At 34.0% G+C, this 67,955-nt stretch overlaps 9 protein-coding genes and 1 long non-coding RNA gene across 15 annotated transcripts; 7 read left to right on the top strand and 3 right to left on the bottom strand.

The window, feature by feature from the left end:
* Window positions 1-985: 985 nt before the first annotated feature.
* LOC118028499 (uncharacterized) lies at window positions 986-7,484 on the top strand. Its single transcript, XM_035032093.2, has 14 exons — window positions 986-1,396; window positions 1,600-2,260; window positions 2,549-2,684; window positions 2,800-2,914; window positions 3,003-3,092; window positions 3,223-3,522; window positions 3,596-3,703; window positions 4,136-4,207; window positions 4,490-4,576; window positions 4,880-4,951; window positions 5,059-5,148; window positions 5,999-6,106; window positions 6,348-6,416; window positions 7,112-7,484. The coding sequence occupies exons 1-14, from the start codon at window positions 1,145-1,147 to the stop codon at window positions 7,184-7,186; spliced, it is 2,235 nt and encodes a 744-aa protein (XP_034887984.1). The 5' UTR covers window positions 986-1,144; the 3' UTR covers window positions 7,187-7,484.
* Window positions 7,485-11,074: 3,590 nt separating this feature from the next.
* On the top strand, window positions 11,075-16,114 carry LOC118028500 (probable DEAD-box ATP-dependent RNA helicase 48). Of its 2 annotated transcripts, XM_035032094.2 has the most exons (10): window positions 11,076-12,173; window positions 12,684-12,790; window positions 13,114-13,169; window positions 13,258-13,482; window positions 13,649-13,855; window positions 13,949-14,035; window positions 14,307-14,402; window positions 14,521-14,736; window positions 14,897-15,079; window positions 15,788-16,114. In XM_035032094.2, the coding sequence occupies exons 1-10, from the start codon at window positions 11,140-11,142 to the stop codon at window positions 16,016-16,018; spliced, it is 2,442 nt and encodes an 813-aa protein (XP_034887985.1). In that variant the 5' UTR covers window positions 11,076-11,139; the 3' UTR covers window positions 16,019-16,114. The 2 variants fall into 2 exon arrangements, with proteins under 2 accessions (XP_034887987.1, XP_034887985.1); XM_035032096.2 differs by lacking the exon at window positions 14,521-14,736 and having other exon boundaries at window positions 11,075-12,173.
* A 7,055-nt stretch (window positions 16,115-23,169) lies between these two features.
* LOC140955432 (uncharacterized) lies at window positions 23,170-24,052 on the bottom strand. Its single transcript, XR_012169475.1, has 2 exons — window positions 23,586-24,052; window positions 23,170-23,512 (listed from the first exon to the last, which is right to left on the bottom strand). It is a non-coding gene; the product is annotated as an uncharacterized lncRNA (long non-coding RNA).
* Window positions 24,053-27,677: 3,625 nt separating this feature from the next.
* LOC118028502 (transcription factor MYB3R-3) lies at window positions 27,678-32,975 on the top strand. Of its 2 annotated transcripts, none has more exons than XM_035032099.2 (9): window positions 27,678-27,886; window positions 28,385-28,526; window positions 28,812-28,866; window positions 29,237-29,294; window positions 29,646-29,740; window positions 29,853-29,956; window positions 30,519-30,647; window positions 31,037-31,881; window positions 32,563-32,975. In XM_035032099.2, the coding sequence occupies exons 2-8, from the start codon at window positions 28,420-28,422 to the stop codon at window positions 31,854-31,856; spliced, it is 1,368 nt and encodes a 455-aa protein (XP_034887990.1). In that variant the 5' UTR covers window positions 27,678-27,886; window positions 28,385-28,419; the 3' UTR covers window positions 31,857-31,881; window positions 32,563-32,975. The 2 variants fall into 2 exon arrangements, with proteins under 2 accessions (XP_034887990.1, XP_034887989.1); XM_035032098.2 differs by having other exon boundaries at window positions 27,679-27,886; window positions 32,577-32,975.
* Window positions 32,976-35,192: 2,217 nt separating this feature from the next.
* On the top strand, window positions 35,193-38,608 carry LOC118028503 (bifunctional UDP-glucose 4-epimerase and UDP-xylose 4-epimerase 1). The gene is made up of 9 exons (XM_035032101.2): window positions 35,193-35,579; window positions 35,702-35,751; window positions 36,052-36,187; window positions 36,771-36,872; window positions 37,026-37,253; window positions 37,467-37,548; window positions 37,719-37,801; window positions 37,887-37,978; window positions 38,222-38,608. Exons 1-9 carry the CDS (start codon window positions 35,391-35,393, stop codon window positions 38,310-38,312), a joined length of 1,053 nt encoding a protein of 350 aa, XP_034887992.1. The 5' UTR covers window positions 35,193-35,390; the 3' UTR covers window positions 38,313-38,608.
* Window positions 38,609-41,571: 2,963 nt separating this feature from the next.
* LOC118028504 (DEAD-box ATP-dependent RNA helicase 47, mitochondrial) lies at window positions 41,572-44,173 on the bottom strand. Its single transcript, XM_035032102.2, has 2 exons — window positions 44,014-44,173; window positions 41,572-43,596 (listed from the first exon to the last, which is right to left on the bottom strand). The coding sequence occupies exon 2, from the start codon at window positions 43,464-43,466 to the stop codon at window positions 41,775-41,777; it is 1,692 nt and encodes a 563-aa protein (XP_034887993.1). The 5' UTR covers window positions 43,467-43,596; window positions 44,014-44,173; the 3' UTR covers window positions 41,572-41,774.
* Window positions 44,174-45,827: 1,654 nt separating this feature from the next.
* LOC118028505 (pectinesterase 3) lies at window positions 45,828-46,806 on the top strand. The gene has a single exon (XM_035032103.2). The coding sequence runs from the start codon at window positions 45,972-45,974 to the stop codon at window positions 46,692-46,694; it is 723 nt and encodes a 240-aa protein (XP_034887994.1). The 5' UTR covers window positions 45,828-45,971; the 3' UTR covers window positions 46,695-46,806.
* Window positions 46,807-50,862: 4,056 nt separating this feature from the next.
* Window positions 50,863-54,960, bottom strand: LOC118028506 (E3 ubiquitin-protein ligase At1g63170). 4 transcript variants are annotated; one of them, XM_035032104.2, is made up of 5 exons: window positions 54,131-54,960; window positions 53,468-53,590; window positions 53,240-53,372; window positions 51,744-51,911; window positions 50,863-51,410 (listed from the first exon to the last, which is right to left on the bottom strand). In XM_035032104.2, exons 1-5 carry the CDS (start codon window positions 54,721-54,723, stop codon window positions 51,237-51,239), a joined length of 1,191 nt encoding a protein of 396 aa, XP_034887995.1. In that variant the 5' UTR covers window positions 54,724-54,960; the 3' UTR covers window positions 50,863-51,236. The 4 variants fall into 4 exon arrangements, with proteins under 4 accessions (XP_034887995.1, XP_034887997.1, XP_034887998.1 ...); XM_035032106.2 differs by having other exon boundaries at window positions 53,468-53,587; XM_035032107.2 differs by having other exon boundaries at window positions 51,744-51,908; window positions 53,468-53,587.
* A 5,677-nt stretch (window positions 54,961-60,637) lies between these two features.
* Window positions 60,638-63,782, top strand: LOC118028507 (replication factor C subunit 2). The gene is made up of 7 exons (XM_035032108.2): window positions 60,638-60,905; window positions 61,620-61,726; window positions 61,824-61,925; window positions 62,127-62,322; window positions 63,062-63,190; window positions 63,283-63,477; window positions 63,562-63,782. The coding sequence occupies exons 1-7, from the start codon at window positions 60,753-60,755 to the stop codon at window positions 63,670-63,672; spliced, it is 993 nt and encodes a 330-aa protein (XP_034887999.1). The 5' UTR covers window positions 60,638-60,752; the 3' UTR covers window positions 63,673-63,782.
* Window positions 63,783-65,032: 1,250 nt separating this feature from the next.
* On the top strand, window positions 65,033-66,374 carry LOC118028509 (large ribosomal subunit protein eL24). Its single transcript, XM_035032109.2, has 5 exons — window positions 65,033-65,174; window positions 65,413-65,488; window positions 65,595-65,696; window positions 65,776-65,924; window positions 66,055-66,374. Exons 1-5 carry the CDS (start codon window positions 65,164-65,166, stop codon window positions 66,206-66,208), a joined length of 492 nt encoding a protein of 163 aa, XP_034888000.1. The 5' UTR covers window positions 65,033-65,163; the 3' UTR covers window positions 66,209-66,374.
* Window positions 66,375-67,955: the final 1,581 nt, after the last annotated feature.

The following is a 67,955-nucleotide window of genomic DNA, read 5'->3' as shown; positions in this document are numbered from 1 at the left end:
CCTTGCTGGTGCACCGGGTGGTTTTTTTTTAATAGTTTTAAAAAAATTATATCTTTTTATGTTTAAAAATTTGATTTTTATTATTTGATTTTAATTTGTTTCTTAATCCTTTTATAAAAATTATTTCTTTAATTTCACCATTTAATAAAAAATTTATTTTTAGTTTTTTATGTTAACGTTAATTCTCTCTTCTTCTTTTTTTTTTTTTTTTTTTATCATTTCACTAAATTGATTTTTTTTAATTCTACCCTTCAATTAAATATAAAATTTATTTTTTATTTTTTATTTCAATTTTGATCCTTATATTTTTAATTGTTATTTTTAATTCTTTTATATAATTGAATTTTTTTTTCAATTTTATTATTTTATATTTGATTGGTTGAAAATTGAATTTCATGATTTTTTTAGATAGGATGCTTAAGGTCTAATAAACTAAGTTACGAGTTTGAAAAATTAACACAAATTTTTTTTTTTGTTAAAAAGTTTTTATAACTATCTCTTTTTTTTTAGACTAAGAATTTAGTGAAATATCCGAGTTGACTTAACCCTGATTATCAGAGTTATAAGTTTGATATATTAATTCAACTTGATCATAACCAATTTTTTTATAACTTTTTTATTCTATTTTATTCTTCTATATCTAATGTAAATTGAAATATATAATTTATTTTAAAAAAATATTTTCCCTTCTAATTATGTTTTTTTTAAACTTAATTCATTCATTATTATTTTTTTATCTAATTAAAATAAAATTAACTTATTTTAACTAGTTGAATTTACTATTCAATTCACTTTTTTTTTTTAAAAAAAAATTGCTTGCGGTATTGAACTTTATTTTTACTTAACAAAATATAGCAGACTCCCGGTGAATTGCTGGCAGTAAGGCTAGTGACATGCTATAATACGGCTGGGGTGACAACGTGGCATATGCTGATACGACGTAAAAGTAAAGTAGCAAAACCATAAAACGCTATCAAGACTCAAGAGAACTAGATAAAGCTCTTCCCTTCCCTTCCTTTTTTCTGCTCGAAAAGTCTCTTTATTTTTTTTCTTAAGCACAGTCACTGGGTGCAAAACATTAAACAAAGTTTAATGCCATTCACCACCATCTGATGAGATTACTCTTTCCAATCCCCAAAAAAAAATGGACTGTCTTTCTCTTGCCACCATCTCAGCCACTTCATCTTCCTTCTCTGTGAGAAAAATACTGTTTCCTTCACCATCAGTTGCAGTAAGAGCAAGAAGTAGCAGAAGAGAAATATGGTTTCCTAGGAAAAATGGGTTCTTAGTTTTGGCTGCAAAAGAAGAAGGACAACCAAAGCTGGACCAGTGGGACCAAATGGAGCTCAAGTTTGGTCATTTACTTGGTGAAGACCCCAAACTTACTCTTGCTAAGGTAATTGCTGTGTTGTTTTTTCAAGGAATGGGAAATTATGCTTATTTTAGCTAAAATTTTCATTTATAGTTCAATACTTGAAGTGAAAGCATGTCTATTTTTGTTAGGAACCCTTCAAAGTTCATTTTTAAAAGGGTGTTTATAAATTGTTGCTTTGAATTTTATTAAATTGGTGATTTTAAATTTGTGTTTTTGTTGCTTAGATAATGGCTAGAAAAGAAAACCCGGATGTTTCATATCTTGAAGTTGAGAAATCATTTTACAAGAATAAGGGTAGAGCAGTAGAAATAAAGGAGGTTCCTTTTGATGTTTCAATGAAAAAGAAACCATCCAATGCATTGGATGGTTTGAATTTAGTTCGGCCGGTCCCGAAGGAAGGATTTAAATTTCAAGAAGAGGATAAGCCAGTAGCTCCTCCCAAGATAAAGAAATCAAACCAACCTGTTGGAAAAGCAATGGATAATGCAAAGCGTAGTGTTCCAAATGTTATTTTGAGAAAGCCATCTTTGTATGTAGAGGATGATGTGGATGATAGGCCATCTAGGAATAGGGTGAATATTTTACCAAATCTAACATTGAAAATGGGAAATGATCAAAATAAGGAGAAGTTTAGTGATATGACACTATTGAGAAAGCCACGACCAATGAGTGTTGATGAGAAGCCAGATTCTGGCAATTTGGGAACTGAAGTTAATCATGATGGTGCTGGAATGAGGGGTGAAAAAGAAGAAGGTGAGAATAGATATAGTGGTTTTACGCTGTTAAAAAAACCCAAAACTATGAAGATTGAGTTCAAAGAGTCTTCAGAAACCGGGGATGCCTCATTTGTGGAGGAGCAAGAAGTAGAAGATAACTACATATCAGGTAATAAACTATGCTGCTTTGTAACAATCCTTTCAGTCAGAATTGAATCTTTTTGGTTTTGTGTCGCTATTTTGCGGGGCTTCTTTAAGTCTTTCCATTTCCTTTTTAATGCACAGCAAGATTCAAATATGGAAGTGATCCTATCTGAACCCACCTTTTAGGTTCTAAGTTAAAGTGCATATCAGTGGCTTTTTTGTTGGAAGTAGAATTGTAAGAATTAATCACATATTAGTGGCTTTTTTGTTGGAGCTAGAATTGTAAAAAATAACACTATGCTTGATTTTTAAGGAAGGCAGCCATCGGAGAAGAGCAATATTGAGTTCACTGAAGAGGAAGCTGCCCTAAACCAACAATCTGATAACAATTTGGTCGATTCTGCTGTCAAGATCTCTATGGAAGCTGCACTGCAAGGGAAACCAAAGAGGTCTGCAGAGTCATACATCAGATTTATATTCTTAATGTTTACCTGCCAAAGCATTTGTACGCTTATCCTAGTTTTCTTGTTAGATTTGCCTTATTTAAGGTGCTGCTTTTTATAGATTAGACCAATATGTTGAAGCGACATCAGCCTCTAGAGTAGAGGATTTGAATCTTGTAAATCCTGAAAATCTTGGAAATGCTAATGAGGATGTCACTTCCATATCACCACTGGAGGTGAGATCGTTATGTCTTTATCAAATCTTGTAAAGCTTTTGATTGGTAACTGTTGAGTGTTAATTCTGGGCAGTTTATGGACTTGTAGGATGCTGATTGGAAAAGGGCAGATGATTTGCTTAGGACAGGAGATAGAGTAGAAGTTGAGTTAATTAGCTTCAGCACAAGAGGTTTCATTGTAAGTCCAATTTGACAAAGTAGTAAATGGGCTTTGCTTGGACTTGTTTTCTCCTCATGTACTATGTTATTTTCAGAACAACAAGTTCTTTTCCATGCAACCTCTCTGAATTCTATGCAACTATTTGCAGGTATCTTTTGGCTCTCTGGTAGGATTTTTGCCATACCGTAACCTAGCTGCAAGGTGGAAGTTCTTAGCTTTTGAGTCATGGTTGAAACAGAAAGGCTTGGATCCATCACTCTACAAGAAAAACTTAGGAATAATTGGAAGCTACAATGTCCCAGAAAAGGACAGTTCTCTTGATTCAAGCATTGTTCCAAATACGGATAGAAAAATTGAGGTAGAAAATAAGCCGGATATGAAGTTGGAGGATCTTCTTATGCTGTATGACCAAGAAAAACTGAAGTTCCTGTCTTCTTTTGTTGGTCAGGTTTGGAAATATTAACTTGGTATTTTAATCATAAACATTTCTCTTTCAAGTTTTCATGGACTTCTTTTTGCAGAAAATCAAAGTGAATGTGGTTATTGCTGATAGAAAATTGAGGAAACTTGTTGTTTCTCTGAGGCCAAAAGAGAAGGAAGAGTTGGTTGAGAAAAAGAGACATCTCATGGTAAGGAGCATGTCCAGATGCACTAATTCTTGATGCTTATTGTTCACCATTTGTTTTATATGCAAGCTTTAAGTTCCTGAAAACATTTATAACAGTTTGACAGTGAAAATAATTCACACAATTTATGAAGTTTCATTTCAAGTTACTTTGATTTTCAGAACTGAAACTTGGATTTTCTTGTTGGGTTAATTGTGAGCTGACGCTTTTTGTGCTTGAAGCAGCGTTGATAGAAAGAAAATGCACCATAATAATCAAAATGTTACATAATTGATGTGAAGAAGCAAGCTTGTTGTTTGTTAGATTATCAGATGAATTTCAGGCCAAGCTTTATCTCCTATACATCTGGATTTTGTGTTGTCCAAAAGCTTGTTGTTCATTACCTTATCAAGCAAGCTTCTGGCCTTGATGCTCTTGTGCCATTTGTTTTTCCAGGCTACACTTCAAATTGGGGATGTTGTGAAATGCTGCATCAAGAAAGTAACTTATTTTGGCATTTTTGTTGAGGTAAATCAGTAATTTTGCTACATTCATCAAGGTGAATTAAAGTTATGTATGTTGATAATTCTTCGAGCAAGAAATCATTGCATAGTAGGGAAATTTGAATATTTTTAGAGAAGATATGCAGAAAAAAGGGTTCAAGAGATACCATATTGACTGGTGGAGGGCTGAGTGGTTTGATTTGTGTCAATATCTTGGGAATAATTCCTTAAAATAGAGTCAAAAGTTTAGAGTCATGAGATCTTAGAATACTTGCACAAAATATTTAACCTAACTATACTCATATAGGTTGAAGGTGTGCCTGCGTTAATTCATGCATCGGAGGTCTCATGGGATGCCACTCTGAACCCTGCATCCTGTTTTAAAGTTGGTCAGGTATGTTACCTGTTTTATGATTAAATTTTCAGACAATTAAATATCTCCATTGATTGTGTACATGTGCTGGTTCCATAACGCGCCATAAAAGATTGTCTATAGGCTCATCAATATGTGGATCTTCCAGAAAAATTCTGTCCTTATTCTGTGTGCTGTCTGGCATGAGTACTTTGCCTACAACCAAACCTTACTGAAAACTGGCAATGAAAAAAACTGATCAAATACTTCGCTTGTTGTAATGCTTCTTTTGCTGCCAATTCTTTCATGCCTTTTCAATTTTGAAGAAAGTCATTCTTGTTGCAGATTGTAGAGGCAAAAGTTCACCAATTGGACTTTACCCTTCAACGCATTTTCTTATCATTGAAGGAGATTACAGTAAGTTATATTTAACTTGTTTATTCAATGCTGAATTTCTATCCTAGGCCAGGGCAATTCAACAATATGTCTGTTGTGTAATGTGTTGTTTCTCTTTCCCTTGGCAGCCTGATCCTCTGATTGAGACCCTGGAATCTGTCTTTGGTGGTCGTGCTCCCCTGGATGGGAGATTACAAGCAGCAGAAGCAGATTCTGAGGTTTTATTCACATCCTTGGAGTAACACCTTTAGTCATCAACTCCTCTTGTCACTTTGACTTGCCAAATAAAAGGCTTTCTGCTTTTTATTTATTTTTACTTCAGAAAAGACTGCATTTTAATGTGATTGTACAAATACAAAATGTGGATAGAATTAGAGTTGCTGAACCAGAATATATGCATCATTATGATTTCTGAATAAAAAAGAACAAGGAAACAAGGCCTGGCCAGCCAAACTTGCTTCATAAGATTCAAGCAAGATTCTCCAAATAAACTTATTCATGAAAAAAATTGATGATTGTGCTGATTCCAATATGAAAAAATTTGATGATTGTGCTAAGCTTTTACTGGTGCTTTGCCCTGCCATCTGTTAAATAATATTTTCAGTAAAATCCCCAAATTGTGAAAAGTAGGCTTTGAAGGTGGACGAAAGAAATAGGAGTGAAATTTATGGGATTTAATGATTGAAGGGGTTTAAGATCAGTTACAGGGGTTTTGGTAATGATTCATGTTTTGACAGCCATGTCAGGCTGGCGATGGAAACACTAGCATTGTTATGTTTTCTCCATTTCATTACATGATGTTTATTTTTTGCTTCAAAGTTTGATTTGACAATTGTAATCGCACAAGTACAATGCAATTCTGCTGCTCATATCCCGAAGCTGGCAGTTTAGGAAGATTGGGCAAGTTTGCCTTCCATTTCTCAGTTAATTACGGCGTACTTCCTATGATGCATGTATTTATGGAAGCAAGTATCAATAGTTAGTTGAATGATGCTCTATGTATTCGCTGCACCTCCTAAATTGTGTTGCAGTAGCTATTCTTGAATTTTCTGACTTGGAATTCTGCAGTGGGCTGATGTTGAAACACTTGTCAAAGAGTTGCAACAAATTGAAGGGATCCAGTCTGTATCTAGAGGCCGCTTCTTTTTGAGTCCAGGTTTAGCTCCCGCATTTCAGGTATAAGGACTTACTAACTAGATATTGCACCAGAAGTCACAAATTAAAGGTGCAACTCACCCCTATAATCATGGTCATGATTTTGCAGGGTGTTAATAGCTGTAGCCAATGTACCATTTGTTAGTGTAGCCTTTGTTTCTTAACTCTGAAAGAAAGCACTGTTTTCTCACCTTCTGTATATTATTTATCCTCAAATCGAATCATGCTAGCAAATCCGATTCCCATCTATCTTCTGCTTCAGGTTTATATGGCGTCCATGTTTGAGAATCAATACAAATTGCTTGCTCGATCTGGAAACAAAGTACAAGAGGTAAAAATTTTGGAGTTTGCAAGTGTTTGTGTTATTGGATTCCTGATGGTCCCATTGATCTTCTTGATCAAGAGATTCACTTTTTGCAAATTGAAAAATGCATCCGTATGAAAGTTTCTTGCATGCATAAATAGTTGAAAGTTTGATCCTATTCTCGTATTAAAAGTATATTACCTTGAAGATTCTGCACTTCTTAAATCAAGCATGTTTGAGCCCTGAACTTTTGCCTCGTACAAATAGCTTTATGAACTTGCTGAAGATATTACAAGACTACCTTCCTGACACTACTTATAGTACCCTTACCCACTTTCAAGTGAAAACAGGACAAATGCATGAAAATATAAGCAACCCGAACAATCAATTTCAGTTGTTTTCATTTGAAGAGTTTGATATCCAAGTTCGCCATCTTTACACTTCATAAAGTAATAACTTGAACTTGGCCATAAAGCAGTATAGCTTGAGAACAGGTATTCTGAATTCTTTCCAATAATAAAAATTGCAATCTCTTCAAGAAATTAAAAGAACAAAAAGATGAAATATGCTGGCTGAACAAGGTGAAAGTTAACCACTATGTTGTGACTGTATGAAGGGAAACTGATACTTGATAAGAAACAAACAGTCACGATCTTTCTTTTTAAACACCTTAAACAATTTTATTTATTTTTTTGTGTGATTAAACCTCTATTTTGCATCAGGTGATAGTTCAGGCATCATTGAGCAAAGAAGAAATGAAATCTACGATTTTGTCTTGCACTAACAGAGTGGAATAGTTTTGTGCTGAACTGTAAATTCCTCTGACCTCCTACCCAGCCTACAAGTATATTTCAGACTGCGACGCTGGACTTCGCCACCATTAGCAAAAAAAAGAAAAAAAAGGGTTTCTGTTCAACAAATTTTTATTCCTTACTACTTATTTTCTGTTTCTTCTTTGTGTGGATTTGGTTGGGCGAAGATTTTGCGGTATTACACAATCTCTGTTTTGCTGTCACAGGTTGTATTAGCGTAACTGTTGTACAAAGATATTCAATTATGGTATTTTATTAATTTTTATAGAAAAGATTTAGAAGCTGGCGCCGTTATCGGTTGTATAAAACAGACTAGCTAGAGAGGACAGTTCAAATCACCATTGCTCTCACGTTTTACCTGATCCTCACAACTGGCTTGGCTGCCATGCCTTAACTACATTAGCTCTCGTCTGTGCTGTGCCAGTCTCCACTGTCATGATCTGACAAATTAACCCTTGGAGTGACAAGTATTTTCTTTTATATGAATGAAGGTATCGTGTATTACAAATTAACTGAGCAGCTTGTCTCGATCTTGCAACATCAAATCTGAAAAACCAACCTATCTGGGATCCTCCTCCTCCAGACCCCGTACCCTAGATGCAGGCTGCACTGCTGCTGCTGGGGATTATGCAGGTTATGTTAACATTGCAATGCAAGGGGATCCATTTCACGTTATCCATTTGTTAGAAAAATAAGATTCGTTTGTTTAGCCTTGGTGGATACTTCATTTTTAGGTTGAAGTTCAAGATTCTTGAATTAACTACTTGCAGGCTCATCTCCCCTGGTCTGACTTGTTGAAATGGCCAGATCTTGATGCAGCTACTAATACTTTCTTGTCTGGCTAGATATAATGAGTATCAACTTCAGGATTACAGCTCATGGTTTCATAAACAGGCAAAAACTTTGCCTTCTGTGCTAATTATTCTAGAAAAGGAAAAAAAAAATGATTTCTTGCTGTGGGCTGATATTTCTACTTCAAGATCTTCTAGTCTAACTTGAAGATTCCATGCAATTGGTCTTTGCTTCAGTTGAACAGCCCAGATAACCGGGACCGATTGAAGAGCTGTCTTGTGAAAACCAAAGACTGCAATAACCTATCAAAAAAAAAAAAAAAGGTTGTTAAAAAAGACCAAATTAACAGATTTTTTCCCTAGTATAATTAAGATTTATTAATAGGTGCTTATGTATTATTATACTAGCACTAATTAGACATTTAAACTGAAAACTAACAGGATGAACTTATTTAATCCCATTAAAATATAAATTAGAGAACTAAAAAATAATGATCGTCAAATCTCATAAATCAAATTATAGATTGATGAAATCATAAAAAAAATAAAAAATAAAATACTAAAACACAAATTATCAGCAAAACCAAATAAGGTTATCAAAACCTGTGAATAGTATCATGTAGATAAGATAATTCAATAGAAGGAGAAACATATAAAAAAACAAAGTTTAATTTTAAAAAGAATTGGATTCTGAATGACAAAAAAAAAAGATAAAAAAAAGTGATTTTTAAAAAACTTAGGTCACCCAAATAAACTTCTCACCTAGATCATGAGATATGGATAACCTGATTGAAAAGAAAACAGAAAATGAACTACTTTAAAGGATGTAGTTGGGAAAGAAAACGACGTCACCCCGTGTTAACTTTTCAAACTAATAACATTAGGTTGTGACTAAAGTGGAAGCATTGTATCTGGAAAGCAACTATTTAAAAACTTGACTTAGCCTGATAGGTTGACCCGTGTCCCAGGTTACCCATGACTTAGACTGACCTGAGTTTCAAAATAAATTAGAGGAGAATTGATTCATTGTGATATGGTCAAAAATCTGGGTTGGCTAATGTTTCGGTTAGCCTAAGAAAAATCTAGTCAAAACCCATTCAATATTTTTCTTTTTAAAAAAAATGGTATCATTTTGACTTTTTTATAAAACAAATTGATCTGGTTAACGTGGATTAATTTAAGCCAACTCACTCAATTTACTCGATAATTATTCTGAATTAACTCTTGGGAAAGGCCTAGAAAGAATGGGAAAAACTAAGGAGACCAAATTCCAATAAATAAAATGTCGAATGATGAAATAAATAAAATTGAAGGATAAAAAAATAACAATTAAGAAAATAGAAACCTCATTTGAAAAAAAAATTTGAGAGAATAAACTAAAATTTTGAATTAAAGGGCAAAATTTGAAAAAAAAATCAAGTTAATAAATGAATAAAAAATAAAAAAAAATAAAAATCAAGAGCATTAGGACCAAATTTTTTAAAAATAAAAAAATCAAGATTATGGATCAAGGATGAAATTGAAAACAAATTAAAAATCGATTAAAGGCTAAGAATCAAAATTGAAAATCAAAACATTAAGGATCAAACGTTAAATATATATAAAAAATATTGAACTGAATGACAAAATCAAAAAAAAATCAAATTTACAAAAGAAAAAAAAAAACAAAGAGAACCAATTTTCAACGAACTTAATGATGGAATGAATTTTTAAAAATAATTAAAGCCAATCCCAGTCCAACCTTTAGAATTTATAAACATAAATCATGAGGCTGGATGATAACGTAAAAGGCAAATCTAAAAATATAACAATGTAAAATTTTAAACCAACCAAAATAATTAGGGATAAAATTGAAAAAACAAATTAAAAAATTGATTTAAAAAATATAGATTTGAAAAAAAAAAAACAACCAAATTTGACAAAAAAAAAAACCAAATTGTAAGAGATGAAATTAAAAAACAATTTCAATTAAGAAAATAATAATAAGAACTAAAAATAACAATAAAAAGAATAAAAACCATATTTGATATAAAAATAAAATGTCAATGGATGAAATTTAGAGACAAATTAATTCAATAAAATATTCAAGACAAAAAACATCACAATTAAAAAAATAATAACCAAATCTAATATAAAAACAAAATATAAAGAGATGAACTTGAAAAAAAAACAATTAATTTAATAAATTATCCAAGACCAAATACATTGCGAATTAAAAAAATGAAAATCAAACTTGATATAAAAATAAAATATCAAGAAATGAAATTGAAAAAAATAAATTATTTCAATAAATGATTCAAGATCATATATATTGTAAGTAAAAAAAATAAAGATTTAATTTAACTTGACAAATAAATAGCCAAACATTTTTTTTGCAATGACTAACATAATTTTCTTAAAAGGAAGAGAGAAATGAAAATAAAATTTATTGTTAGAGCATATACCTTATTATCATGACGAGGTCCGTATTGAAAATCATCTTGAAAAGCGATATTTAATGTTATGTGGGATTTTATATATATATATATATCAAATCATTCTTAAACCCACATGAAAATTAAAAAAAAAAATAGCAAAACACTCTTGACCCTAATTTTAAATAAATGTAATGATATGTTCTACAAAGAGCCCAATATTGAGAGTGGTTTTAAAAAAATAAATATTTTTAATTATAGTTTTAAAAAATATATATTTGATTAAAATTATTATGAAATAATTTTGTTTGTAAAATAAATAAAAAAATTATTTAAAATTTATAAAATCAAGATTTAAAATATAATGTGATCAAATGGAAAACATAAAACTATTTAACAAATCAAATAATTAATTCTAAGTGATTGAAAAAAAATTGAAATCACAAAACGAAACAGTGTTTTAGCCAAGTCAATCTCCCGCTCCAATCTCCAACCCGTCTACTAAAGTTACATTTCTACAATGATTATTTTGCATCATTTTGTTAATTAGATATTAAAACTGATGAACCTAAAAAAAAAAAAAAAAAACTCCTTTCCCTTAATTTTATAGATTTAAATCTTGAGGATAAAAATAATAAAAAAAAAACTTTTTTTTTTTTTTTAAACCCTTCGTCTCTTAGACTTAAACCCCAGTAGCCAAAACAATCCTCATTCCCACTTCCCTTTCTCCATCATGTACCCATCACTCCTCCGCCGCTCCAAATTCTTATCGGACCAGCTCCGGACCCGGGTCTTCATTCGACTAATGGGTGGTGGACCCCGAAGCTTCCCTGGAGGTCTAAACAAATGGCAATGGAAACGTCTCCACGAGAAAAAAGCCAAAGAAAAAGAGAAACGGCTCCTTGATCAAGAAAAACAACTCTTCCAGGACCGGATGCGTTCCCAAATCCGCTCCAACCTCGCCGGCCAATCCCACCCTAACCTGAATCCGGACCCAAATAAGTACAACCCCATGAGCCCCAACAAGCACCTCAAAGCCCTCGCTGACCGTTTCATGAAAGATGGAGCTGAAGATTTGTGGAACGAAAATGATGGGTCATTGAAACCCCCATCGGATGAACAGACTGAATTCGTGGGGACTAATCAACAGCCAGGATCAATTCATTCGCCAGTGGATTTGAGAAAATTAATATCAGAAGGGCGTCATGTGTCGCAGAATCGCGAAAATGGGTTTAATTTTGTGAAAAGTAGAGATTATTCGATGCTTAAAGATTCGGGTTTTGAGTCTGGAGGTGATTCTACTAAGCCTTTAGTGCGGAGACAGAGAAAGTTTAGGATAAATGAGAGTTCTTCGAGTGATGATGATGAAGATAATGGGTTTGTTAATGACAAAGTGAAGAATTTCGTAGGAGATTCATGGAATGAGCGAGGAGGCGTGAGTAATTTGAGGAATGTGAGTGATTTCATGAAGAATAGGGGTTCTGAGACAGTAAAACAGAGGAGGTTTCAGAGAAATGAGAGTGATAATGATGAGGATTTTGAGGGTGGGGGAGATAGGAGAGGGAGGAGTGCGAATGATATTGGGAGTAGAGCTGCTTTAGGGAAGTATGATATGAAGAAGACAAGAAGGGTTCCATTAAAGGAGCTTGAGAAGAATGATTTAGCGAACGAAGTGGAGTTGATTAGATACGAGCTGGGGAGGAAGAAAAAGTTTGCCGGAAATGAAGGAGATAAGGAGGAGGAGGATTCAATTCTTAGCAAAAAAAGGTGAGTTATTTTTATTGGTTTTAAATGGTGTCTTAGTCTTACTAGTAAGGCAGTTTCGGCATTCACGGGAAAATGTGCATTATTTTTTGTTTGGTTCCAATTCCCTCATCAATCTCTGGATATGATAACAATAAGGAGATCATGATTGCCCAATATGAGGGAAATTTCACCATAACCTGCATGGATGAAAAATGCAGTTTCAGGGAATTGTGGGTCTTGGAAAGTTACAATAGAAGAGAATGACACCGAAAGTATAAGGTGAACATAAGTACAGCAATGGGAAGGGGACCCCATATGAGCTCTCTTGCGTTTCACAATATCGACACTGTAGTAATGGGAGGATACTTTTCTGATGTATTGCTTTGTGGGAAAAGTAAACCAAATAACTTTGCATTTTTTGGAGTCTAGGGTAGAATAAAGGAAGAGGCTGTGGAATTTTGGGTAATGTAAAGATCTAGTGTTTAAACTTTTTAAGTGGTGATTTTGTGCTGTATGTATTTTTTTTTGCAGATTTGATGAATGTGGTCTGTCTCCGTTGACTGTCAAAGCACTTACAGCTGCTGGTTATGTTCAAATGACCAGGGTACAGGAGGCTACACTTTCTGTTTGCCTTGAGGGTATGCAAATTGTGTTCTATGTTTCATCTCCAGTTATGAGTGTTTTGGTAATTATTTAGTTAGTTCAAAAGTCAGGGTAGACCAATATTGTTAGTGTGCGTGCGCATGTCAACCTTTTCATTTTTTGGCATGTGCGAGGCCATAAGCGTGTTTGGATACTTATAGCATATATTTTATTGTATTGTTATACTAAAGAAATACTCTCTTTGCTCCATTTTGATTATGCACGTTATTTTTTTCAAACTAGTCAACCTGTGCATGCCAAAAAATGATCTTGCACATTGTGAAGTTTGAATGATGGTTTTTACTTCAATTTGAAGCAGGCAAGGATGCTATAGTCAAAGCCAAAACTGGCACAGGAAAAAGCGCAGCTTTTTTGGTAAACTACAAGTCTCTTTGGCATTCCTGAAAATTAATTTATGGTATTTTAGCTTCTTTCTTTCGGTGCCATTGTTAAATACAAACAGCTTCCTGCAATTGAAGCAGTTCTGAAGGCAACAAGTAGCAATGACAAGCCACGAGTGTCCCCTATATATGTTCTTATTCTCTGCCCCACAAGAGAACTAGCAAGTCAGATAGCCGCAGAAGCAAATGCTATGCTGAAATACCATGATGGAATTGCTGTGCTAACACTAGTTGGAGGAACACGTTTCAAAGATGATCAGAGACGCCTTGAATCAGATCCTTGTCAGGTTTGCTCATGTGGTTGGTGTTTTTTCCTGGTTTAACTTCAACTCATGTCATGGCATGTGCTTGAAAAAAAGAAAAAAGCAAAGAAATAAATATGCAGTTGATATTCCTGTGTTTTTCATTATTAATGCATGCATATCATTTTCTGGTGCTTTGAACTTTTTCCAGATAATTGTTGCTACTCCTGGTCGGCTGCTGGATCACATTGAGAATAAAGGTGGTTTATCTGTCCATTTGATGGGATTGAAGGTGCTTGTACTTGATGAGGCTGATCACCTTCTTGATCTTGGGTTTCGGAAGGACTTGGAGAAAATTTTAGACTGCTTGCCCCGTGAGAGACAGTCGTTGCTTTTTTCTGCAACAATTCCAAAAGAGGTTAGATTTTTCCTCATTTTTCTGTTGATGAGTCAAACAAGCAGTTAAGTTGTGTCACATAACTTCATTATGATTTTAGTTATGCATATGCAGGTTCGTCGAATTTCTCAGCTTGTATTGAAAAGGGAACATGCTTTCATTAATACTGTGGGTGTTGGTTGTGTGGAAACTCCTGCTAAGGTACACATTAAATTAAGAAACTGTTATGGTTAATTACAAATCAGGGAATTGCAGACGACAAAGACCTGATGTTGTTAAAAATAATCATGTTACCTGTAAAAAAGGTCCAGAGTTTGTCTTAGGCTGAACATTCTAGCACTGGCTTAATGACTATTGATGTTTTAAATATCTAATCACTATAAGTGAAATCATCTAGACTGATAGATATTTCATTTTGATTGTTTCTGATATGGGAAGCAAAAAGCATTAATGCTTGTTTCCGCTCCCACAGATCAAGCAGTCTTTTCTTGTCTCTCCACACAAATTGCATTTTCAAGTAGTGCACCATCTTCTGAAGGAGCATATTCTGCAGGCACCTGATTACAAGGTAAGCTTCTGTAGATTCTGGATTTCATTTATTTGCAAATACTCTGTAGATTCTGGATTTCATTTATTTGCAAATTGGAATGTGTGTGGCTGAGTCCTAGACATTTAACTTGCCCCAGGTTATTGTTTTCTGTACAACTGGAATGGTAACATCATTCATGTATCTACTTCTTCGGGAAATGAAAATGAATGTAAGGGAGATGCATTCTAGAAAGCCTCAACTTTATCGAACTCGTGTCTCTAATGAATTCCGGGAATCGAAATGTTTGATTCTTGTTACATCTGATGTTTCTGCTCGTGGAATGAACTATCCTGATGTTACTTTGGTCATTCAGGTACCAACAACTAACAAAAAGTTGTAAATTCATATTCTGCATGTATAAATTGCCAAAGCATCAAATCAACTGTGCCCAATAGACAGTATCTCTCAAAACACCCAGTATTTTGTATATTTCTCAGTACTTGATTTGAATGCCTTATTTTAATCATAATCAGGTGGGAATTCCTTATGACCGTGAACATTATATACATCGACTTGGAAGAACAGGACGCGAAGGGAAAGATGGGGAAGGGATCTTATTGCTTGCGCCATGGGAAGAATATTTCCTGAATGAGTTAAAAGACCTGCCACTTGAGAAATTCCCTTTACCACAAATTGATTCTGAAACTAATTTTATGGTAGTGCTCTAACTGATTACTTACTTTAATTGCTTCATGTTTTTATTCAGCATTATAAGAGACTGTAATTATGGTTTGATATTAAAAAGAAAGAAAATGAACTCAGAGCAGAAGCATGCAAAGGGCATATGTGGTATTCTTAATTAACATGCTGAAGTTCTAGAAGGCCATCTGCATGTTTTTACCACTTCGTTAAGCAAGATTTTTCAAGGGTGGATTCCTTATGTTGCATACTATGGAATTAACATCGCTTGATGATCCGTACTTGTATCTGATAAAGGTGCATGGTTGAGGTCCTGATACGGACAGTAACTAAAACATTCCCAGTCTGTTTTTGCATTTAAAAATCGTTTTTGAAAAAAATTATTGTTTTTTTATTCTTTTTATTTACTTTAAATTAATATTTTTTTAGTATTTTCAAATCATTTTAATACGCTGATATCAAAAATAATTTTTAAAAAATAAAAAAAATATTATTTTGATGTATTTTCGAATAAAAAATACTTTAAAAAGTAACTGTAACCACATTCTTAAACATCCCATTAGAGTCTACCTCGATTTAAACTGCAACTTATAATGTTTTCGTTCTGAAACATCTTCAAAATGCATGGCTTTCTGGGTTTTAGTCCCTCCTATCCATTTGTTATTAGGGCATGCAATTGTGCAGGTTTATATGTATAACCTTTAGATACTTGCTCTGTTTTGCAGATGGAGGAGTCAATGTCAAAGATTGATAGTAGTGTCAAAGAAGGAGCATATCATGCCTGGCTAGGGTATTATAACTCCATCAGAGAGATTGGAAGGGATAAAACGACGCTTGTTGAGCTGGCCAACCAATTTTCCGAGTCAATAGGCTTACATAAACCTCCTTCCCTCTTCAGAAAAACAGCTCTAAAGATGGGTTTGAAAGACATCCCTGGTATCCGGATCCGGAGGTAGTACTTACTGGGAGCATTGATGCATGCAAGCTGCTGGTTAGTGTTTCTGAGATTTAACTTGTGCTGAAAGACCAGCTTCAATTTTTATTCAACTTGAAAGCTGAATATCATGTTGGTTTTAGATTGCAATCAATTAATAAATTAATGTTAAAAAAAAGATGAGTAGAGATCTGTCATAGTTAAGTGGAGGTAGACCATAAATAGACTATGTGGAAAATTTAATATATATTTTATGGACCATTAGGATATGGTTAAGTCTAAGAATAGGTTTGATAGTGCTAATTATATATCACAATGACTAAAAAAATAATAATTTTTAATTTGATTGTAAGTTGGGGTCAAATTTTTACATAAAATTTCTGAAGTTCAATTTTACATGAAAACAGCTTCACCAATCCATCCACTGCACGGAAATTCTTAAATTCAGCTCTGAAAATCTTATTTAATTAAATTTTGTTATTTTCTCTTAAATTTTCTGGATTTTATGATTTTTAGCTATCTATCCGTTTAATGATATAGAATTCATTGCATTTGGCTTTTCTATTGACAGTTTGATATGAAAATCGACAGTTTTAGGGACTTCTCGTGCAAGCAGGCTTTTAACATCCTCAATAGTTTCATTTTTTCTTTATTTTAAAAAAAAAAAAACTTATTTTCCTTTATAAATGAAATAGAACCCGCTTCCAGTTTGGAAGTATATTTTCGTAACACAGAATTTATGCTCTGTTTGTTTCAAGAAAAACGAATTCCTGAAATTCGTTTTCCTTAGTTTCCAGTGTTTGGCACCAATATAGAAAAACTAGTTAACGGAAAACTTAATTCCGGTCAAAACAGAAAACGTAACTTTAACTGAGGAAAGTGTTTTCCTTTTGATAAACAAAGGAAAACACTTTCCTTTCTTTTTCATTACACACATTTTTCTTAAAAAAATCTCATCACAGTCTCTCCCTGTTCTTTGTAAACAATTGTGAAGCATCATTTCTCTGGAAAAATTAACCTCCCTCCACACCCGAGCCCCATCTTCTTCTTCCATTTCCCTCAGCCGGTTCTCTTTCAATGGTGTCATTGTCCCTCTTCCTCTGCTTTTCTCCCTTGAGGCCGGCCATTTCAGAGCCATTCTCCGTCATCCCTCTCTCGGCCATTTCCACCCCCATCAAATAGACTCAGCCAGAGAACCCCCTGGCCATCGGCCATTTTCCTCTCTCCTGGTCACTCCTTTTCCTCAGCCGCAGCGGCGCCAGCCCTCACTCCAGTCGCCCACCATTTGGGCAAACCAGTGGTGTCTCTACATCAGTGCCACCTGAAGAAACAGCTCCACGTAGCTTCAACAGACCCAGCAACCGGCCAGACAGAGACCAGCGCCGTCCCCCTTCGATCTCTTCCACAGCAACCGCCCGGCAGCAGATCTAGCTCATCGCCTCCCGCAGTGGCCCAGACATCAACCGGGGAGGGAGGAAGGAGCAACGGGCAGAAGAAAAAATAAAATAAAAACAGATCTAAAACAAACTAAAATAAAAAATTAACTTCTTGTTAATGCTTGTATGCGGAAGTGATGAAATGTGTTGTATGCGGAAGTGATAATTACCTTTACCCATAAAAAAATAGGGATAATTGCCTTTACTAAAAATATATATATATATATATATATATATATATATATATATATATTTATCCAAAAAACCCATCAAAATATTTTTGTATGTATTTATCTTTTAAAAAATTATTCATACAAAAAAAAATCCAAATATATAACTCTTACCATAAACTAATTTGGCTTTCTTCGTATGAAAAAAAAACTTATTTTAAGCTTTTAAAATTGAAAAAAATATATTAATAAGTTTTACTTAAAAAATATTTCACAGGTTTATTTCTATATAATATGATATGATATATATAGTTATATTTTATAAAATAAGTTATTTATGAATATAGGATATAATAATAAAAAAAAAAATTCATCATTATACTTTTTAGATTTCATTTTTTTTATTGTAAGTGATTAAATATTTATATTAAATATTTTATATATATATTAGATAAACCTGAAAAAAAAAATTAATTCATTAATAAATTATTTTCCAGTTCATTTTCTATTTCATTTTCCATAACACTACCAAACATCGAAAAATATTTCCCGGAATTCACTTTCCAGGAATTCATTTTCCCCAGGAATTCACTTTCCTGCAAACAAACGGAACCTAAACCTACCCCATGGCAGCATGATTATATATTATACATCCTTATTATTTCCATAGAAGAGACAAAAGCATACAAAAAATTAATGTAACATTTTATTAATTTCATTGTAAATAGGAACATGATGTTTACTTGTGAACATAAGTTGCATGTAACTTCTAATCAATAATCTTTCACCATGTATTCACAGCCTGTAATGAGATTCACATCAACTATTCAACGTTGCTAAAGTCATCATTCTATTTTCTTTTTTAGATTAATATTGATATCTGAATTAGTTTGCATCTATTTTAATTAATTTTATTGATCTTAAATTTAACAATTATATAAGATTTTAATAGCTCTAAAATTTATGAGATTCGAATTGGTAATTTTTGAAAAATAAATTTAGTAACCATATTTCCAAGCAGATCTTTAAAATAAGCAAAGAAATATTCTAATTTTCAATATATTTTTTAATCCTTGTATCTTACATTTTTCTTATCTTTTCCCCGCAAGAGATTATATAAGTGATGGTACATGAAAAACCTAAAGAAAAAAATTATATTTGTTCAGACTAGATATCATAACTCAACACCCTATAGGCCTGATAAATTGACCATGATATTTTTATTTTATTTTGCCTCAACCTAATATTTATATTCTTGTCGGGCATGCATTCTCAATGTATTTTTTAAATCTGATAAGTCAAAACAAACCCTGTATACCACCAATTCGTACACACATTCAAACTATCAATTGGTGTTCATGAAAACAACAAATTCTATATGTAAAGCAGAAACATCAAACTCCCAATCAATAGCACAATGAAACATCATAATTAATTACGAGCATTAACCTTTTATTAGCTTTCGCTTATCTCGATAATCCACCAAGAAACACTTAAAATTCCAAAATTAGATTTTAATAAATTTAACCATCGATAGTTATTTAACAGAGAAAGGAGATGTTGGGACTATGGCAACTATGAGATCGACACTGTAAAATATTAAAAGATTAATTATAAGTTTTAGTTGTTTTTTTAAAATATTTTTTATATTAAAATGTATTAAAATAATATTTTTTTTTATTTTTTAAAAATTATTTTTAAAATTAATACATCAAAACCATCCAAAACATATAAAAAAATTATTTTTTAATTTTTTTTTTAAAAAAAAATAAATTTTTTAAAAAACATGATACAATTAAATTTCCAAAATATCTCTAAACTATAGATTCCAAAGTAAAACACTGTGAAATCTACATGGGTTAAAATCTTAAAATACAGTTTACCAATTAATTATTTACCCATCTACTACAATAATTATGTTTCTCACTATTTATGTAATCAAACGAACAGCTTGCAAATATTCTGGGATGTTGACATTGGAAAGCTCTCTCACAGATTTTGACATCGTCAATTATTTTATTTGACTCAGGCTTTAGTGGAGTCTTCATTCTCCTCCAAAACCCAAAATATATTAACACAGTGATTAGCTCCAAATAAATAAAATTAAATAACCCTATCTACCGTCTGACATCTTTTACAGTAACCAAAGAAAAGAAGAATGTGACTTCTTGGATGCGCCAAGTCAAGATGGTTTGCTAAACAAGCAAGCCGAAGCCCACGTTTTTATTTATTTAAGAGTGGGGTAATAATTATTTTTTAAAATATATTTTATTTAAAAATATATTAAATTAATATTTTTTATTTTTAAAAAATTATTTATAACATTAACATATAAAAAAATTTAAAAATTCTTAAAAAAAAAATTAATTTAAAATGAAAAAAAAAAATCAAACGATTTCTTCCACGAAAGATGGTGAAAAAAGCTGCTGCATTCATGACACGCAAAGCACAAGATAACAGGATGAACTCAAGCTTAACAAGTTACGAAAGCGTGCTTCTTTTTTCTCTATGTGATGAGAATGAGATGTATCTTTTATCATTCACAAACCAAACTTACCTAACTGCGGTGAGCCATAGAATATATCCTTTCAATATCACAATCAGATTTTGTTTGCGATCACATTTCTAATATGTAATTTTAAATTTAGGCCTCCTTAATTTGCACCTAATTACGAGGCCTTTGTTGCATTAATAGATGACATGTTAATTGTTGAGCAAAGCCTGAGGATATTGAATCCTAAGAAACATAACCAGAAATAATTAAAGATAACATAACATAAGTTTATTTAATTTTTCCCTTCGAGATCCATCCGGAAAATATCACAGAAAGTGCTTTCCTACCACAAAAATCCTCGAATTTTCAGTGATCAGAATATTTTCGAACCCGTTTTCTGATCGTATCTTCTGCGCTAGTTCAGACGGATACACTGCGACAAGGAGCAGTGCTTTGATGGTAACTATAGGTTAAATTAAATGCTTCTAAGATCAGGACTCTTGTGGGGCTGCAGCAGACCCTCTCAGAACTTCCAAATATATATTAAAATAAACGATTATTTTCCAAATTATTGTTGGGTCCCCGTGAAATATTCAACGGGGAACATCTTCATCTATACGATGGGTTCACTTTGACAACGATGACAAAATAAAAAAAGAAAAATCCGATGGGTCTGTGTGGACCGACGCCCGACCACCCTGCTTGGAATTCCAGGAAAATGACCTTGGATTCACCATAGACGTACGCCATCCTCAACAATTTCAAACCGCATTTTCACGGTCACTTTTTTTAATTGTTTCTCTGCCCGATTTCTAAAGCCTTTTTGAATCATGCACAGGAAAATCCTTTGTCCCTCATGATTCATTAGCAAATGAAATTATAGCGAGGAAATTCTGTCAGCTGATGTGGCATTTGACCTTTGGTATCAAATATCTTTTATTCCCCGTGCAAATGCTCGAGTACATAAGGGGTTAAGACTATCGTGAGATCCCTTTTATTTTGTCCATTTGTCAAATCAAGTCCCCTTTCCTTCAATCAGATCAATCAACCCCTCCATTTCTAATTGAAGACAAATTTGAGATCCTCTAAACTACTATACCATAACATTGACATTCATCTGGCCAGCTGGTCAGTGTCAGAGTTTGGTGAAAAGGGTTAAGACTCCATCTAATTGGTATTAGGGCAATTGATTTGGGCCAATTTAAAGTAGAAAACTTTATTTGATTAAATGTTAGAAGTGAAAGGAGTAAGTGTGATTCGTTACCTAATCATGTTTCCCATGATTCAACGCCAAAGATGTCATGCTCTCCTCATCGTTGTCGACTAGCTAGCTAATCGCTATCATCTTCTGCCTCAAACAGCACCAGAGAGCTTCGTTCCTCTGCACATTTCCTCAATTTATTTTGTCAGTACCGTGAGCCTACCACCATCGGCTTATCATCGTGATTACTTGAATTTATTCTATCGATAATTTGTACTGTCAAAAGCCTAATATGAAATGAATATTTTTAGTTGGAAAAATCAACGAATGACAAAAGGAAGCGAAAACCCATGGAGGGGAGGGGGCGCCACGGGATCCCAGTATATATTTAAGAGGTTGCGATATCCGGCCAGCCGGAAAATCCAATTTAAGCGGTGGACATTTTTTAATGTTGAGTTAGGAAATAACTTGGAAGCAAGAACATGTGGTGAAGCTAAGCATATCAGAGTACAGAGAACGTGAGAGCCACTTTTCACGGTGGCCATGTGGCACGAGTATCTCCAGAGCCTCGAGTCTTCGCCAATAATGAATTACAAACACGGCCTAACTATGATCAGAACACGATAACATGAGAGATCCAACTCATGCAATGTCAACGCTCCTCGCCAAAACTATGTTTCAAAGTAGCACTCAAGAGGGTTTCAAAGGACCAAACTAACCTCTATGATCTCCTACTCCATCTAACCTATGGCTACAAAAGGAGTCAAGGACAAAACATGTTTCTATACATGTAGAATTTGAATGACTTTAAAGAGCGCACTGATCCCTTCTGGTGGTATGACAATAACTCGTACATAGATTTTCTCTTCACGTGTTATTTTATTACGTGTGTGTGTGTGTATAAAAAGAAAACTAAAAGAGAATGACTTTTTATTGTTTCTTTATTGTGGACACCGACTCGATTGGTTGATCCCAAAATGAAAGGGCATTTCCGGAATTTGAAGGTGGATGAGTAGATATAGATTTGGCTGTATCTTCACCACAGGTTGCTTGTTCCCAAAATAAAAGACTTCACAAATCCCCTTTCTCTAACTATCTTCGACATAAGCTCCAAATATTTCAACTAGCTGCTGCATATTCTCTGATATATTTATATCGCCTCTTCTGTTACATTCTCTTCATCAAAACCATGAGGATTAATCCAAATCCAAGGCTCTCATTTATTTTCTTGGTGATCATCATCCTTGCTATTAGCCAGCTCTCAAGTTGCCGCCACCTCCATATAAAAACAGGTGATCAAAATAAGCAGAGAGCTGAGGCAGAAGTGTTTACTCAGCTTTCATGGCATTTCCCTGCAAAAGCTTCTGAAGGATCAAGCAAAGATGAGATCGACGACCCAGTTTATGGAGTTTCTTATAGAACAGTTCCAGGGGGGCCAAACCCCCTTCACAACTGATAATTATAGCTTTCGTTATTTATCCTTATATGTGTGTTCAGTTGTATAAATATCTTTTTGCAGCTTGTAGACCTTTATTATCTTTGCCTTTTTTTAAACTTTCTTTCTTTTTGTTTCAAGGATGTATAATTTATTAAGATTGAGAATTTTGACAGAATTGTTTTTCTATGTAGAAATTATATATAATAAAGTATTTCGCAAACGAAGGAATTTTCCGAGAGAGAGTCCATGTTTCTCCGATTTTTTTCAATGTAGAGAGTTGCAATATTATACATGGTAAAAATCAAAAACTAAAAGAAAAGAAAAAAGAATAACAGTAGCTATTTTTGTTCATGTTCTCCATCTCCACAAAAACTTGTGAGATGGGGAGTTAATGCCTATAAATTAACAATAGGTTAAAGGTACAAGAAACGATCTAATTATAAATTGGCTATGGCCACCGTCTATGTCTGTTGCATATATATTTGTAAGATCCTTTGCTGGTTTACAGAAGAAATCAAAGCATTAAATATCTGATATAAAACAACAAATATTGGCCTACTGATTTTGGATTTATTATTACTTGATTGCTTGTATAGCCTCGAGGGCGGGGCAAATTTCACTCCACATGAAGGATTGTACGGACTGCATCTGCAGACTACCATCAGTGGAATTTATCTATCTTCTTTATATAGCGAACGCTGCATTGGCAAGTAGTCAAGCAAGGCTCGTAGAGCTGTACTGGTACGAGTCATTAGTGCTGAAATTAACGAGCGAAACCTGCATGGAGACTGATCAGAATGATGACTTGCAGTATGGGATGGGTCCCTGAAAATAAAAGAAAAGAATATACCATACTACCGTATGGTACGCCACTTCTCCCAATCATTAATGTATCATCGAGGAAAGTTGTTTTCGCTTCTCTTAAAAGGATTTTTTTGTACAAGAGCTTCTTCTTCTCTTTTTTACCGGGGTATCCTCCGGCGCCCTCTTCTGAACCAGGAGACTAATCCCTTGTAGCAGAGGTTCTACTGCCGGTGAAGATTCAGACTGTGTTCATCTCACGGAAAAGACTAGCCTCTTGCCGCTAGATCCAACCCTTCGATGGTGCTCATTCTCTTGCTTAAAAGAGGAAGAATTCATGGACATATTTTTTTTGTGCTTAAACAGGGACGTATAATATGTCTGTGCTTGTACACGCGTGTGACACATTCATGGGCAAAGGAAGGATCAAACAAAACTTTATTACAACTCAAGTCAACTCCAACGAGATGCAATAAGCTCCAACTTAAATAAATTTCCAATTTTGTTATTAATAAATAGCGGAATAATACGGGAAAATATTGGTCCACGATATGCTGTCAATAAATTGAGTTGACAACACTACGTGGCCGACTGGGAGAAGAGTTCCGCGTGAGCAAATTTGCCCTCCACGCGTTGACTAAGAAAAACTCCGCGTGAGCAGGTATAAGCGTACCTGGCTGTGTTAAGAATCAATAACCAAAGTTCAAAAATACCCGTCAACTATTAGGGAGGTATCAGCTTCGTGCACACCATTTTTTTTTTTTTTATCAATTTTGTCCTTCAAGTAATTTGAATTTCTTAATTTGCCAATCAGACAATGCGTCAACGAGTTAAAGACATGCTCATTAATGAGATAGCATATGGTCCGCTATTATATGTTTTTAAATTTCATATGCCTGATGTTTTTAAAGTCCATGTCCATACAATTCCTTGACTTTTAGCAGTTTTTTATTCTTATTTCTCAATTTCTTTTTTTTTTTTTAGGTTTTGTGAAATAATATATTTTTACTTTGCCTTACAAATCTTGCTTTGTCGTTCTCTCCTGTACGTAATATTGAAGAAATCAGTCGGTGGCAAGAAATTAATTGTTATTTATTTTCATATAATTTTGGTGACTTGTATCACTTGAATTCTTACAAAAATATATTATAAAAGTAAAAAAAATTAACTTTAAATTCAATAAAATCCAAAGTTGTTTGCTATAAATTCAAATTATGTTACTGTGCATTTTTTGTATTTTATACTAATGGTTTCGTATCCAGTTTGAAGTCAAATAATAATATTCATTGCTAGCATATATGACTATCAAAACTATAAATTTGATTCACGTATATGTATTAATGGGAAGGAAATTCAATAATTGGTCATTTAGTCCACCATAAAGGGTTTTACATGTCTTCACGTATCCTATTTTGAGGTTGAAAGTTTTATCTTATTCCACATTAATTTTGTTAATGCTTTATTATTCATTTTGTATAAAATTTAGTTTAATTGAAATCACAGTTGATTCAATATCCTAAACCTTTTGAATTTCTTAATTTTATTATAAAAAATTTTAGAAAAAAAATCTTATGATCTTTCATCACGATTTGATTGATTTATCTTATTAATTTTAACAAATCAATCTTATCTTAGTTAAAATTCAACCTGTATTTTTATAATGAATTTTAAAAATAAATTTATATAAAATTATTATATCTTTGATAAACAAATTTGAGTCGAGCTCTAAACAAAGCAGGCATTAAGCTGCTTAGAGGGGCTTAAACTCATTCACATTCTTAATTCTCGTACTCTTCTTAATTTTATAAAATTTTAAGTCAATTATTCAAAAGATTTATTATAATTACAAACAACTTATGAGAACTTATTTTTACTCTTTAATGCTGTAAATTACCATTTTGCTTAGTTTTCTTCTAAATATGTGATGTGGGGATTTTTAAAAAAATAATTCCATGGGAACTGAAACCGTCAAAACTATAAGCACTGAGTTTAATTATCTTGAATAAGGACTGGGTCATAACTTTTGCTTAAAAAGTCCAGCAGCTGCCTCCTCCGGCACCCCCCTCTGTTCGCCGCTGGTTTTCGGCCTCTCCCATCACCATTTCATCTTAAATAATCAACAGACAACCATCCCACCTCCCAAATGGTAATAAGACATTAAAAATCACTTTCAAATTCAAATTTAGAGTATTTAGATCCAAAACCTCAGGTCTCAAAACACCCAAAATCGACAGTGTGCGGGTCTAAATTTTATATGAATGAACTCTTGGCAATTGAATCTTTTACTTGGTTCGCATTCGGTCATGGCCGGACGGCAAAGATCGACCCGTTTCTCTCTCCTTTTTTTGGTTCAACTCGTCTCTCTTCTTATATTGCTTTGATTTTCTAATGTTTTTTTCTCAGCTGTTTCCAGCTCTTTATGCGCTCAAATACAGAGTATGCTTGTAGCATTTGGCATCCACATGGGATGTTGTCAACTTTATTGATTGACAACATGTTGTTAACCTATCATTTCTCAAAGGGCAAGCCCGGGAACACCACACCATAGTGCTTGGTTGGTGGTGCACTTGATTCTCAGCCTAAACTTGGTGTTAATATTTTTTATCATCAAGAAAAATTTAATTATAAAATAAAAGGTTGATATGCATATTTTATTATAAATTAATAATTGGATATGTTACTAAATGATCATAAATCTATTAATATTAATCAAATATTGAGTTTAAAAGTTGAGATAAAGATATATATTAAAATATATAATCTCATTTTATGGGAATCTTTTTGATTTTTTTATAACATAAATAATTTAAACTCCATTAAAAATAATCATAGTATAAATCTTGTTGTTCTTATTAATATTTTTTTTTCATTGGTTCTGAATTTTGATTAAAAAAAATGAAAAGAATTAGAATAAGTGTTTTGTTTTCTCATTCAATATTATCAAAATTTTGTATACGGTGCTAATACATAATAATCAGTAAAGTTGGCCATGTTTGTTATCCTTTTTCTTTGAATTCTTTTTTTCTTTTAGAAATTTCACCTATCAATCATTAGAACTTAGAAGAAAGGCAAAAGGATACAATCATAAGAAAAGAAAAAAACGAGAGAGCGAATTGAAAAAAGAAAAAGAAGAAGCCATGACAATTCTTCATCTTAGCAGTCCTTCCCAAGAAGCCAACATCCTCTCAGGTGTCTAAGCCTTTCCCTTGCATACACAATCCACTCAAAGACTGGAGACCATCAACTGTATCTCCAACATCATTCATCATCTTGGATAACACATTTACTTCAATTCACCTAATCCTTCTATCAAGTTATTTTTTACTATGCGACTAACCCAGTACGCATCACAGTTCAGAAAGGAATCAAAACAACAGTGATTAAGAATTCAATTGTTACCTCTAGAAGCAGGATCAGAATCTCTATAAATTACTATTATAATTATAATTTCTTTTCTTGTTACTGAGATTTGTATTGATTTTAATTAATTTTCTTTTTGTTCGAATCCTGTTAAATAGTCGATCGCAAAAGAGCCAACCGCAAACCCTGGGTTGTTTTTTAATCACTTAGAACCGATCTTGAGACTTGAAAAAATCGATGATAATTTGTGGATTTAGAGGTGAGCGTGTTTTCGGATTGCAGTATTGGGGTTCGAGAGAGGAAGGAAGGTAGGGAGAGAACCTTCGTGTTTTGCAAGCGATGAAATCGGCATAATGAGATCAATAAAAAATTTACATTGACAAGGTTTTTTATAAAATATTTTGCAAAACAAACACATAAAAATAAAAATAAAAATAAAATACTTGTAAAATATTTTACGAGAAGAAAGTTCCTGCAAGTTACTATTTTAAAATACTTGTAAAATATTGTATAAATTCAAGCCCACTTGACTAGGGAGTATCCATTTGTGATCCCACCAGAGAACAAAGAGTTTCAATTCCATACAAATATAACCTCTCTCATTTTACAGGCTCAAGCCCTACCGCTGCGAACTGGCTTCATGGATCCACAAAGAAGAAAGTAAGCCCATAATAGATTCATGGGCCCATAATGTAATCAGTGACGGTCCAGTCATTAGCTTCCAACGGAAGCTGAGTAGCTGACGTTGACCATCCTCTCACTCACCTCATGAAACTTCCAACGTAAGCTAAAACCGTCTGTAACAAGAAAAAAAAACCCCTCACTTTCCCGCTTCTTCCTGCCCATTTATCAATCTCTCCACCTCCACATTTTCATTAGCAACGTGTTTTGCAGAACCAAATTGAGGGTCAAGTTTGATCCTTGCACTTTGCATTTGCTCTACTTTCAGTCTTTTCTCGGTTTTTCATTTACAGAGCTTCACTCAAAGAAGTAAGTTCCTCACTTCCTTTTGCAAACCCTGGTAGTTATTTTATCAGTTCCTTCTCTATATTATATAATGTCTTTCCTACTTTGTTTTGCGGTGCTATATGTGATTACCCATTTTATGTTTGGTAACTGAGAAAATGTGGGAAAGTAGTTTATGATAGATGAAAGATTTTTCTTTTTATGGAGGAAGATGAAGGGATTTATAAAATAGACTCCGATCACAGTTGTTTCTTATATTTTTTTAACTGCTTCTTGTTTTCTAGCTGGTTTTGTCGATGGGATTTTTGGTGAAGTGATGTCCTGTTTGGTTGCTGAGAAAATGTAGGAAAATTGTTAGAACTTTGCGCTTTAGATTCTCGCTTTTTTTAGATTCAAAGGCCTTATAAAACAATAGCATACTATTAATCTTTAGAAGATAACTTAAACAGGGTTTTTGTTTTCACATGATTTACCATCTTATTGTTTACTAAAACAAGAAAATGGAATCTGGTTTTGTGATAGGTTGAAAGTCTGATTGCAATTGTGAAGCCGTTTCAATGGAGATCATGAGAGTCAAGACAGAGGAGGAATTGTTCAATGTGGATTCGGAAAACGAAGTTATTGATGCTTCACCTTGTTCGGTTTATTTTGGGGCTTCTCCAAGGTTTGTTTCTTTGCATAGTTATGTTTCTGTGACTGCATTTTCATGCTACATAGAAAATTTTAAATTCCAAATTGACCGTGAAGAAATTCTGTGGTTTCTGTATTGTTCAATTTGAAAATCTTCTCTTCTTGTTCAGTTCTAGTTTTAGATTAAGGGCCTTGGTCAAACTGTTTGTTACTTTGGAATCCTTAGATTGTAACCATGCAATACATACTTTTGATCACTTAATTTTCTCTATTCGGCATAGAATTAATTAATTAATTATTCGTTTTCCAATATCTGTAGGTGGACAACTGGTCCCACTAGATCATCAAGAAGGGGAGGATGGACAAAGGAAGAGGTCAGTCATTGTAAACTGTAGTTTGTCACTAATTTTGTGTTCTATGGTTTATGCATATACCTTCTCGTGTAGAACCTGCCACAGATTGATGAACTTTAAAGAAAGAATAGAACATTATAAGAATAGTAGTTGTGTAGTCTGTATGACCTTTCTGCAACTAGTATATGCTGGTTGACGTTTTCTTTATTCAGATTCACTTTCATTAATTGATTAGAAGTTGGCAATGAACTTAAGAAAGAGTTGAATGAACAAATAAAAATAGTTCCATATTCAGCGACAGATTCTACCCTTAGATTCTTATTTGTGAGATGGAAGTTTTCATTAACTGAAGCTTTCCAACTTTTGTAACTAAAATGAGTTTGATGGACAGGATTGTCTTCTGGAAGAATCAGTCCGGAAGTTCAATGGGAGGCATTGGAAGAAAATAGGTGGGTGTTGCTATTATATTTCTTGCTTTCTACTAATGCTTGCACATCATCTTAGGGTCAATCATGGACCATTTATCTTTTACCCGCAAGATGTAATGTTTGAATGTTTTTGGTAAATGTTTTTGGTTCAAATATGGGTGGTGTCAATGGACTACAGGGAAAGACAGTTGGCAGTGATCAGTGAATAATGTTTGCTGTGAAGTTTCCTGATTACCAAGCAGTACTTGCTGAAGAAAGCTATCCTTCTGAATTATTTATGTTCTCTTATGTGCCATTGTGTGATTATATACATGTGCAAAACTTCAATTGTATCCGAAGCAAATGAAATGATTAATTTTGTTTCTTGCACAGCTGAGTGTCTTCCTGGAAGGACAGTTTCTCAGTGCTTTTGCCGGTGGGACAGGGTTCTGAATCCTGCAATTGTCAAGGGAACTTGGACAAAGGAGGTGAAAATAAAATATTCTTGATAGTTTTGTTGACCAGGGAAAAGCACCTGTGTTTTGTCTCTCTGAAATTATTGATATGGGATCATGGTCTTCTATTTTTTTTGAATTTCAGGAAGATGATTGCATCATGGAGTTAGTCGGAAAACATGGTTGTGGGAAATGGTCTATTATCGCAAAGTCCTTACCAGGTCGAGTAGGAAAGCAATGCCGAGAAAGGTAAGTAATCCAAATGTTTAGTTGGCATTGGATTTCTGTCAGGCAACTGACAACCTTTTTTATTTGTTTTTTGTTATGTCGATTTCCCTCCATTTAGAGCTCATATGCCAACCAAGAGGTGCTAGTCATTGCAACAAAAGCCTAAGTGAAAAATTAACTATCTATATTCATACCACATGCAATAGAAGTTTGATGATGATCAGAGTAACAATTAATATATACATAAGTAATTATTCTTGAAACAAGAACTCTATTGTAATCGAGGCATGGTCATCTGTTCATTAAAACTGAAATCTTATCAAGTGAATATGCTTGATTCTTGCTCCTACTTTTTTTCTGCGGTTTTTTAGTATTCTAGTATAATAGTAGTAATATTAGCCTGTGTACTTCGGTAAAAGATGAAAAAACATCCACTCAGCTCAGCACAAAAACAGGCCAAGCATTTTTACTTTACCTAAAAGTTTTAAATGGAGTGTATCAATGTTCATGATGTCCCTTTGAGGATGTTAAGTTCTTGCGGGTTGTTTAAGTTTTCAGTGAAGCTAATAATTAGTTTTTGCAGGTGGTTTAACCATTTAAATCCAACTATAAATAGAGCCCCATGGACAAAAGAGGAGGAGATGACTCTGACTTACTACCGTGAAATATATGGAAATAAGTGGGCCAACATAGCGAGGTTTCTACCTGGAAGGTATGCATGATAGATTAGAAGGGTGTTTGGGACAGCAGTAAAGGTTGCTTTTCATAGTGTTTTTCACTTGGAAATGCATCAAAATAATATTTTTTATTTTATTTTTGAAAATTCATTTTAACAACACAATCCAAAAGCAAAAATAAAAATAAAAGTAAAAAATTGAAGTAAAAAAAAGTTCAAAATTTTTGAAAAGCGCGATTGGATCACGCTCTCAAACACCCCCTTATACTTTCACCACTGACACTAGAATTTAAAAAGAAATGAATTATTGTTGAAACCAAAAGATACAATTCCAGCACTACTTTACCCCATCATTTCATCGTGATATGCATACATTTATTTGCCATCAAGTTTAAAAAATTCTTGTATCTTTTGGTAAATGACAGGAGTGATAATGCAATAAAAAATTACTGGAATTGTGTACTGAAGAAGAATTTGGATTCATATTCACTACATGGCTGTACAATGGATCTGTTCACAGTTAGTTCTCCCAATTCCTACAACTGCGCCGCAGAACTAAACTGCTTGAAGTTAAAAGAAAGTCAAAGTGTTGAGAAGGCAGCCTTTGTATATGAAAATATGGAGTTGAGGTGTAGTGCTGAGATGAGTGCTTCTGGATCTGGAAAGGCCAATGGTATTGGCAAGAAGAATGAAGTTCACAAATTGCATATGCAAGCAGAGGAGACAAGCCAGAATTGCTTGCATCATGAGTCACAACAGCTAAGCACGCTGGTTTGTAATTTGGATGCGGGTGAAGTTCCTAGCATGGATACTTGTGTCATGCATCCAATCAGTCCATTTTGTTGTTCCACACCAACAAAGTACGCACAAAGTATCTCTGTCAATAGTACCAGTCCAGAATCAATATTGAGGAATTCAGCTAGGACCTTTAAAAATACCCCTTCTATTATAAGGAAGAGGGCTCTCAGAGGTGCTGCTATTGCTAAGACTTCTGATGTCACCTGCACACCTTCATCGAAGTTTTCATGTCCAAATGACTTCCAAATTGTCGACAGCACAAACAGTCCAAATGAGAAGCAAGGGTTTCTCCGTTACTTCCAACCTGAAACTTCATTTGCCATCAAGTCTCTGAAAAGGCACTTTGACTATGCTTTTGATATGGAAAAGGAGGCAGATTTGGGTAAATGCGGCAAATCAGTTCCTCTTAGTGAACCTCTGCATCAGAATTTCTTGGAATCGCGATAGGGATACCGCAAGATAATTAAATTTGGTGAGTGAGTACTACCGACTTTTATCTGCTCTGGACTTACTTGGGTTGAGTAATGAATCCACTCTTTTTTTCATCCATCAACTAAGCATGATGCATAATATATATCACTTAATTGCACTTATTTCCCTCTACTCCTACAATCAATCAGAGGATCTGTTGTCTTAAATAGACTATTTGCAGAAATTAGTGTAATTTTTTTAAAAAATCTGCAGTTATTATTAAAAGCCCTGTTTGGCATTTTTACACATGATGGACGACGAATCCAGTTATTTTCTACTCCAATATGTGCTACATCCAACATATATAACTAGGAAAACCATATTTCACAACACTTGAAAGGAGGGAATTGATGCCATACTTTGAACAGGTTTTCCTTGATGTAATGGATTATTATTGAGTTGTTGTTGCGAGTTCAGCATCATGAAACTTAAAACTTAAATAATTATGTTGATTATGTGAATTATGACGATTATTGTCGAAAGATGTACTGTCACATAGCAAAGTGGGCTCTTGGAGAGACCTGTGTTCTTAGGTTGTTTGATGAGTCCCTTCGTTTTGCTTGATGTATCTGATTGAATTATTGATTATGAGATTTCCTTCCGTTTACTTGATATTGATTTAAATAGATAGTTTAACCTTTAATATCACCTTCCTTCTGATAGCTAGATCCGATTTCATTAGTCTTTCTATGTCAGGTCCGTTAATCTGATCGGCCACCAAATGATAGTCTATCTTGGAAAGCATCACGGAATAAGATGAGCTGTGGGAGGAGAGGCAGAACAGTGTAACCAATAGTGGGAGCACAATAAAGGGAAGAAGTGTCGCGGCCGCGAGGTATGTGGGGAATGCCAGCTCAAACTGTGGACCTGGAGTGTACAGTATGTTTTGATTTTCCCTCTCATGGTTGGGAGATGATGGCAATTTTCTTTTGCTTTGCCACATCTATCTCCCTTGTTGATCTAAAATTCGCAAAACCATGTAGCTATAGGCTATATATAGCCTATAAGATTTCTTGTGTAAAACCTTAATATGGACAGGCTACTTTCTCATCAGAGTGTGCCCTAACTTGAAAGCTGGTTCACTTTGTAGTTAAAGTTGATTTTGCCAAAAAGGGGTTTGTATTGAAAAATACATTTAACCCCCAAATACTCTGAAAAGAACTCTTAAATACAGTCCAAACGCAGCTTTGGCCCGTCTTTCCAATAAAAGCAGTTGTTGCCCTGTTGGTTTCAGCGTCGGCTTGGTTATGGTGGTTGATCCAATTGATTGTCTTTTGCGTGATGCTTTGAGATATCATTTCAGGAGCTGCGAAAGGCATGTTCAGCTGATCGCACCTCCTGTCCCCACATGTGGGCCAGCATTTAAAGCCATGATCCCATGTAAGTGCAATCTGTATATAAGGCACAAAACACATTACATTCATGGAGCCCGAAGTCTTAACCACAACGCATGAACGTCAAGTCACTCGTTTCAATTTCTGGGAAGGAAGGAGTGACTCTAAAGCATCCTTCCCATACCTAGAACCCCATGAAGAGCTAGCAAAACAATCCTTGACAAAGTATGGCTATCAAACACTCTGCCTGCCTGAATTAACTGGGTCTCTCTTTTACATTTATGTGTCGTCCACACACGCCAAAAAGTCCTCCTTCCATTTCATCTTCGCATGGTGTAGTGTACTTTTGTTTATTAACATTATTTAAAAAAAAAAAAAAAGACAAATAACATAAATATATAAAAATTTTTGAAAAAAATAGTATGGTTTTATACATGATACAATTAGAAAATATAATATTTAAAAATATCTTATAGAAAACATGTTATTTCAAAGAAATTGGCAATCTAACTTGCATGAATTACAATAAAAATAAAGGGGAAAAAAAAAAGTTGAATTATAACATCATTGCTAACATAAAAAATATTTTAATAAAGCAATTCAATAACACCAAAAAAAAAATCACCAATAATCATAATAAGAGCAAGTTAAACTTTTTGTTCAAAGGCAAGTGCTCAATTACAATGAAAACAAAATAAAAAAAAATCATATTAACATACCACAACTCTAATTATAATACAATCAATATCATTTAAAATATCATCAGAATAAATTCAATACAATTTTAAAAGATTACTAACAATCAATATAATGGGTTACATGTGGCGCAAACAATGATTATGAATGAAGTAAGATTGTTGTTATATGCAATGATATGATACAAACACTACATATTATGATCGAGGAAATATAGATATGTTTGCAAGTGAGTGTCATAAATATAGGGGACAATTACCCTTATTTTATTTTTATATGGTTAGATAAATTTTTTTAATTTGAGTCAATATTTTTTTGAAAATATGTAGTTATAATTATAAATTTTATAATTTTATAACACTTTATATCATCACTAGTAAAAATGATTAATAAAAAATTTCTGATTTTTTATAGAATTGTCATTATATTATTATTTTATTTTATGACTAAATAACTTTTATATTAAATATTGCAATTTTATCCTTAAATTATTTTTAAAAAACCTTGCCTCCACCTCTTCTCTGGGGGTCAAAGCAATTTTCTTCCCAATTCAACAAGGAGGGAACCCGATTTTACAAGCACTGGTGCTAGAGAAAAAAGTTTGTGCAGGTTTAAGAGCTTCTTTAATTGCCATTGCTTCTCCTTGGAGGACCGATCCACTTGTCCTTTTAAGGCCTATTTCTCCAATCAGGTGGACTCCATGTGTGAAATTGGCAGAGAGTGTCGCACCAATACTAGGTCTTCCATGTGTGAAATTGAGAGCTCAGCAAGATCATGGGTAATCATCTCGGGCTTGATCTCAACCTCATTGAAGGTTCTGCCGTTGTAAACTCCGATGATGCTTCCAGTCATTTTAGGCACAATGATCAACGGGCTCTGACTTCCCACCAGCTGGGGCCTTCCTTTTCTGCTCCTAAACAGTGATGATTTTAAGAAAAAACAGATTGTGAAAGGATAAAATGATATGATATTATCCATACAGTGATGAATGATTTTAAGAAAAAATAGAATGTGAAAGGATAAAGCCATATGATATATCCATATTACCTCTGAAATTCAAAATTCGTTCTTACCTGAAAAGATGGGATGACCAAAAAGTAGCCATGACGTGTCAAAAAAAGAGAGGATAGTGGATACCTTTGGTTGAGAGTGTGATCCACGCGCTACCATTAACGAGTGGTTTAAGATACTACCACATAATAAAAAGCGCGCCAAACCGTTCCGTGCTAATCTAGGAGACAACTATAAACAAAGGTTTACTCTAACCCGCTTCAAACAGAAACAGACCTATCTTCTCTCCTTGATTTTCTCAAAGATAATAAAATAAAATAAAATATAAAAATAAAATCTCCTTTTCTTATAAATACCAAAGTTACACACTCTCCCTTTTCTGTTTAAACTCCTCTTTTAATAGCTTTCAATTTTTCTTCTCTCTCTCTCTCTCGGGGTATCTGGTTCTTGTCAAGTTTCGTTAGTAATAATGGCTGGACAAACAATTCTTGTGACTGGTGGGGCTGGGTTTATTGGCACTCACACAGTAGTACAGCTCCTAAAGGAAGGTTTTAAGGTTTCAATCATTGACAATCTTGATAACTCAGTCACTGAAGCCGTTGATCGTGTTAAGGAAGTGGTGGGTCCTCAGCTTTCTAAGAATCTTGAATTCAATCTGGTAAAGCTCACACCTTTTCTTTCTATTTATGAGTAATAATACTCCTTTTCTGTTGGATGGAGAAAATAGAATCTGGGGAATTTAATTTTTAATTTTTATTTTATTTTGGTGTGTTTTTGCAGGGTGATCTTAGAAACAAGGATGATTTGGAGAAGTTGTTTTCAAGAACTAAGTGAATTTCTGATACCCTTTTGCTCTTTTGATGATTTTCAAATTGCCCAATAATTTTACTTTGCTGGATTGGTAAATCTTGAATCTGAATACTTAATTGGTGGTTGGGTTTCATTTCTAAAATAGACAGGGTTCTATTTGTGACTAGGTTTTAATGTTGGAATGTTAATCAACATTTTTGGAGTGTTACATGATAAATCATTTCTTAGATTATTATTAAATAAAGATCACTTGGCAACTGTCGAACTAGATCATGCCTTTTCATAAATGAAGATGGCTTATATATTTGCAAATGTGACAGGTTCGATGCTGTGATCCATTTTGCTGGTCTCAAGGCAGTTGGGGAGAGTGTTGCTAATCCACGTAGATATTTTGACAATAATCTGGTTGGCACCATCAATCTCTATGAAGTTATGGCAAAATACAATTGCAAGAAGGTATATCAGTGTATAAGTTTGTTTAACTATTTTTATTTGGTAGTTTCTCTCTGTGGAGCCTTTCACTCATTTACATGGAAACCAACTGCAATGCCAGAAGAATTTTGATATTAACCAAAACCAATATGGAAGCTACTGTTGCTGATTGAATTTCAATGGATCAATGGCATAGTGGGACTGCTTTATGTACTTGTTTTTATTTATTGCATAATATCTCTGAGAAAGAGCATTTTTACATATAACAATAATTTCGTAAAGGATTGCATCTGGTGATATTACTATCGGCTTATCTGCACAATAATCGGTGGTCAAGAATCTAAGAGTTTTTGACAAACTTATTTTCCCTTTTTTCTTTTCGTTCTTCATTTAGTTTTATCTAGGCTTGATTCTACCACTTTTGTCATCTTAAATAGAGGTACTTTTACCTTTATTTAGCCTTAAATGCCATACATCAATTTAAGAAACATTTTATGATTGTAAAGGTGCTGTAACTTTCTTTTGTTGTTGACTGGTTAGAAGACTCATGCTTTTTCATCACTGGAACAACGATTTTGATTTTTGTTTTAAACTTTTTGTTTTGTAGATGGTTTTCTCATCATCAGCAACTGTTTATGGCCAACCTGAAAAAATTCCTTGTGTTGAGGACTTCAACCTAATGGCAATGAATCCTTATGGACGTACCAAGGTACAAATCTATTTTTTCCTGGAAACTTGCTTTTTTCTTAGAAGTTCATATTTGAAGTTGGATTAACCTAGTAGAGTTGGAGTGGCCATCTTTATATCAAAATGATACTGTTTCCTTGCCAATTACTAACATTTTTTGTATTTTCCTCTCTAGCTTTTCCTTGAAGAAATAGCTCGAGATATTCAAAAGGCAGAACCAGAATGGAGTATCATTTTACTTAGGTACTTCAACCCCGTGGGAGCTCATGAGAGTGGTAAACTTGGTGAAGATCCCAAGGGTATCCCAAACAATCTCATGCCCTACATACAACAAGTAGCTGTTGGTAGACTTCCTGAGCTTAATGTATATGGTCATGACTATCCCACAAAGGATGGTAGTGCGGTATGTAGTTCTACATAAGATATTCTCTTTGTTGCAAAATTATAGAAACATATCCTGTTGGAATCCTAATGGCTGTCTAAGATTTATTTGGCATTTCTGTTTGACAAATTGACATGGATGATATGTTCCACATGAATTTAGAGCAGGCCAAATGATGTTCTCAACCACCATATGTTTGGTTTTCATCAACTATTAAGTTTTTTGGATTAACAGGTCAGGGACTATATCCATGTTATGGACTTGGCAGATGGTCATGTTGCTGCTCTTCAGAAAATTTTCACAACAAAGGATATTGGTAATCATTTTTTATTACACAGATTTAAATGTCAACCGAAGTGCAGCCACCTGCATCTGGTTTCAGTTCTAATTTAATCTGTTTCAAAAATTCGCATCACTGCATGCTTAAATTCAGTTTAGTTTTTATCATTAAAAAGCTACATTTATTAAGCAATTAGCTTGTGTTAGGTTGTATCGCGTACAACCTGGGGACTGGATGTGGAACATCTGTGCTTGAAATGGTCACTGCATTTGAAAAAGCTTCTGGCAAGGTGACTGTCCCTTCTCTTCACTTGTCATCCCTTCTCTCAAAAAATGAAGCTAGTCAAAAAGTATTTACTATGATTTTGTTTTCAGAAAATCCCCATCAAGTTATGTCCACGAAGGCCTGGAGATGCCACAGCGGTATATGCTTCTACAGAGAAAGCAGAGAGAGAACTTGGCTGGAAGTATGTTCTCAACCCACTAGTTTCCTGATATTTTGGCATATTACAAGGATCTTCTCTTTCAATTTGTGATGATGCTTCCGTGACACATATCCTCCCTTGCATGCCTAATCGTGTCATGCGTAGTAAATTTTCCATTGCTGTTTGGCCATCTTGTTGAAATTTCACAAGCTAATTGTAGCATCAGTTCCAGTTCGATCTGTTGGCCTAATGAGTTTATGTTAACTGTTGTGATTGAATTTTCAGGGCAAAATACGGTGTCGAGGAGATGTGCAGGGACCAATGGAAATGGGCAAGCAATAATCCATGGGGTTACCAGTCAAAGCCTGAAAAATAACAAGCTATTTCGTCCAGATCTACAGAACAATCCCCGACTCATAGGCCAAATAACCACGGAAAAATATTCTCATGACCTTGATCTGATAGGCATTCCCCCTTTACGTCTATTATGTTTTCCCTCATTATTTGGGTTGTTGGTATATTTGCCATATACCCGTACAACACTCCGTATAAACAAGCCACTCAATTTCCCACCATAGAATAATATTCTCAATCTCATAAAATTTAATGTTGTGTTGATATTTGATAATGCTTACAAGTTACAAGTCTAGATTTATTATTCGAGTTGAAGAAGATGAGCTCAGCTGCTGGTTCATTATTTATTTTCTTTTGCTTGCTCTGATTATTCAAGCATTCCTGTCTAGAAACATGAAGCTCTCTCCCTTCTAAACTTGGCTGTCAATGCCAAAATATAATCAAGAGGAAGTAGCGCAGAATATAATCTGTCACGGTTCTCTCTCATGTCATTTTGGCTAGAACTAGAATTGCAGGGACACATTTCATTTTTTTCATTTTTTATTTACTTAATGTTTGTTATTGTTACTTGCGACGAGTGTGGGATTCTTTGTTGCTAAGATCATAGTTGACCGAGCAAGAGTTGACTTGTGCATTTCGTTGTCCTCTCAAATCACTAACATCCAAGACCCTCTTCCCTGGAACTCCATGGATAGTAATAACAAAACACCCTGAAGAGGCACGGTATTATAAAAACCAAGCTTAAAAATAAAGTTGATTTTTTAGAGGGCCCACCAAAATATTCTGTGGATGCTGGTTTGAGGAACCATTTCTTTGAAAGGAGCGATTGAATGAAGAAGGCACTTGTCTCTTTTCCTTTGTCTCTGCTCTTTCTCTAGCTGCATGACTGCATGTCTGCATCATCCAAGAAGAATACTCAACGTCCTTCTAACTTCGTTGACTACTCAGAACTGCTTAGATTATTGTAGCCATAGACCAAAAGGTTCTCAAATTTTAGTTTTCTTAAAAAAAAAACAACAAAGGTGATTTTCCTTTAACCACATATAAAATTCACTCCTATGACCTTTTCAAAAAAAAAAAAAAAAACTGATTGCCTTTGAACAGATAACTTTTATTCTTTCAGCTTTAGTCATTATAGATTTATTTAGGGATATTTTTATCTATTTAATATATTAATGAACAATAAAAAAATCAAAATATCCCTACAATTTAAAAAAACTAACCGGGGCAATGGTTTATTTGTCTTGTTATTTTTTTAATATAAATAAGATTATAAATATGATTTTAGGGTCAAAAAATTTAAGTCATTGAATTTGAGGTATTAACGTCTTTTTATTTTAGTTTCTTGTAATTGTTGATTTGATTGAGGTTATTATATATAATTTAATATTTAATTAATAATTTTAAAATGAAAATTTTATGGGTATATGTCAAACACGTGTTAATGAGTGGGAGTCATCACGTTTTCCAATGATAAAAAATAAACTTTTGCCTTATTATTTAGTTCATCACCATACCTTTTTTTTTATAAGTGGGTATATCATTTAAAGGTTAATTAGTTTGTTGTCGGTGACTCTTTCTCCCCCCTTTCATTTCTCTCTTTTGATAATAATAGTGGTAGTAATGATTGTGGTTGTGGTGGTGGTGGTAGTAGTGATAATAATAATAATAGTGATAATGATAATGATGATGATGATAATAGTAATAATTTATCATTTAGTATTTTGCTGGGAATTGAGTTTCATTATTTTTTATTTTATGATGTTTTTGGTCTAATAACTCAGATTATGAGCTTGAAAAGTTGATGTGGCCCAACATCCTCTTTTATTGTTTGCCTTTTTTTTATTTGTCGTTCTACAATAGTTTTTTAAAATAAAAAAAAGCCTTGTAGTTTGCTAAAATTTATATTCTATCAGGTTAACCTGATCTCATAATCTAGACCATAAGTTTTGCAAATTAACATAAATTGGCTTACCACTTATCATCCAGTTTACATAGTTATCATGTTTCCTTAAATTTACTTCATCCTGATTTTTTTTGTTCAATTACATACTTTCAATAGTTTTTTTTTCTAAGGTTTTCATGGTCTTTTTATATTATATTTTGTTATTTTACTATTGTTGTCAAAAAAAAAATCTATCATTTAATTAAGATAAAATCAATTTATTAAATCTGGTCATGGCTATAATTTGAATTATTTTGAATTGCTTATTTTTCTGATTTATTTAAAACATGCTTGGAATGATTGAATATTGTTTTTTCACAAAGAAAAATACAAACTCACAATTTAGCGCGGTCCCATATATAAGTTTTCACTAATAAAGAGCACTAAGAAATTCTAATGCTTCACAAATCAGAAGCAATAAATAAATCCATTCATACCTATGGTATTTTGTTATCATATTACGAATTATTTGTCAACAATCATCTGAGCGAGTACCCTGTTTCCCTGGTAGGTACTGCTTCATTGAATCTGTTTCACTGTTCGTTTACTTTGCCTTCCAACTCTTCAAGGGCGTTTGTGACATTGCACACAGAGGCATCGTCATCTCAGACGTGTTCCCAAATTCCAAGAGCTTCGTCCTTGATCAAGTGCTGTTTCAAAGAAGCTTTAAAAAAAAAAACTGTAAACCCTTTCTCAATGTCTTTTACCTATTGCAATCTGTAAAATACAATCCCTTGATGGCTAAGTTTTTTGCAGGTTATCTTCTGATTTCTTCTAGATCGGTAGCCATATTTGCCGTCCAACAGATTGATAAAAATGCATCTATCTAGAAGGCGGTCATCGTTTCCATAACCATGTCGTTTGCTACCTTCCTTGCCATTGCGACCTGAACCAAGTTATCAGGCTAGAAGCTATGCAAGAGAATCATCTGAAGACACATCACGTGGCTACTTAAAATCCGAGCGCTCTTCTTTAACCATACCAAAGCATCTCCGATTTATAGCATGTAAAAGAAAAAAAAATCCCCTTCTATGGGCATGTCTGGTGTAATATCACACACTGCTCTTTGTTCAATCACACGAAATATGATCATTTTCCCTATTTTGTATCCAGGTTAAACATGATTGAATGTTAGCTTTTCACCGCATCATCTCTGAGTTGGCAAATTATGTCAGAGTTTGCAGCATCATTTATTCTCACTCAAGCAGCCATGTTATTCAACTTCAAAAAAGTAGACCACACAACCTTTGTAGGTTGTTAAAACTGGATTACTGCCCATTAAACAAGTTGATTTTTAGCTGTTTTGTATGGCAGTCATAATCGCAGGATTAACATGTCGTGATAAAAATCGAATTGCAATATACTTTAATCTCTAAAAATTGAATTGCATATCTCACAATAAACTTCAAATTCAACGTCATCTAGCTGCAACAAGCTGCTTAAGACAACAGCTGGGATTGAAAACAGTAGGGATATCTCATTATCCGTCATCTTGATGGAAATAAGCAGAACCACAAGATATAATGAGAAAGATGTCCATCACCTTAAAGCCTCCGCATGTTTCTCCTCTTTGTCAGTAACAACAAGCTTGCCCTCTGTAAAATCGCAAGCAGGAATAGGGACCCCAAGCTGCTTCTGCAGTTTCTTCACAACAAACACTTCTCGCTCCTCGCAAATTGTCACCACAGTGCCCTTCCTCCCAAGCCGGCCAGTCCTTCCAGCTCGATGTGCATAATGAATCGAGTCTGTAGGCAAGTCAAGGTTGACAACAAGATCACATTCCGGAACATCCAAGCCTCTTGCTGCAAGTTCATTCGTTACAAGAACTCTCACCTCTCCACTTTTAAATTTCTTTAGAATTGTTGACCTACCAAGCTTGCCAAGATCCCCATGGAGCTCTGAAGCTTTCATCCCACGAGCCTCTAGTTTGAAGACAGCATCTTTTAGTTGCCTTGTATGGTTCATAAAGGCTATCACAGACTGTGCATTTAGTGCATGAACACATCTTCTCAAAGTATCAACCTTATGCTGCAACCTTGTGACGCAATAATAGTGTTTCAATGCTGGAGGAAGGCTCTGCACCGTTGCCTGATGCTGCAAATTCGAGTCTGAGTTTGAACTAGAAGAAGGCCTGGACAGGTTAACAGTTCCAGGAGCGAGAGATTCCAGTGGAATGACACTTTTTGCTTGGACAAGAAGTGGGTCACATGCCCAGCTCCTAGCAGCCCTTACGACAGAAAATGGCACTGTTGCAGATACCATGATAGTTCGACGATCAACCCATCTCACAAGCGAATTTTTTTGTCCTTGAGGGTCTGCCCCTGATCTCCTCCCTACATGTTCTAATATTCGGTGGATGTCCTGATGGAAGTTAAATGAAAGAAGCTCGTCAACTTCATCCAAGACCAAAAAACGACAGCCATGGGTATGAAGTTTACCAGCTGCACTAATTTCAGCAATCCTGCCAGGGGTACCCACAACAATTAATGGCTTGTTTTTCTTTAAAGCTTCTTCCTGTCTTGACCGGTTTGCACCTCCTACAAGTTGTTGAACCACTCTCTTGTTTTCAGGTCCTAACAGTTTCTCAACCTCTCTCACTATTTGCATAGCTAGCTCTCTAGACGGAGCCACAATAACTGCTTCTATCTCTGTTTTCTTCCCAGTTTCTTTATCAGCACTAGAATAATTATTCTTCAGCGGCCCAACTTCAGACAGTATGGGAAGTACATATGCAAGCGTTTTTCCAGACCCAGTATACGACTGAATGACAGCATCATGATTCTTGAGAATAGTCGGGATTGCTGCAGACTGAACATCAGTTGGAACATTAAACCCTTCCCTCTCTAATCTTTCTATCAACGGAGGTGGAAGGCCAAGCTCAGAAAATGACTTTGCAGCAAATGGGGCGGACTCTATTTCAAGTGTTTTTTTCACTCTAACAGCTCTACTCTTGTTGCTTGTAGCCACCTTCTCTCTACTTTTCGGTGCTTCAATCGGGTAATTCACTTTCACATTCTCCAGTTTATTTCTTTTATTTTTGGTAGTTGTCTCAAACTCCGTATTAAACCCAAGATTTGCAAGAGTTAGAGGTGCATTTTTGTCCCGGTCAACACGACTAAAAAACCGCACACTGCGTTGACACAAAGCTGAGCTAGAACCACGTGATAGTTTCTTCAAGTGTATTGTCTCTCCAACAAGAAAGAGCAACCGCGGTGATACTAATGATGGCATCTTTGCTAGAACTGAACCAAGCAGAAATTAATATCTGAACAATCTATAACGACTCACGCAGATGACATCTTAAGCTAATACTGTCACAGCCTTCGAAGAAAAGAAAAACAGAGAAGCCTTTTCCTTCAAGCTGCATTTTAAGTACACAGTAACAGAATCAAGTCAGCATGGAGGAAACAAACTGACCTTCAAATAAGTCCTGAAAAAGATTTCTCTGAATGGATAAGGTATGTCTAACGTTTTAGTTTTGGTTTCTGAGTAGTTTTAAAAGTCATATTGGTTGAAGCATTTTATCGAACAGTGTATGCGCGTGAAAAAATAACGAGAGCACGCCATCCAAAGAACGACTGGAGTGGTAGACGAAGTGGAAAAACTAAAAAAGAAAAGAAAAAAGCATCAAGAAAGTGTTCGGTTAGTGATAATTTAAAGACTAACACATCCAAGCTTTCTATGAAGGAAAAGATAAACCATTCAACAACGAAAGAAACATGAAGTAAGAAAGGAGGCAGCAATGCTACAAAGGAAAATAAAAGCCATGAACTCCGACCTCATATTCGCTTGATGATAATCCGGCGCAAGCTTCGAATAGGAAAAAGAAAAACCTGTACTGCTACTTTGTATGTAGAGAGAGTAAATTGCTCCTATGACACTCCGTGAGTGTTTGAAGACTGGCTAGCTCAGTTGTGGGTTTGCAGACGTAACAGCAGCACTCAAGTGGGAAACCCCGATTAGGTGGCTTGTTGCTATTCGACATGTGGTCCGAAATAAATTATCTACTAGCGACGTGTCGTCCTGATGCATTACGCAATTGCTAATAATTAATATATCGGAAATTACTAATAGCCTGTTTGTGTGGTGCTTATATTTTAGAAAGATATTAAAATAATATTTTTTTATTTTTTAAAATTTATTTTTAATATTAGTATATTAAAATAATTTCAAATCATTGAAAAAAAATAATTTCAAATAAAAAATTAAAAATTTTAATTTTTTTTTTAAATTTACTTTTAAAATATAAAAACAAACATTATCTCCAAGTTTTCTTTTAGCTAGAGGCTGGTTCAGCTCTAAAGTTCACAACCCGTGAGCAATTCTACATAATTTTAGCTGTCTTTTATCCGAGATGTAAACTAACAACATGCATTTTAAGCAATTTTTAAAACTAAGGTATGATGTGAGAAATTTAGGAAAGAAACGTTAAAATAGTGAGATTCTAAGGTTATTTTGTAGAATTTGTAAAGATTATGGATAGAAATGGATCCCAATATAAATAAAATCAATTTTAAATTAAGAAAAAAAAGAGAGAGTATATGTTTGTGGTCTAAAATGGGGAGTGAAAGTAAATAAAGAATAATTTAGAATTCAATTAAAAAAAAAAGGGTAAACGCAAAAAAAAAAAAAAAACATAATTTTTCTCCCTCGATAGATTTATTTTAGAAAGAACTAATATAATACTAAAAAAGAATAAATTTCAATCAATTTAAAGATGAGGTAGAGAACAAATCTGGAAATTGTTTCAAAATCTTTCTCCCGTTGAACATAAACTTAAGGATCTTGCAGCAAATGATAAACCCGTAAGTTTTCAAGATCAATAACGGAGCTTTGCCAGATCCATTCCAATTTCAAAGCCAATCATGAAAAACTCATAATATAATAACAGGTGTTTTAATTATAAAAACTTAAAATTAAAAGATTTATTTTTTTTTATAGTTTTATGTTCAAGCTATGTGATTGCTAATATAATAGTCACTAGAAGTTTGTTAATTTTAGAACTTGTGGAATTAATTAAAATGAACGTAAATTTATCCAAAAACTTATATTAATAAAAAATAATAATAATAATAATAACAACAATAATAGCATCCAAGATTTTTCTTGTTATTATCTTTCTTCCTCTAAATATGACCATCCTCATTGAAAAACTTCTTTTTTTTTCTTTTATTTAGAACAATTATCCCTAATATACCATTTATTCTTACAATAAAAGCAAATCAAATTCCTATATCATGACTATAATCTCTAACCACCACCACCTTGTTTCCTAATCAAACTCTAGTTATAAGTTATGGTTTCTACTAGAATTGCCACTTGAGTGTCTCTTCATAATATCTTTACAAAATAAGAAAGAAATAAAATCCTTTAAAGTTATGATTTCTCTACTAAATAGAAAAGTTTCTTTAAAGTTTTGATATGATAGAGATAAAGAACATAACAATAATAGGGTTTGATTCTCATCATTAATTTCAACACCAATAAATTAAAAAAAAATCCATAATTATTAAAACTCATCAAAATGATATTTTATAAAAAATATATATAATTTTTAATTTTTAAATCACAAACAGAGAAAGAACAGTCAAAGGAAAAGGATTAGTTAAGACATGGTCGTAATCAGGGATCGTGTTGGACAGCCACTTCAACCATTTCCTTTCCTAGTCGTAGAAAGAACATCAAACCTCCAATCAATTTCCAAACCCAAAAACCTAGAGATCAGTTGAATTGGTTATGGAATCCTTCAACTTTTTCAAAGGCTATGGCAAAGTGAATCCGCTTGAAGATCAAAGCCCTCACCAACAGGAAAGTACTGCATCAAAACGCCGAATCCTCATCATCAGCGTTTCATCCATCCTCTTTTTAACTCTAATCCTCGGTCTAGCCCTTGCAGCATTGATCCATGAGTCAAATACCGAACCAGACGAATTCCCGTATCTCTCTTCATCAAACTCAGCTGAATCAATCAAAACAGTCTGCGACATGACTCTGTATCCATCGTCCTGCTTCACCAGCATATCCTCTCTTAACATTTCAACAAAACCTGACCCAGAAGTCATCTTCAAGCTCTCTCTCAAAGTCTCCATTACAGATCTCAAGTGCCTCTCTTCTTTATTCACTAGTTCACATGATGTTAACTCTCAGGCTGCTATGAGAGATTGCGGGAGCCTGTTTGATGATTCCTTGGGTAAGCTCAACGATTCTTTGTTGGCAATGGAGGTTGGACCTGGAGAGAAGATGTTGACTTTGGAAAAAGTGAACGACATCCATACATGGATCAGTGCTGCCATGACAGATCAAGATACTTGCATAGACGGTTTGGAGGAGATGGAATCGGTGTTACCTGATGAGATCAAGGCCAAGGTGGAGAGGTCTAAGGATTTCTTGAGCATTAGCTTGGCCATCATTGCTAAGATGGAAGATCTTCTTAAAAAATTTGATCTCGAAATGCATTGACTTTTTTTTTTCTGTGTTGTAATTAAATTTCGCATTGAAATCATGTAATTGGAAGATGATATGCAAATAGTAGCTTGGCTATCATTGCTAAGATGGAGCCCTTCTTTAAAAATTTGATCTCAAAATGCTTTGGCTTTTTTTTCCTTTGCGCTAATTAAATCTCGCATTGAAATCATGTAATTGAAAGATGATATGCAAATAATAGTAAAGATGTCAGTAACAATGGCGGCAAGCATCTTTTACACTCATAAAACAATTGATTACTCAAAATCTCCTACAAGAGAACTTCTATATTCAAGCTGCTCCACAATTTTCTTATCGCGGGCATGTGCGCGCGCGCAGCGCGGAGGGAGACCTTCAACACATTGAGGTCATCTTCCATCATTCTGATATCTGCATCAGAAAATGCATTGATGATGGGCAAATGATGTGGCAGGGGTGGGCTGGACCTCTTTATTGATGCGTTGATGATCTGCATATCAGGTCAAGGTCTGGGTTATCAGGTGAAGAAGACAAAGCTCATGATAATAAGTGGCGCATGATAGAGCATGTGGCTCACTCCAAAAAAATTTCGCACATCATTTTCATCGTTGTGTTCGTCTTGGTCTCTTCTTCACAGTGGTATATTCAAAACATGTTTTGATCACTTTAATTTCTGGGAAAAGATGAAAAACCACCTTCTTCTGATACATGTTGTTTGGACCTGTGACCAATGCCTAGAGTTAAGAACACGCAATTTAACATGGTTTGACAAATTACCTACATTCACATTCACAGAACTGCTGATTTTACTCATAATAGAGAAGACTAAAAATTACACCAATGGAGGAAGAGGCTCTCTCAACTCAACTCACAAACACCCTGCAACTAAAAATTACACCAATGGAAGAGACTCTCTCAACTCTCAACTCACAACTCACGCGCTCTGTAACTTTTAGCTCACTTCTTTCTACCGTTCAATGTTTTTTGTTGTCTGTCTATTGCTTTTACAAACCCCTCTGTTTATAGTTGAAATGGAGAAGCGCATGCCATGATTCTTTCTCTTTAATTTGGTATACAAACCCTCAAATATCTTCCCTGAAAAGTATCCATTCCTTTCCAGCTTAATCTGCACTGGTTATAAGCCTAATTTGTCTCCATTCATAACAACATGTTGATTTACCTTTCTTAGCAACTTAAATGAATGTCCATCTTTCAGGAATGTCATGCATGGCTATTGCTGGATGGAGGTCCTTCTCGTGCATTTTCTGATGTTGGGTGTTGTGAATGGACGTGCATTTAATACACTCTTAAGCTGGCAATTTGCTCAGTCTATCCTCTATTTTGGGATGGGTTATCCCCTCCTTGGTGGGATTAGATGATTTAGTTCATTTTTAACTAGATTTTTCCTCAGTATGTTTGTTCTTCTCTTGTGGATTGTTATAGGTTAGTTTGTTTGAGGCTAGGCTAGCTGCTGGTTTTCTTTTTGTTTTGGTTATAGTTTTTATCCACTTTTAATCCTGTCTTAGTTCATACACGTTCCTGTCAATTTCAGTTTAGGAGAGGATGCCATGTTTTTTTTTCTCTCATCATAGCAGCTCCACTTGCTGTATCTTTTTCAGTCATACATAATGACCGACCCTCCCAAAATACCCCTCCAGCCTTCGTCACGGCCTGACACCACTCCAGCAAGCTCAAAAGCAGCTCCGTCTAGCTCTTTAATGCCCCCACCAACCACTCCAATAACTCCGACAGGCATCCCTCCTACTGTTGTCTGCTTTTTAGCATCTTTCTAGGCAACAAGCTCAGATTTTCAGTAGGATCTCGAGGGACCCAGCCTCACTGGAACAAGAAGGCTTCACTTCCAGCCTGAGCTAGCGCAGTACGGGTTCAGGACAATCTTCCCATAACTCCCTTTTAAATTCTTTTCCAATTTTTTGGACTTTTCCTTGCTTTTTAACATTTTGCTTACCTGACCATTCATGCTCTAATTAAAAATATGTGTGTGCATCTCTGTAACAGCACATTGTATTTCTTCTCAACCCCGCATACTTTTCCCTCTAAATTTCATGTGCTTATCTTCCTTTTTTTCTAATAACTCAAGGGTCATTCAATTCCATCAATTAAGAGAAAAAACTGGAGAAAACCCAACATCATTTTTTATCCTGACCTTTTACTGCTTTCATGTGACAAGGTGAACTCAGAGCTGGAAAACATTGCACCTGCTGCGGCACACTTAGATGACTCTTTCGCTCCGGCAAAGAAGATGCGTGCAACCATGTCATCCCCGTAATAGGTGACTTTCTTTAACGTCTATATTCACGCTGCAACTACGTAAAATTCCTGCTTGCTTGATCTTTTTTCCTTTACTTTGCTTGAGCTACTTGTGCTAACTGTTTAGGCATTAGCTGACATGCGCTTACATTGCATTTTATCTTTGTGTTTTTTATTCTGATAAACATATTTCGCCGGCTACTCAAACAAGATGGCATGTATGGTGTGAATTACTTTCTTTTCTGAATAAGAACAAACCTGCATTGCTACAAGGATAACTGCAAAGTTGCCTCTTGCTTAGATGCTAGCCTTTTATGTGTGATTTCTCCCTTTCCTAACCTACCAATCTTCTTTGCATGCCCAATCTTTGTTGTTGAAGTTTGTCATGTTTTTTTTTTTTTTAATTTCATTTATCGCTGGTTAAGGTCATGTTTGTTGTGGCTAAAATAAAGACCCGAAACGAAACGCCAGCTTCGTTGTGTAAAAAAATAAAAATGTAGCATGGCTGCATAGTGCGGTTTCTTATTTTGGAGAGCATGAATATGATTATATTTTTCAAAGAGATAGCTAAAATGACTTTCCAGCTATTTTAGCTAAGAACTAAAAAATAGCCATTAACATATGGATGCTCTAAGTCTTTAGAAATTTGGGTGTATAATCGGCGTGCATTTGGAATTCTAGGCGTGTTTCGCCTGAATGGGATATTCCGTTAGCCTGAACAAAATGTTATTATTTTTATAGGTTCCAATAATTAATTGTGATTAGGAATAAACGATTCAAAACTTTAAACCTTCACATCAAATTTCTTTTGATTTTGATGATTAGATTAGAACTAATAATCATTTCGTTCCAAATATCTTTTAGGTAGTAAATAACGGAAGACGCTAATCAGCATTCAATAAACTAGATGGGTTACAGAGCTATTTTAATCAAAATTAATGACGAAGAGGAACTCTAAAATAACATATCTTCATGTTATACAGATATTTACTTTAAAATTATTCTAGAAATATATTTATATTTATATTTTTTTTTTCTACCAAATAATGTTCTATCTCTTAAATAGAGCCTTTGTATCAGCTTAGCTTCCAGCTACAATTGGTCTGCTCTAAAATTGAGTATGCTTTAGATCAACACTTACTATTAGAGCAAACAAACTAAATTTACGGATTATGATTTATGAAAGCAATACTAATAAGTTTTTCTTGTTGTATGAAGACTATCAAATTCATATTTAAAACAATCTTTTATACATAAAGTAATAGGACCCGTAATCGTTACTAGGAAGACACCACGCAATTAAATCCTTAGAGAGTTTTACCAGCATTTCACGTTCTCAGCATCTTTGTTCGACACTTGTTCATTCACGGAAGCTGGCGACTGCTAAAACGATGGTACGATTTCTGCCACTTGGAGCTCAAAATCTTGTAACCGTGATCCCCTGGAGGCACAAATGGGAGGACTAGGTAGACGGGAACGGTGAGACTATATAACCTGCTTGTAATTTGTAAATGTAAAGAAGCAACTAAAATTTGAAAAGGAGGAGATTCTAAGCGTAAAATGGATGCATCGCTACTCTTTTTCATCGGCAGCATGAACATTCATGGTGCTCCATTTTTATTCTCAAGAAAATGCCGAGAAGATTTAGCTTCAGAAAATGCGAATCCAATTTGGATTCGGAATCGGAGTCCTGTAAGGGACCAAACTAGGCTTTATGTTCTTTCTTTATTTTTTACCGACTGCCCACGAGTCCCACTCCTCTTGCTTTTTTTTCCTCGTTGCGAGTAACATTTAGCGGTGTCTCTTGTTTTGTCTGGTCATGTGAATATTTTGCTTGCAGCTTCCAGATAAAATAGCGTTACGACCAACCTGGATGTCTCCATTTTTAGAGAAAACACACAAGCAAGCAACAGAGTTCAGAAATATTCTGTTGAATTTATTCACTTCACAAATAACACATCTCGCACATTATGTTATTCAACCAGAACCCCAAAGCACTCTTAATGTTAACCCACACAGAAAATCCTGACAGACCAGAGTGTATGCCATCTGTCATGTTTCTGCTATCTAGTTAGAGAAAATAAATAGACATAATTAGTATTCAAATGTACCGGGAAGCAACATTATACACATGCACATTCGCAAGCCAAACCAAGAACAGATATTTGCCCACAGCCAACAGAACACCTACCACAGCAACAATAGCGAGAGCTCGTACTAGTCCGATGGCATGCTTGAGCTAGAACGGCATGACAAAGTCTACAGATTTATAAAGTATTTGCAATCCTTCTACACTTCCTCCCTGTCTTGGCTCGTGCTCTTCAAGATATTGTACTTGCAGAGAGGACAGGTAGCGTTAATATATAGCCACTTATCTACACAGGTACAATGAAAATGGTGACTGCATGGAAGTTGCCTTAGCTCAGCCCCATCTTCATAAGCAGAGAGGCAGATGCAACACTCCTACAAGTTAGCATAAGCATCAGTTTAGTTATGCAGTTTGACTGCCTTCCCACTCAAAGCCAAGCAAGTTTCCCCAGTCAAGCTTACCCCCCTATGTATTCTTAATTGCGACACAAGGTTATCTTTTAATCAACAGATGATAAATTGACTCGTGATAACCACAAAAGTATTAAGCATTTATAATTATCAAATGTTTCAGAAAGGCTATGCTAGATAAGAAAAGGATAAATTTCATATGCTTAAGACACCGCTTGAATTCAAGTGATCATCAAATATTCTTTTAATAAGGATGAGTAAAGCATCAAATAACAAAGCAAGAGTTGAACTAGGTACCGCATCCTCTCCTGAAAGAACATGTTCCATTGGAGAATCTGTGCCGCATTCAGTCATTATTCCTCCAAAACATCCTTGTTCATCACCAGTGAGCTTTTCAATATCACCATCCCTTCGAAATTTGAATTTTGCGAGTTGGTCAATGTCTTCTTTGGATGCTCCTTCCTGCTTTAACAGGTTGAAGAGATCGAAGGGACACAATAAGAGAGAGCAGTTGAATAGAATTAGTTTACTCCTGTACATCTAAAATACTTTGTACGCTATAATTTATAAAACACTACAACATTTTAAGATGTCAATCCAATAAATAATGTGACTGAAGCCCAAAAAGTAGCCCACCATGCCTTGACAGAACTGAGGCTAATCCTCCCATCTCCAACAAAAACCATCCTTCCAAAACTTTATCCAATCCTTTCAAGCCTAAATGATTAGACATGGATCCATCAGCCTTCTGATCCGTGGAGGAGTAATATTCCTATTCAAATAACAAAATTTCTAACAACACTAATTCGCACTGTAATCACCTTTAATGCTCCGAGATATTCTTCTCAAGCGAATATCTATATGATTTTGAACACAAACCTCTGAAGCCCAAATTCAACTCACTATCAATCATGGAATTATGTAAGATATGACCACTCTGCAACCATAATTTGAACAAACTATAGAGGCTCAAAGGGAAGAAAACTCCAAACCATTATCACAAAATTGGCATGATTTTGCTACAAGTCAAACTGCTTCTCATGCCTCATTAAAACGTGTGAAACTTTCAAAAGCACATGACTTGCACGATAATGCATTTTGTAAGCTAAACAGAACATATAAAGCACGCACTCAAAAACAACTTTGGCATCATGCATTATTAAGCTTTTTTGCCCAACAAGCTACGGACATCAACTATACCATCATCACAGATCATCCAGATCACTAAGTTATATTCCAGGACAACATGTTGAGCAGAACTTAAACAGAAGGCACAAGATAACACCTTGACCAATGGGATATAATATTTAAGCAATATGTGGTAAAACTGGATGAAGATAAACTTGTTACTTTGTTAGTTTACTTAACATGATAACTCGTTCAGTTAATCAGAAATTGTTGAATAGTGCTCCCTTCAAGCTATAGGAAAAACTTTAGCAGAAAACACCAACCAAGCAAATTTACTACGGTTTCGATGTGCCTGCTTCTTCTAACAAGTGAATATCATAGCATCACCATTAGAAATAATTCTCATTTGTGCCATCAAATCAAGTCTACCTCAAAATAACCCAGCCTTTCGTTTTCGTTTTCTAAATTCAATCAATGGGCCTAGATGAGTTAGCAGTGAATGACACTACTTCATTAGGTCATTATTCTCTGGTTCTACTTTCAGCTTGCACACGATACACATGACTAACATGAAAGGGTGGAGTGTAATAAACTCCAAAAGAAATGGCACTGTTATAGCAATACAAAATCAAAGGATGAACATGACTGTAGATACGTGGGTCTACCTGGTCAGTAACAGCATATAAGATTGCAATAATACATGGAAGACAGCAGCACACAGCAATGCCGATGACACATGCCAGGGCAACACAAAAAACAACGAAGAACACATCAAAACCGAGAAAAACTATACATAACCTGCAAAACAAAGGCAGGTTGGAGAAGGTAAGAGACTGTAAAAGCAACATTTTCTCAAGCCATATGAAAAAAGGAAGGGGAGAGAAGGAACAAACCAGTATAGCCGGTGAGAGCCGTCTGCCAAAGCTTGGCCACCAGTAGACACCCAGTAGAACCCAATGATCCACCAGATAAAAGAAAACATTGTGTTTGCAGATTCCAGATGCTTCGCAACACTGCTGATAGAGTTAAAATACAAAGAATGAACAAAAGACTCCCATTCCACAGATTTCATTTGCAGCACAAACACAGCATGAAAATCAACTAGTCCCAGTTCCTTAGTGGATTTACAAAATAATAACAAGCGATTCAAAGAAGAAAAAAAAGGTAATAAAGTGAGGCCAGTGCGTAAAAAGATGAAGATGAAAAGGTAATAAATTGCATGCCAAATGATGATTAAAAACTCTTACTTTTAAATCAGAAAATGAAAACACATTCTGGTGAACCTATATAAGGCTTACTTAATCCTATCCTAAATCCATAATTAAATTTCATCTTTCATAACTGCACCATCACAACACCACCCTCAACCTCATGACAACCCACGCCAGCCTGCGGCAAATCAAATCAGGAACAATCAAATATGTAATATTTTTTAAAACCCTTCAAATAAAAGGCCAAATAAGGAACGCCAAACAGTTTTAAAATCATAAATTTCACATCACTTCATCAAAGACCCTAAACTCTCAAACATCTAGCAGCGGACACCACAAACATACCTAGTTCCATCATCTTCTAACTGAGCCAAACTGACATACTCTCCATAATCACCTCTCGAACCGGAACTCGAATTCCCATCACTCCCAATCCCACCATCTCCTCCTCCTCCTCCAAACCCAACTCTCCTCCTTCTCCTCCTCCTGTACTCCACACAAACACAAACCATATGCAGCACGCATTGCAGCCCGTATCCTAAAATCCACAACCTCAAAGGCACACCCGGATTCTCCTTCCTACTCAAAACCAAAACCCCCGCCGCCACGGCCACGAACGCAAAGTTCCAAATGATATCCAAAATCACCACAGGCTTCGAATACGCCCAATCACTCTGCCTCTCCTCCAGCTGCTCCGCCGCCGTCTCACGAACCAACATCGATGGCTCTCTCATCATACGGCGGCTACTTGCACGGCGTAGAAACCTGGCAGCGTCACGGAGGGATTGGCGGCGGATGGATCGGCGGCTTGGATTGGGATTGGGTTCATTTTGTTGACCAGGGGAAAGAAACGGCGTCGTGTCGATTATGTCATCGGATGATCCGGTTCGTGTCGGGGTTGTGGTGGTGGTGGAAATTGGTGTGGTTGTGGAGGACATTTTTGGGCTTTTGGTTGTTTCGGGATCTTGTTTTTTCTTTCAACCAGTTGAGGGGGAGGGTTTTTTCCCTTTTTGATAGGTGAGATTGTTACAGGATTTTTGAGGATCGGAGGTTGTTTCGTTCTCTTATTGAGAGATTGTTTTTTGGGTTGTAGTTGGTTCTTTGCGGGGATGAAAGAATTTTGGAGAGATTTATGTTCTGTAACGGAAATGGAAAATGGATTCTGTTTTTCCCTTTTTTACGGTAAAAAATTAAATATACTTGCGTTGTAATAATTACTTACTTCCGCGCCAAATTATGATTGGTTGGAAGAAATGTCAACACCTCTAATGAACCCCTAACTGTTGACTGGTTATCAACTTCATCCCGAAAATAAAACTGTTATCAGTTGGGTCCCTGATGTTCTTAGCAAATAATTTTGATGTAATATTTAATTTTTAAATAAAAAAATATTTTAAAAAATAAACAAATGATTCGTCATCTTCAGAATTGGATGTATCCTTTTCTGCTTCTGCTTAATACATAATTTCTTGGTGAAATAAAAAAAAAAAAAAACTCATGCTAAGCTTAGATAATTTGTTTTTTTTTTCACGTGTTTAATTTTTAAAATCCATATTTATTTTCATTGTAATTAAATTTTTTTATTAGTTGTTCGAGAATGAAGTGTTAAAGGCTAATTATGTGAACCATTAATCTTGAATTGATTATGTTCTTCTATTTTCTTAACATTCATTGATTCTGCAAAATTAAATGAATTATGAATAATTAATTCTTATTGAATCTTTTTGATTCATTGATTTTTCAAATTTAATATAATTATTATAAATTAATTTTAATTAATTTTACATTCCTAACCTCTTGTGTAAATAGAGGTGAAGGGAGATAGAAGAAGAAAAGAAAGAAAAACAAATAGAAAAACCCATGTTATCTTTCTTTGCCTAAAATTTTGACTCTTTAAGCAACAAGCTGCCCTCGAAAGCTGTGGTATTGCAGAAAAGTGGCTGGGAGGCTAAAGGATTGATACATTTATTTTTTATTTCAAAAATACTTTTAAAAAAAAATCTTTTTTTTAAATATGTTTTTTTATTTTTAGATTGTTTTAATTTAATGTTGTTAAAAATACATTTTAAAAAATAAAATAAAAAAATTTTAAAAAACATTTTAAAAATATCTAATAGCACGTCCACAAACGAGCTGCTGCAGTATTGTTGACGAACCTGCCTTTACGGATCTTCAATGGGTAAGCTGTACAGTCGACACTTTGTTTTGCATTAATTGTTGCTTTCTCGGCATATTTTGTTGATTTGATATTTAAAGGTCAAGGTGCTCTTTTACATGTTCTTTTCTTGATGATTATGAGCGAGGTCTCCGGTTCTTTACCCTTTGTGATGGTCGGCGGGGATGTCCGTACATGCAATTAATGTTTTGTTTAGTTTTTGTATTTTAAAAAAATTAAAATTTTTTTATTTTTTAAATTAATATTTTTTTAGTGTCTAGGTTAATATTAAATTTAATTTTTTAAAAAATATAAATAAATATTATTTTAATATATTTTTATAGAACATTTTAAAAAACCAACAAAAGTCGTTGTCCCTGTAATATAAGTGACTGGTCATAGCAAACTAGAATTTGTTTGTTTTTATATTTTAAAAAGTATTTTTTAAAAAAAATTAAAAAAATATATTTTTTTATTAATTTAAAATTAATATGTTTTTAGTATTTTTCAGATATAATCAGAGGAGGGAATCAAAGGGGCAAGCAGGGTCTGGGCCCCCTGTAAAATATTACTTTTTTAATTATTGGGTAATTAAATGAGAGGAGATGTTATATTTTTTATTTTAAAGAAGTGAGCATGAAATTAAGTGTGACTTTTTATTTTTGATTTCTTTTGAATTTACTCTTGATCTACGTGGGAAAGAAAAAAAATGTAAAATTATTAATTTGTGAAATAAAAAATAGAGCCATCAATTTACTCTAATATAAATCATGCAGCATATCAAAAAAAAAAAAAAACACAAACCATGAGCAAAATTTTTCTACAAAAAAATTAAAATAGAGAGCCACCAATTAATTTATCTTTCAACAAACAAAATAAGGTAACTTAAATTTAAAATCTAATTGTTTTTTGTTTTAGATGTTTGTTAATAATTTGATGATGTTTTTTTATATATAAATTCTATCATTTTTGCTTTTTTTTCTCAGGTCTGTTAGTTCTACCAATTGTTTTTTTGAATTCTTGTTATAGTGATTTTTTTTTTAATTAATTAGATATATTTTTACTGGTTTGTTTTAATTATGCTTGGATTTTTTATATATTTTTTGTTTTTAGCAAAGGCCATCAAAATTATCAATTTTCTTCTTATGCTATATGTTTTTATTTTAGGTTGAATCATGAACAAAATAAGAAGAATTGATTTTTTTTTAAAAAAAAATATTGATAACTCATAGCCTACTGAACGAGCTTTTTCAATGATGAATATTGTTATAATAAGACTTCACAATCAGATGAAGAATGATTTTCTTACGAATTATTTGATTATCTATATATAAAAAGAAATTACTGAAAGATTCACAATTTATATGATGATTGATGATTTATATTCTATAAAAGAACGATGAGCACAATTAAAATAAATATGTAAAAATCATTCTTTATTATTTTTTGTTTTATTTCAAAGTTTATCAAACATAAATAATGCTTCGTTTTAGCTAGTGTTTCTTATATACTTTGTATGTTTATATTTTACAAATATAAAGACCAAAACATTAAAATGATAGATACATTATAAAGATGAAATTAACTTAATTGCTTTGACTCAATTTGATATTGCTCCAGACATTTTATTTTATATAAAGATCATTATATGTTTGTAGTAAGTTATTTGAATAAATTATACAGGTTTTGTTTTACAATTCATGTACAATAAATTAAAAAAAATATTATATCTTATATATTAATTTTTGGCTCCCATAACAAATAATTATAGCTCTACCCCTGAATATAATGATGTTAAAAATATTTTTTTTAAAAAAATAACATTAATATTTATTTTTTGCGAAAAAAGCTCTCAACTTGGTCATGGATACAGTGTTCGAGGGCTTGAAAGAACTGCAACCTTCGATCCTGAGACGGATAAGTTTGTCATTCATGATCCTACGTTAACTTCATGCAAGGCAAACTGTTCATTAAGAGGGAGGGTAGCCAATTATAGAAAACACTAAAAGCTGTATTTTTTTTACTGTACACATGTATTGTTTATCTTCTTGTATTTTACTATGAATTTACTGTTTAATTTTTTAATTTTGATTCTTCAATTTTTTTTTGTCATGTTTGCATACTTTTACGCTAAATTAAAGGATAAATAAATCAGAATTATTGACTTTGGACAAAAAGTGAAAAACAAGGGGTCAAAGGAGAAAAGAATTTATAAATAGATAATGGTTTCAAAATTTTCAAAAACAATTCATTTTAGTCCTCAAACTTCACTATTATACCTATTCAGTCCCTTAGTGTTTTTTCAATTCAATTTTATAATAAAAACTTATTTTTGTTATTATTAGTTTCTGATTTTAAAGAGAGATCATTGAATTCCAATGTTAGAAAAGAAAAATGATATTAGTATCAATTATGGATATCAAAATAATTGATTTTTGTGTTAAATAATTGTATTTAATGGGAGAATTCAATTTAAATATTTTTTTACCTTGAAAAAAATATAAAAAAAGCATATCTAAGCTCAAGAAGATTTTTTTTATTTCAAATTGATTTCAAATTTTGAGATGTTTTTTTATGCAGTAAATGGAAGCTATCATGTTGCGTAGGGTGTTTTTGGTCAAAAATTAATTGAAAATGAGTTTTAGGTTTAAAAGCTTCAATCTTAATTTTTTGGCAACTATATCAACTGAAATATAGGTAAAATTAAATAATGCAACGTCAGAATTTTTAGTAAAAAAAAATAATGGATGACATGTCATCCACCTCATCTACAATAAAATAAAAAAAGATTTAAGAGTCCAAACATGCGAGGCCTTATTGAATGGCTGAGGTTAAGGAGCTAGCCTTTTTATTTATATTTTTTATATATTTTTGATATTTTTTTTGATTTGTTTAATTAGTTGTATATATAAGTTTTTTAATTTATATTTTAAAAAGAATTGTATATAAAAAAATATATAACCCCAGCAGAGTACAGGTCGCTTATCTAGTTTTTTTAAGGTGTCATGTATGAGACTATACATGAAACTGATCTAATATCATGCACGGAGGCTGGAGAGCAGAGTTCATACTTTCATGCTAATGTGGTTGAACATCCATGTGATGCATGGAAACAAATTTTCAATTCATTGGGTAAAGTGGAGCTGGTAAGCACTAAACCCCCTTTTCCAATCCTTTTGCGAAGGGTCCACTGAGTATTAATTAGTTGCAAAAAGGGTTGTGTTTTTAAGCTCGAGTTGACCAAGAAGAACGAGTTCTATATGTTCTCAACTCAGGTTTTTGCAGGATCCAGGGCAGTGTGACGACGTTTCGAAGGGTTTCTATCTTCATCTAGCTAGGAACATTACAATATTATGAATGTAAATTAATTTTGAATTAGGTATGGGTAAAGTTTTGGATTGATGTAAAACTTTACCCTAAGAATAAATTTATGAATGTAAGTGAACTTTGTTTTTCACCAGCAATATCTGAACCCAACTATTCACAGTGGATTGGGTGCATATTCATTTGGATGAAAATCATTATGGATTTCTTAGTTATTAGACATGGCTTGTGGTAAGCTGTGGGTATATTTTATTTTTTTATAAGAAAATAATATTTGGGTTATAAGCGCGGAGAAAACTTTAATACTTAAGTTATAGTCTTGTTCGGTCAAATAAATTAGTTGTATTTTAATTAATTACATGATAAAAAAACAAATAATTATAACAAACAGAAAAGAAAATAATCATAATAACTTGAAAAATAAATATTTTTTCAAGAATAAAAAATGATTTAGTTTAATTTTCAACCGTTTAAATATAAAAAGCTGAAATTAGATTAAAAAAAAAAAACCAAAGTTAACCTAAGTTAGTATAATAGTCTTAATAGACATGTAATTTGAGCAATAAAAGTTGAGCCAGTCCATATTAACCCGTCAAACCCACATAGCAAGTCACGAGGTTTAGATAACTCGAATAAAAATAAAATAAAAGAAAACCAATGAAATTAAAAAAAAAATCAAAAAAATAATGTCAACTTCATTAACTTTTTAAATACATTACTTAAATTATTAGAATGAAAGCACTTTATATAAATTTTTTTTATAAAACTCAATTGAAGTTTAAATATCTACAATAAAAATGATGGAGTAGTAAATTTTGTTTAGGAAAAAAAAAGAAAAAACAAAAAAAAAAGTTCCACCAGTAAAAAAATACCCTACTACTACTAATACGCACCGTGTTAATAGAAATGCTTTCAACAATACGACAAAAGGAATTTTAGTTGCCAGAAGGTGCCACCTAAAGTGCGTCAATGCATGCCTACCGTGCATTAATATTTTTTATTTCAATTTTATTGTGTTTTAAAAAATAAAAAAAACAAGGAATATTATTGTTTGTCAGTTTTAAAATTTTTGATTTTGAAGATAATTAAGTTTTTTTATTGTTTAAAAAATTATAAAAAATATATATATCCTGATTAATTTTTTAATGAGTAATAGTACTTGTAAAAAATAAAATTACCCACAACACCCATGCATTTTATTTTTTTAAGCACAACTACACCGTGATTAATAATTCGAGTCTATGTAATTTTTCCCTCCTCATTATTTATTTATTTTTGAAAATTGTACTCGTTCTGCTTACCCAAAAATATATTAAAAGAAAAAGGAAAAATAAAATCCTCTCCCTCCGCTTCACTCTGGCAATTTCCCTCCAAGTCGAAAGACTGAAAGAGGTTCTATCTAGGGATAGCGAGAGAGAGCAAAGGGTTTCTTTCTTGTAACCAAAAGAAAAGAAAATTTAAAAATCAAATCAATCATCTCTCTAACCGATGGCATCATCGAGCAACAGCAGTAACTACGACATTCCATGGGTAGAGAAATACAGGCCCAACAAAGTCGCTGACATCGTGGGCAACCAAGACGCCGTCTCTCGCCTCCAAGTCATTGCTCGCGATGGAAACATGCCTAATCTCATTTTAGCCGTATGTTACGTTCCAATCTTTATTTTGCTTCTGCTTCCCTTCCTTCTTTTATTTATTCTCTACTGCTGCAACAGTTCTAGATCGAATGTATTTTGTATGTGGTCGCGGGGTATTGATTATCAACATGATAATGTGATATTTATACTAATATGGATGAATTGTTTACTGGGTTTGAGTGAAAATTTTGGTGATAAAGGAAATATTTAAGCTATAATGTGCATTGCAATGGATTTTGTGAAATATTTCCATAACGATGAATTTTGCATATTCCGGGTTTAAGGTGTTCTAATGAGTGGTTTTGCTATTCGTGGGATGAAGTCGAATCTAGAATTGAGATCACCAGGGACTGAGATTTTGGTCCAAAGCATCTCCTATTGAGCTTCAAATTATCCAGTGGATAGATGCTTGGAAAAATGAAAATTTCAGGGATGGAATGAAGTTTTAAATCCATATTTGAACTATTACGAATATTCAGGCAAAAATTTAAAATTGCAAACACTGCGGTTGACTCTTGGTTATAGCTCACAACCCACTTTGGATTTCTAATTGGGCAAACTTTAATATGCTAGTTTACTTTTAAAAGGTTTAAATAGAAAAATCTTTTGAAAATTAAAAGGGTGGCTTCAATACCATGGTGAAGTTTTACATGAAGATTTGTAGTTATGTGCTTTTCATTTTTGCTTAGTTGATACTTATATCCCTTCATATTTTCAGGGTCCTCCTGGAACTGGCAAAACTACAAGTATCTTGGCTCTTGCACATGAGCTTCTGGGACCAAATTCAAAGGAGGCTGTCTTGGAGCTGAATGCATCAGATGACAGGTTAGCAAAGATGACATGCTTCAGGGTGCTAAAGACTTTCCAGTACTTTTCCTTGCTTGCCTTCTTGTCTCATTATCACCTCCTTATTGCTTTCCAGGGGCATAGATGTTGTGAGGAACAAAATTAAGATGTTTGCACAAAAGAAAGTGACACTGCCTCCTGGACAACACAAAATTGTAATTCTTGATGAAGCTGATAGGTATCCAATGATTATCTCTCACTTGGTTGATGGTCAAACACTATGTTATTGTTTTTTCATGTTATTCACGTGCTTTAGAATTTTACTTTCCTATTCCAGATGCATTTTGTTCCATACAGCAACAAGCAGTTCTAGTTAACAAATTTATTTTTATACAATTTTTTTCTGGTATTTATTCACTTTTCATCAACCCCTTTCCAGCATGACATCCGGAGCACAACAAGCCTTGAGACGAACCATGGAAATATATTCAAATTCCACTCGGTTTGCTCTTGCATGCAACACATCTTCTAAAATTATTGAGCCTATTCAAAGTAGATGTGCCATTGTTCGATTTTCAAGATTATCTGATCAAGAGATACTTGGTCGTCTCATGGTTGTAGTTGGAGCAGAACAGGTGAAGGATTTTTAATTTTGCATTATACTGAACACATCAGTACCATTTAAAGCTTAATACTAGCAGCCATTATTCTCATCTATGTTCTTTTCTTGGTTCTGAATTTAACTTGACTGTTAAGAGTGGTAATTTCAATTTTCATCATCTGCCAGTTTTTTGTTTACTTTATCATGCCTGTTCTAGAAAGTCCTCCCAGTTGTTCACTGCACCAGTGCCTTAAACCTAAAGTGATGGAGCCTGTGCTGCTATCAACAAACTTCTTTATCAATTAAACTACCTTTCTGCTGAGGCAACATGTAAATGAGCTATTACTCCACAGAATGAGCATGCCTTGACTTTTGAAGGTAGTTCTAAACTGTGAAAGTTGAAACAAGCAAGAATGAGGCGGAAAACTGACATTTACCTCCTTGCAAATTTTAATGGGTCAATCACCATTTAAATATGCAGGATATTTTATCCCTGAAAACATGGTAGATGAACTGGGTATGAAGCAACACTGTCTAATCCTGTTTAATGACTTTTTTGTGAAACTAGGTTAAGATTCAAATACATCTTGATTGGGAGATTACATGAGTGTATGATGCCTGAATTTTCTCATGAAAGTTTACAAGTACAGTTAAACTTGATGGGGACTCTTTGGCATGGCTCCCCAAGATTAAAATCTCAATGAACCTTTGATAGTAGAGCGTGTTTATAAACCTGATGCAACCATCATTGACCTTTATTTGTCTCGATGAAGGTCCCTTACGTTCCTGAAGGTCTTGAAGCTATTATATTTACTGCTGATGGAGATATGAGGCAGGCCTTGAACAACTTGCAAGCTACACATAGTGGATTCCATTTTGTCAACCAGGAAAATGTTTTCAAGGTTACAACCCAAAATTGGTGCATAACCTTGGTATTTATTGTCGCTACGCATCTAGACTTTTAGAGAATCTTAGGTTGTCAGTTGTTTTTCAGGTCTGTGATCAGCCTCATCCATTGCATGTGAAGAATATGGTGCGCCAGGTGCTTGAGGGAAAATTTGATGATGCTTGTTCTGGTCTGAAGCATCTCTATGATATGGGCTATTCCCCCACTGACATAATTACAACCCTTTTCCGAATCATAAAGAATTATGATATGGCTGAATATCTGAAATTGGAGTTCATGAAGGTAAAACATTATTGCTTGCCTAGCATTTCCTTCCATCTATCTAATCCATTTATCACACTTTTCTATGACATCATGAGCTTTCAGGAAACTGGGTTTGCCCATATGAGAATCTGCGATGGTGTTGGCTCGTACCTTCAGCTCTGTGGCCTGTTGGCCAAGCTTGCCCTAGTTCGTGACACAGCCAGGGCAGCATAAGTGTATAGCAGCTCCATTCTGGTAATATGATGGGCTAAGATGATGCGGAGATCATCCTTGTTTAAATGTTCCAGAAACATGTTTTGTTATGAGAAACTGAACTTAAAGACCGTTTGGTGGCATCTGGCTTTTGTACTCACACATATCCTTGCCGCTCTCCTTTCAGCTGATGCCTGATGTCGCCGAATTGATAAAAATAGTATTGGCAGGATTGACGTTAGAAGCTATAATTGCTGCATGTCCATTTTTGTTGTTTTTCCTCGATGGCTTATCAAGCTTGTTTCTTGTTAATCAATTATCGTCTCCGAAACCCTGCAATTACTGAGTCGTATTTAGAGTGAACTTAATAGCATAATTAATCAATCAAATGATCATCTGCTGTTTGTTATGACAGCATTATTTGGGTGGAAATGGGTCGCTGCCAGCAGGCCTGTCCCAAAACTCCATAATTTTAGAAGCCCAACATTCGGGATCACGGGACTTGCATTATTATTGTTGTTTTTGTTGCAGTCATTATATAAAACAAGTAAGGAAGTATTTAAGAGTGTAGTTGTGATTATTTTTTAAAATATTTTTTACTTTGGAAATGTATTAAAAAATATATATTTTTTATTTTTTTAAAAAATTATTTTTGATATTAATATATCAAAAATGATTTAAAAATACTACAAATAATATTAATTTGAAGTAAATAAAAAAATAATTAATTTTTAAAAAATATTTTTGAAATATAAAAATAAATAGGATCTAAAAGAGATAGAGGTTGAGGTTTTACTACATGGCTAAAAAGCACATAAATTATTGTGGATTTTAATAGTATTATTGTAAAAAAAATAATTAATAATTAATTTTTTTAAAAAAATATAATGAATCAAGGTGAAATGTGAAAAGTTAAATATCAATAAATTAATCTTAATGTCAATAAATTTAGAATAGTTTAATTTGGGTATTCTTTCATGTTAGCCTTGCTTAAAAATGTAAATATAGAGGTAGGAGATTTTTTAGATTTGAGTTTTTTAATCTATTTTTAAGTTCATTAAGGTTTTTATAATGCTTTTATATTTAAGAGGTTAAAAATAAATTTTTAGATATAAAATATCTTTACCTGACTTTTCAACAATCTTATAAAAATCCATCGAGGCATGGCACAGGGGTTAGACCTCCTTTAAACAGGCCAGGTACAAATCCACTCACATAGCCTAGCTTCCCCCCTACATTTTATAAATGTAGGGGTCAAGATGAAATAAATTTTAAAACTTAACCTCCTCGCCAAAAAAAGAAAAGGAAAGAGAAAGAAAGATGGGTTTTTCACTTTACTTCCGACTTTTGGGCCTTTTCTGCCCTAATAAGCAAGAGGAAAAGGCCCAAAGACACTACGAAGAAGGGTTTTTTCGCTAGTTAAATTGGAGAGGTTGCTAACCAGTTAGGGTTTGTAATACGAAGAGGACCATTTCCCCAGCAGCAGAGCGGCGTCAGCACTTTCATATTACCATGGTTCTCAAGTAAGCCTATCCCTTCTCCTTCTATCTGTATTCCATTCGATTGAATTGACTTAGTAGATCTCAGATTTTTAATTTTACTTTTATCCCCTTAATAAATACCCTCTGATTTTAATGTTAAATGATGTTGCTCCCTAATTTTATTGCATTTGCATGTACAGTGAAGTTATTGTTAGACATGGTTCTAGTTTTTTATTGTGGATCAGTAAAAAGTTTAGAACTAAATTTTTGGAATATCCAGGACTGAGCTTTGCCGCTTCAGTGGTGCCAAGATTTACCCTGGTAAGGGTATCAGATTTATTCGTTCCGATTCTCAGGTGAATAATATAGGATACTTATTTATTTTTTTTAGGTTGTTCTTATTTATTTTTAGTAGTTTTTTTTTGTTTCCTGAAATAATGTATTGCTATTTGATGGATGAAGGTCTTCCTCTTTGCCAACTCGAAATGCAAGAGGTATTTCCACAATCGCCTTAAGCCTTCCAAGCTTACCTGGACAGCCATGTACAGGAAACAGCACAAGAAGGTATAGTATGTCTCAAATGGTTCATTATCTGTGGGGCTCTCTTTTTCAATCTACTTATAATTTGGTTGTTTGTTCCTAGGACATTGCTGCTGAGGCTGTTAAGAAGAAGCGCCGAACCACTAAGAAGCCCTACTCGAGATCTATAGTTGGTGCTACTTTGGAAGTCATACAGAAGAGGAGAGCTGAGAAGCCCGAGGTCCGCGATGCTGCTCGTGAAGCTGCTCTACGGTACACTCTCACACTTTTAACGCTTTTATGGCTTGTGAAATGGGAGGTGTTATTCATGGTTTTCATATAGTAATGGGGTGAAGGTGGATTCTTTGCTTTCCATTCTAATGGTGGTTTTTGTTATTTTCAGTGAAATCAAGGAGAGAATCAAGAAAACCAAGGATGAAAAGAAGGCAAAGAAAGCAGAGTCGATGGCAAAGACACAGAAGACACAAACCAAGGGTGGGCCTAAGGGCGCTGGACCTAAGGGCCCTAAGCTTGGCGGCGGCGGTGGAAAGCGATGATTTTCTTATCGTTTCTCTTATATATGTAGTAGTTACTGCACCTGAAAGATATTTTGCTGGTCTTGGAGGCCAAATTCCTTTAATAGATTTTGCTGAGGATCTTTGGTTGAAGCGCTATTTTATTTTCTTGAATGGAAGGCATTGTTAGTCGAAGCTTGATTTTTTAGCCATTATGTGTTTTGCAAGTTCTCTTGAATCTTATCAGAAGTATCATGGATCTCTCTCTTTGACAGAGGACCTATGTTGAATTAAATCCTCATCTAGTCGGAGTTTTTATTTCTTTGCTAATCCAATTCATGGTATTCGCTATGTGCTTAAGGATGGAAAGTGGATGGTCGACTATCACTACACTTTTTTCTCGTTTCTTTTCCTGTCTTGCTAAGGTATCACTAGTCAGTTTTAGATGCCGAGGCAACTCAAATGGAGTTACATTAGGTGCCACAAGCAGTCGGAGAGAAAAGAGGGCATTATTCAAGAGAAGAACCCATCTATTTCAAATGAACTATTGCCCGGGATCTTCTCCTGTCTTTGTTTCTTCACCTCATTCCTTTCTTCCATGGCTTTCTCATATAAGCCTGCTGCTGAGTACAAGTCGGATGAAGCTGTGTAACAGCTGCCATCAAAAGGGTCCAATTGCAAGAGGTTTTTTGCAGCCTGTGAGATGTTATCAAATCCCTCGAAGCCTGGTAGGAGATTATCAAATCCCTAGCTTCTTCTAAAAGATCAGCACGGCAGCGAAGATGCACTAAACAACCACAATGTCGCATCATGTCATTTTCTTCACTAACAAGTTGAAAAAACCTTTTTCGTTCATCAACAAGCCTCAAATGGCGACATTTGCTCAACAAAGCGAGAAATTTTATGGCATCTGGTAGAATATTTGAACTCAACATGTCTAAAAAAATAACGAAAGCCTCTTACGAGTTATTGAGTTCCATGCCCCAACATCTCTCTTCCATGCCTTGGAAGATGTACAAGGTATTTGGAATTCTTTGAATTTAATTTAATTCACAAGGTTTAATTAATTTTTGTGTTTGGAATTTGTTTTGAGGATATAAATTTGAATTTTAAATGAAATTTGATTTTTAAAAGATATGTAAAAGCAAATAGAAGGCAGATTCTCTAACAATAATTCGTATTGAAATTCACATTAAAAACAACATTTTAAAAATACCTTAACAACAAACCCTATTATATATATATATATATATATATATATATATATATAATATATATATATATATATAAATCTTTTTCCTTCTCTTCTTCTCACCGTGATCTTGATACTGAGCTGTGTTAGTAGCGAATCTTGTGGAGTTATCTGGCAAGCGTCAGCCACTTGTTTTTCATGACATCACCCTTGCTCCGAAAATGCTTAAACATATTTTGTCGGTAATTAACTATTTATAAAATATTAAAAAATAATATAAATTATATATTAAAAATTTATTTAACAATTTAAATAATTGTGTTGAATTAATTATTTAATATGTTATTATAATTTTTTTGAAAAGCTTTTACTTGAGAAAAATATATAAAAAAATAAATTGTATTTTTTAAAATCTCACTTAACAATTTAAATTATACTAAGGCGTTTTTAGTATTGTGGTTGCTGTTGTGATTTAAAAAAAATTGTTTTATAAAAAGTACTTTTATTTGATGTTAGTTTGAAAAAATATATGTTTAGTTAAACTATGGTTGAAATTGAGGTTGAGCAAAATGTAGTTTAATGTGTTTGGTTAATAAT

The sequence above is a fragment of the Populus alba genome, chromosome 3, assembly GCF_005239225.2.
Source record: "Populus alba chromosome 3, ASM523922v2, whole genome shotgun sequence".
Taxonomy (NCBI): Eukaryota; Viridiplantae; Streptophyta; class Magnoliopsida; order Malpighiales; family Salicaceae; genus Populus; species Populus alba.
This window is presented reverse-complemented; position numbering and strand designations above follow the sequence as displayed.

Bases quoted from the DNA above. Each gene is read 5' to 3' on its own strand.
- LOC118028502 (XM_035032099.2), top strand. From the start codon at position 28,420: ATGGAGATCATGAGAGTCAAGACAGAGGAGGAATTGTTCAATGTGGAT. The intron at 28,527-28,811 runs GTTTGTTTCTTT...CAATATCTGTAG, and splicing joins TATTTTGGGGCTTCTCCAAG to GTGGACAACTGGTCCCACTA. The intron at 29,295-29,645 runs GTGGGTGTTGCT...TTTCTTGCACAG, and splicing joins GAGGCATTGGAAGAAAATAG to CTGAGTGTCTTCCTGGAAGG.
- LOC118028505 (XM_035032103.2), top strand. From the start codon at position 45,972: ATGGAATCCTTCAACTTTTTCAAAGGCTATGGCAAAGTGAATCCGCTT.
- LOC118028506 (XM_035032104.2), bottom strand. From the start codon at position 54,723: ATGTCCTCCACAACCACACCAATTTCCACCACCACCACAACCCCGACA. The intron at 53,591-54,130 runs GTATGTTTGTGG...TAACTCTATCAG, and splicing joins TTAGAAGATGATGGAACTAG to CAGTGTTGCGAAGCATCTGG. The intron at 51,912-53,239 runs GTAGACCCACGT...AACCTGTTAAAG, and splicing joins TATATGCTGTTACTGACCAG to CAGGAAGGAGCATCCAAAGA.
- LOC118028503 (XM_035032101.2), top strand. From the start codon at position 35,391: ATGGCTGGACAAACAATTCTTGTGACTGGTGGGGCTGGGTTTATTGGC. The intron at 37,549-37,718 runs GTAATCATTTTT...AGCTTGTGTTAG, and splicing joins TTTCACAACAAAGGATATTG to GTTGTATCGCGTACAACCTG. The intron at 37,802-37,886 runs GTGACTGTCCCT...TTTTGTTTTCAG, and splicing joins TTGAAAAAGCTTCTGGCAAG to AAAATCCCCATCAAGTTATG.
- LOC118028500 (XM_035032094.2), top strand. From the start codon at position 11,140: ATGTACCCATCACTCCTCCGCCGCTCCAAATTCTTATCGGACCAGCTC. The intron at 13,170-13,257 runs GTAAACTACAAG...AAATACAAACAG, and splicing joins GAAAAAGCGCAGCTTTTTTG to CTTCCTGCAATTGAAGCAGT. The intron at 14,403-14,520 runs GTAAGCTTCTGT...AACTTGCCCCAG, and splicing joins TGCAGGCACCTGATTACAAG to GTTATTGTTTTCTGTACAAC.
- LOC118028499 (XM_035032093.2), top strand. From the start codon at position 1,145: ATGGACTGTCTTTCTCTTGCCACCATCTCAGCCACTTCATCTTCCTTC. The intron at 2,685-2,799 runs GTCTGCAGAGTC...TGCTTTTTATAG, and splicing joins CTGCAAGGGAAACCAAAGAG to ATTAGACCAATATGTTGAAG. The intron at 2,915-3,002 runs GTGAGATCGTTA...ATGGACTTGTAG, and splicing joins CTTCCATATCACCACTGGAG to GATGCTGATTGGAAAAGGGC.
- LOC118028509 (XM_035032109.2), top strand. The intron at 65,489-65,594 runs GTGAATAATATA...TGATGGATGAAG, and splicing joins TTATTCGTTCCGATTCTCAG to GTCTTCCTCTTTGCCAACTC. The intron at 65,925-66,054 runs GTACACTCTCAC...TGTTATTTTCAG, and splicing joins GCTCGTGAAGCTGCTCTACG to TGAAATCAAGGAGAGAATCA.
- LOC118028504 (XM_035032102.2), bottom strand. From the start codon at position 43,466: ATGCCATCATTAGTATCACCGCGGTTGCTCTTTCTTGTTGGAGAGACA.
- LOC118028507 (XM_035032108.2), top strand. From the start codon at position 60,753: ATGGCATCATCGAGCAACAGCAGTAACTACGACATTCCATGGGTAGAG. The intron at 60,906-61,619 runs GTATGTTACGTT...TCATATTTTCAG, and splicing joins TGCCTAATCTCATTTTAGCC to GGTCCTCCTGGAACTGGCAA. The intron at 61,727-61,823 runs GTTAGCAAAGAT...ATTGCTTTCCAG, and splicing joins CTGAATGCATCAGATGACAG to GGGCATAGATGTTGTGAGGA.